We start from the raw sequence: 72089 nt of genomic DNA on the forward strand, positions 1-72089 counted from the left end.
TTTGAAGAAATAATAACAGAAAACTTGCCTGATATTGGGAAGAAGAAAAAAACTCACACAAGTCCAAGAAGCTCACAGAGTCCCAAACAAGATAAACCCAAAAAGACCAACACCAAGGCACATTATAATTAAATTGGCAAACACCAATCACAAAGTAAGAATCTCAAAGGCTGTCAGAGAGAGACAGAAAGTTATGTACAAGGGATCTCCCATCAGTCTATTGACTGATTTCTCAACAGAAACACATAAGGTCAGAAGGGAATGGAATGAAATATACAAGGTCATGCAAAGCAAGGGTCTGCATCCAAGAATACTGTACCCAGCAAGGCTATCAATTAAAGTAGAGGGTGAAATCAGGAGCTTCACAGACAAAAAAGGACTAAGGTAGTTTATTACCACCAAACCAGCAATGTAAGAAAGGCTAAAGGTTCTGCTGTAAAAAGAAAAAATAGGAAGGGGAGAAGGAACACAGGCATAAAGAATAAAAATGGTGACAAACAAGTACCTATCAATAATAACTTCAAGTGTAAATGGATTAAATGCCCCAATCAAAAAACATAGGGTAGCTGAGTGGATAAGAAAACATGACCCATATATCTGTGGTCTACAGGAGACCCACCTCAGAACAAAGGACTCACACCGACTGAGGGTGAAGGGATGGAAAAAGTTTCTTCAGGTGAATGGAAATGAAAAAAAAGCTGGGATAGCAATACTTATATCTGGCAAATTAGACCTCAAAGTGGAGGCCATAACAAGAGATAAGGAAGGCCACTTCATAATACTAAAGGGAGCAATTAAACAAGAAGATATAACTCAGGTAAACATATATGCATCCAATATAGGAGCACCAAAATACATAAAAAAAACTTCTGGAGGATATAAAGGGAGAGATTGATAGCAATACAGTCATAGCAGGGGACTTTAATACACCACTAATACCACTGGATAAATCCTCTAAACAAACAAAAAATCAGCAAAGAAATATCAATCCTAAATGACTCACTAGATCAGATGGAATTAATTGACATCTTCAGAACATTTCACTCCAAAGCTATAGAATATACATTCTTCTCAAGTGTACATGGGCCATTTTCAAAGATAGACCACATATTGGGACACAGGCAAAGTCTCTTCAAATTCAAGAAGATAGAAATCATATCAAGCATCTTCTCAGACCACAATGGCATAAAATTAGAAATCAACTACAATAATAACAATGAAAAAAAGAAAACACCTGGAGGCTAAATAGCATGCTATTAAACAATGATTGGGTTACCAAGGAGATCAAAGAAGAAATAAAAAGCATCATGGCAACAAATGACAATGAAAACACAACAATCCAAAATCTATGGGACACAGTGAAAGCAGTCTTGAGAGGGAAGTTTGTAGTTCTACCTCAAAAAACAAGAAAAAATGGTAATAAATTATCTAACCCTACAACTCAAAGATTTAGAAAGAGAGCAACAAGAAAACCCAGTGTAAGCAGAAGGAATGAAATAATAAAGATCAGAGCAGAAATAAATGACATAGAGACAAAAACAACAACAACAACAAACAAACAAACAAAAAACAAACAAAAAACACAATACAAAAGATCCACAAAACCAAGAGATGATTCTTTGAAAGGATAAACAAGATTGATGCAACTCTAGCCAGGTTCACTAAGAAGCAAAGAGAGAGGACCCAAATAAACAAAACCAGAAATGAAAGAGGTGAAGTAACAACCGATCCCACAGAAATACAAACGATTATGAAAAAATACTATGAACAACTCTATTCCAACAAAATGGACTACTTAGATGAAATGGACATATTCTTAGTAAAATATAAGCTCCCAAATCTCAATCAGGAAGAATAAAAATACCTGAATAGGCTGTTAACTACCAAAGAAATTGAAGCAGTGATAAAAAAATCTAGCAAACAAAAGCCCTGGTCTGGATGGCTTGACAAAGGAGTTCTACCAAGCATTTAAAGGAGAACTAAAACCTATCCTCCTCAGACTATTCCAAAAAATTCAAGAGAAAGGCACACTTCCAAGCTCTTTCTATGAAGCCAGCAATACCCTATTACCAAAACCAGATAAAGACACCACAAAGAAAGAGAACTACAGGCCAATATCCTTGATGAACATAGATGCTAGAATCCTCAACAAAATTCTAGCAAATTGGATGCAGTATTACATTAGAAAGATCATACACTATGACCAAATAGTGGGAATAGAAGGCTCATACCTCAACATAATAAAAGACATATATGACAAACCTACAGCCAACATTATCTTCAACTAGAGGCCCAGTGCATGATTGAATCATGCACGTGTAGGGTCCCCTACACGCTTTCACTTTTCCGCGGTGGAGCTGGGTGCTTGTCCGCTGGTGCCGGAGCAGACAGGCACCCAGCTCCCCCACTTTTGATGGTCCACGGCCACTGAGGGGGGCTACCCTGCTGTTGAGAGGTGCAGGGGGTGGGACTCCCGCCCCCTGCACCTCTCAACGGCCGCTGAGTGGGGGCTGCCGCGGACACCTGGCTACTCTGCCGTTGAGAGGCGCAGCTGGGTGTCCGCGGCAGGCCCCCTCAGCGGCTGCGGATCTGGCCATTGAGAGGCACAGGGGGCTGGAGTCCTGCCCCCTGTGCCTCTCAACAGCAGGGTAGCCCCCCTCAGTGGCAGTGGATCCGTGCCTCTCAATGGCCGGATAGGCCACCCCGAGTCCCACCCCCCAGCCTCCCGCCGCCCAATTGTGGGCGTAGCGGAGTGATGGTAATTTACATGTTACTCTATTATTAGATAGGATGGGTAAAAACTAAATTCATTTCCCCTAGGAACAGGAACAAGACAGGGATGCCCACTTTCACCACTCCTGTTCAATATAGTACTGGAAGTGCTAGCAGTGGTCGGCAAACCGCGGCTCGTGAGCCACATGCGGCTCTTTGGCCCCTTGAGTGTGGCTCTTCCACAAAATACCATGGCCTGGGTGAGTCTATTTTGAAGAAGTGGCGTTAGAAGAAGTTTAAGCTTAAAAAATTTGGCTCTCAAAATCAATTTCAATCGTTGTACTGTTGATATTTGGCTCTGTTGACTAATGAGTTTGCCGACCATTGAGTGCTAGCCAAAGCGATCAGAGGAGAAGAAATAAAAGGCATCCAAATTAGAAAAGAAGAAATAAAACTGTCAATATTCACAGATGATATGACACTGTACATACAAACCCCAAAGACTCCAATAAAAACTACTAGTCTTTTTTATTTTATTTTATTTTATTTTTTTTAATATATTTTATTGATTTTTTACAGAGAGGAAGAGAGAGGGATAGAAAGTTAGAAACATCGATGAGAGAGAAACATCGACCAGCTGCCTCCTGCACACCCCCTACTGGGGATGTGCCCGCAACCAAGGTACATGCCCTTGACCGGAATCGAACCCGGGACCTTTGAGTCCACAGGCCGACGCTCTATCCACTGAGCCAAACCGGTTTTGGCAAAAAACTACTAGTCTTAATAAATGAATTCAGCAATGTAGCAGGATACAAAATTAACATCCAGAAATCTATGGCTTTTTAAAAAACATATTTTTATTGATTTCAGATAGGAAGGGAGAGGGAGAGAGAGATATAGACATATCAATGATGAGAGAGAATCATTGATTGGCTGCCTCCTGCATGCCCCCTACTGGGGATTGAGACTGCAACCAGGCATGTGCTCTTGACCAGAATTGAACCTGGGACCCTCCACTCCACAGGACTGTGCTATATCCACTGAGCCAGACCGTCTAGGGCTCTATGACTTTTTTATACACCAAAAATGAACTCACAGAAAGAGAAACTAAAAAAAAAAAAAAAAAAAAAAAAAATCCCGTTTACCATTGCACCAAAAAAAATTAGGATGCCTAGGAATTAACCTGATTAAGAGGTAAAAGACCTGTACTCAGAAAACTACAGGACATTGAAAAAAGAGTTAGAGGAAGACATAAACAAATGGAAGAACATACCGTGTTCATGGATTGGTAGAATCAACATCATTAAAATGTCCATACTACCCAAAGCAATTTATAGATTCAATGCAATCCTCATTAAAATACCAATGGCATATTTCACAGACCTAGAACAAACTTGCCAAAAATTCATCTGGAATAAAAAGACACTCGGAATAGCCACAGCAATCCTGAGAAAGAAGACCAAAGTTGGAGGGATAACAATATCAGATATCAAGCTATATTACAAAGCCACGGTTCTCAAAACTGCTTGGTACTGGCACCAGAACAGACGTATAGACCAATGGAACAGAACAGAGAACCCAGAAATTGACCTAAGCCATTAGTCTCAATTAATGTTTGACAAAGGAGGCAAGAGCATGCAATGGAGTCAAGACAGTCTGTTCAATAAACGGTGCTGGAAAATTTGGTCAGATACATGGAAAAAAAAAAAAAGAAACTAGATCACCAACTTGCATCATATAAAAAAACAAACTCAAATGGATAAAGGACTGAAATATAAGATGGGAAACCATAAAAATCTTAGAAGACTCCACAGGCAGCAAAATATCAGACATGTCATAGCAATATTTTTACCGATACAGCTCCTAGGGCAATGGAAACTAAGGAGAAAATAAATAAATGGGAATTCATCAAAATAAAAAACTCCTGCACAGCAAAAGAAACCATCAACAAAACAACATGAAAGCCCACTGCATGTGAGAATATATTTGCCAATGCTATTTCAGATTAGGGTTTAATCTCCAAAATTTATAGGGATCTCATAAAACTCAACAAAAGGAAGATAATCCAATAAAAAATGGGCAAAGGATCTAAATAGACACTTTTCGAAAGAAGGAGTACAGAAGGCCAAAAGACATGAAAACATGCTGAAAGTCACTAATCATCTAAGAGATGCAACTCAAAACAACAATGAGGTACCATCTCACACCTGTCAGAATGGCTATCATCAAATAGGTTTTCAATTTCTTGTTCTCCCTCCTCTCCTTCTGGCATCACCATGATGTAAATATTGGTACAGTTGATATTGTCTCAGAGGCTCCTTACACTATCCTCATTTTTCTGGATTCTATTTTCTTTTTGCTGTTCTGTTTGGGTGTTTTTTGCTTCCTTATATTCCAAATTGATGAGTTGAGTCTTGGCTTCACCTGCTTTGCTGTTGATTTCCTGTAAATTATTCTTTATTTCAGTTAGTATATCCTTCATCTCTGACTGGTTCTTTTTTTTTATGCTATGAGGTCCTCACTAAGTTCCTTGAGCATCCTTATAACCAGTGTTTTGAACTCTGCATCTAGTAGATTGCTTGTCTCCATTTTGTTTGGTTCTTTTTCTGGAGTTTTGTTTTGTTCTTTCATTTTGGCCATGTTTCTTTGTCTCCTCAATTGGACTCCTTCCCTGTGTTTGTTGCTATGTATTAGGTAGAGGTGTTATGTCTCCTAGGCTTGGTAGATTGGTAGGTGTCCTGTGGGGCCTACTGGCAGCTTCCCTGATCACCCCAGATGGGCACTTGAGGTGCACCCCCTGTGTGGGTTATACATCTTTCTGTTGTAAATGAGTCTTGATTTCTGAAGGCATGTCAATGGGAGGGATTTACCCAGGCTTATCAGTTACCAGGCCTGGCTGTGACAACTGGCTACCTACCTCCAACCACCTTGGAGGATCAGTTGTGGAGGGGCCCACCACACAGAGCAGAACTTACTTCATCTTCATTGGGGCTTTGGTTCCCTCTAAGTCCACCACTTCTGTGTATCGCTTGTGGAAGTGGTTGAGTGGTGGTGCTTTGTGCTTTGATGTGGTCTGAAACTGTCTACTGGGTGCACAGATGCTGGGACCTCCGGGGAGGTGCAGGCCAAATCATCCACTGTCTGTATTCTGCCCGGGGCCATCAGACATAAGCTGCAAAGTAATCTTTAGGTGGCTGCTTCTTGTCCTGGGCTTGGAGTTGCCCAGGTGAGACCAAGCTGTGAACAAACACCAACTTGTGCTAATGGTGGGCCTGGGGCCACTTAGTAAGAGATATGGGGTTTGCTGAGGCCAGACACTGCTTTTTTTGAGAAATTTTAGAAAAATCTGAAGCATGAGCCAAGACAGGCTGTTCCAGGTAAAGGCTCTGGAAACAGCTCAGGTGGACACTGAAGTTGGGTGGGACAGGGCCTCAGGGAATCACCAGGGTGGAGCAAACAGTTGGAGCCAGGTGATGGAGTCTCAGATTTGGTGCCTGTCTGCTGGCTCTGTGAGGAAGGGCTCATCAAAAGAACAATGGCTTCTGCCAGCACTTCTATCTGGAAGAAAGTTGCCCCTCCAGCTCTCTCCCTGACGCAAAACAATTCAGTTCCTCCTCATATGTCTCCAGTGCCTTTCAAGCTGATGCTCCTGCACTAAAGCTCAGAGGGAGTGAGTCCAGAGTAAGTCCATGTGTAGGCGCTTTAAGAGGAACTGCCTGGGATTCCAGCAGCCTCAGCCTCGCTCAGCCACAGTCCCCACTGGTTTTTACAGCCAGAAGTTATGGGGATTCTCTTCCTGACATTGGAGCTCTTGGATAGGGACCCGGTGTAGATCAAAGAATCCTCACTCTTCTGGGGGACCTCCACAGTTGAGTTATCACTTCTGATTTTTTCTGCCACATGTGGGTCTGTGACCAGCCCTTCCCCATCTATGCCCCTCCTGCCAGTCTAGATATGGCTGCTTCTTTATATTCTTAGTTTTGTTGCAGAAGACCAAGAAGACCAAGGACGCTTCTGAGGAAGTTGGAGGGACACTGTTTAATAACGCCAGCAGACTCAGGGAACAGCCTTCCAAATCTGAGTGAAAGAACATGCATGGGGCCCTCCCTTATATCTCCCTCCCTGTGCTCTTTGTCCCACAAGCATGGGTCATGCTTCCGGTCCTTTTCTCGGGCCTTGCAAGAAGGCCCCCAGGTGTTGGGGGTCTCCAGGCCATATCTGGTGGTCTGGCCTGGCATCAGAGTTAGGAGCCTTCCCTCTGGCCAGTGCACTGTCCACATTCCAATGGCCTTTGTAACCGGTTCTGCAAGACCAGTGTCTGGGAAAGAGGCAGTGACTTAATTATAGGCTATCAGGAATGTACACTGAGCTTACTAGCCTGGATTCAGATCACTAGCCCCAAATATCAGGGCTACATTGGAATTAGCCCTTTTTGCCTCCTCAGTTTTAGGACTTCTGTTCAGCTCAATATCAGATTCTGAATGATGGTTGTTCTCTAGTTTAGTTGTAATTTTGATGTGGTAGTTTTTGAAGGTGAGTACCACATTTACCTACACCGCCATCTTGGCCAGATGTCCAGTTTCCTCATTCTTACAAAGAAAATCCCTGGTTCCTGGTTTGGTCAATGAGCTCCTTTCCTTATCTGCTGTCAGTGGAGCCTCAGCCTCCAAGGTCCTCACTGCTCCTGTAGGACCCTGGCCCTAGAGACATGGACAATTGGGACTTGGGTTTGCTCTCTTGTCCTGGCCCAGTAGGAGCCGGGGCTTCTCTTTCATCTTAGAGCTGTGTGTAGTTCTATAACTGTGGTAGTACCAGGAGCTAATCAATGATACTGACTTCTATGAATCAGGCTCTGTTCAAAAGGCCTCACATTTGTCTATTTTCTCAGTCCTATGACAGCTACTGTTGTCCCATTTTACAGATAAGGAAACTGAAGCACAAAGAGACAAAGTCATTGTCAATGCTGCTTTGCTAAACTTGGACACTTGTTCTTGTTCCAGAGTTCCTGCACCCACCTGGGATGCTGATGGCCCCTCACTTATCACACTCTATTGAACTCATGCCATTGTCAGACTATGGTCCTAGGGTCACTGCAAGAGCCAGGAAAGCAGGTCTGCATGCTTCATTCTCCTCCAGCTCCTTCAGGATAAGGCAAGGTACTTTCCAGCTTTGTTTTGTGCCTGGTACACATCGGGTGTTCCATAAATGTTAGTCAAACAAGTGAGTCAATGAGTCTGAAAGTAGAATTTGTGCCTATCCAAAGAAAATGAAATTAGAATTTTGGAGAGATATCTGCACTCCCATGTTCAATACATCTTATTCACAATAGCCAAGACATGGGAGCAACCATCCTACCTAATAATCCTACCTAATAATAGACAAATATGCAAATTGACCACACCTCTGACACACCCACAAGCCACGCCCACCACCCAATCAGAGCGAGCATGCAAATTAACCCAAACCAAGATGGCTACAGCCACAGAGAGCAAGGTTTCCTAGGTAACAGAGGAAGCCAAGCTTTCCGCCTGCCCTGGCCAGGCCTAAGCCTCCACTCAAGCTACAAAGTTTCAATTATAGAAGGTAAACAAATCCAAACAAATGGCGGCAGAACGGAGCTTGAGAGAGCAGGCCAGGGTTGCCGCCGGCAACAAGGGAAGCAAAGCTTTCCGCACACCCTGGCTGGGCCCACCCGCTTAAGGCAACAAAGTTTCAATTATAGAAGGTGAATTAACTGCCACAGAAATGGCTGCCGGCTGTGGAGGGAGCCCCAGGCTTGGCTCCACTCCAGGCTACAAAGTTTCAATTATAGAAGGAAAATAAATTCCAGATACCAGGGCCTCTGCTTGGGTTGCCAGGGGGTGTGGCCAGCCTGCAAACCACCACAGGCCCCTCACTCAGGCTGCCCCATGCCCCAAGGGAACCCCCACCTGATCCGGGACACCCTTCAGGGCAAACCAGCTGGCCCCCACCCCTGTACCAGACCTCTATCCTATCTAATAAAAGAGTAATATGCAGATTGATCATCACTGCAACACACAATATAGCTGCCCCCATGTGGTCAAAGATCCTGCCCCCATGTGGACACAGGATGGCCACCACAAGATGGCCAGCAGGAGAGGACAGTTGGGAGGCACCCGGCCTGCAAGGGAGGGCAGTGGAGAAGGACCAGGCCTGCAAGGGAGGGCAGTTGGAGGTGATCAACCCTGCAGGAGAGGGCAGTTAGGGGTGACCAGGCCAGCAGAGGAGGGAAGTTGGGGGCAAACAGGCTGGCAGCAGAGTGGTTAGGGGGTGATCAGGCTGGCAGGCAGAAGCGGTTAGGGGCAATCAGGAAGGCAGGCAGGCAAGCAGTTGGGAGCCAGCAGTCCTGGATTGTGAGAAGGATGTCCGACTGCCCGTTTCCGGGATTGGGCCTAAACAGGCAGTCGGACATCCCTTGAGGGGTCCCATATTGGAGAGGGTACAAGCTGGGCTGAGGGACAACCCCCCTCCATGCACGAATTTCGTGCACCAGGCCTCTAGTTAAAAAATAAAATCCTGCCATTTGTGACAACATTTATGGAAAATGAAATAAGTCAGTAAGAGAAATAACATATACCTTCACTTATATGTGGAATCTAAAATAGTTGAACTCATAGGTACAGTTTCTGTTATACAAGATGACTAAGTTGTAGAGGTCTACTGCATAGCACAGTGCCTGAATCTAACAATACTGTATTGAGTACTCACTATTTGTTGAAAGGGTAGACCTTATGTTCAGTGCCCTACACACATAATTTGGGAGGTAATAAATATGTTTTTGGCATTGATGGTGATGGTGTCACGGTGTATATTTACCTTAATAAAGTGCTTAAAAATAACAGGCAATGGAGAAAACCAGCACTGTCTGCTGCGGCTTCCACATGATGTCTTAGAGAGCACTGATTCTGTGGGTCACACTCTCCCTCTCAATCCCCTACTCACCAGCCCGGTGGGATCCCCATCCCACTCCTCTTTGTCCTCACAGCACTCACATCACTGCTTCCCCCTTTACCCCCACACCACCCTGGTGGCTACGTAGAGAGGCCAGAACCTGTGATGTGACTAACCGTTAGTCTCTGCCTTTGCCTGTGATGCAATCTTGTTCACTCCACACTGAGACCACATCCTTCCTCCTCCTGCTGGGCTGGGACAACTATAAATTCATCAGGTTTCTCTGGGGCTGTTCCTGAAGTCGACATCTTTGTGAGTCCAGCTTCTGGGTGAGTCCAGCTTCGTGGAACAGGGTGGCCGAATGGGCCTGGGGAGGAATGGGGAGAGTGTTTTCAGGACCAGAACTTGACTAGGGATTTCTTCTGCCAGCCTCCTGTGTATCTTTCAACAAAGTTTCTGAAATGTTCTTTTATATTTATTATTATGTGGGCTCTATGTGTATGTGTGCATGTGTGCGTGTGCATGTATGTGTGTGTGTGTGTGTGTGTGTGTGTGTGTGTAGGGACAGGAGCAGCATCACAGCTTATCCCAGGAGTCCCATTGATTTGCTAAGGTCAAGACGAGTGCACTAGGGTTAGGATTAGGGGAGCATGGAGGAGAGTTGGAGTCCTGATGTGGATGGAAAGGTTGGTGGTGTCAGTAATTTTCAATCTTTCTCATCTCATGGCACACATACTAGTAAACGAGTGACTAAAAATTCTGCAGCACACCAAAAAATATATTTTTTGCCAACCTGACAAAAAATAGATATAATTTTGATTCATGCACATCAGATGGCTATTGTTGTGTTGGCCGCTGTCATTATTTTTTGTTGTTGTTAATCCTCACCTGAGAATGTTTTCTCCATTGCTCTTCAGAGAAGAGTAGACAATCAAGGTATGTGCCCTTGACCTGGAATCAAACCCATGGCTCTTGGGTGCACAGGCTGACACTCTAACCACTTAGCAGCACAGGCCAGTGCTATTGTCATTTTTTAATTTGACAATCTAAGGCAGGGATGGGGGATGATCAGCCCTCAGGCCATATAAGGCCTGAGAAATCATTTGGTCTGGCCCTATTAGAGGTGAGTTAATTAAATGTTTGACCAAATATAGTAGGCTAATTTTTAAGTTGATGATTTCGTATGGCCCAGGAATGATGTTATAAATATCCAAATGGCCCTTGGCAGGAAAAAGTTTCCCCACCCCTGATCTAAGGGAAAAGAGATCAGGTATTGCATGTTTTAAAAATTCTTGTGGTTCACCTGTTGGAAATCACTGGGTGGGTAGACAGGGAGGTCTGCATAGCTGGTGGATCTGAAGATACCTTCTCCCCCTCCCCGCCCAAATGCATAGGAGATGGACTTGGGTGGATCGTGAGGCCAGAAGTGGAGAGGTAAGAATGGAACTAGAAGAGTGATGAGCATGTTTGAGGTGGAACATTGAACTATAGTCATTATGAATCATGATTTGGCCACTCACTCTGTTAGTATCATTTATGGCTTTGGCTGATTTGCTTTTCCCAACTCAGTTATATGAAGGGGTCAATCCAAAACAAAGCAACATGTCCATCCATTCAAAACATAGGAGAGTGAGAGAACTGAGTCAGGAAAATTGAGGAAAATTGAGAGCACTGATTCTGTGGGTCATGCTTTCCCTGCATCTTATTCACAATAGCCAATACAACTTATTCACAATGGAGCAGCCATTAAAGAATAAAATCCTGCCATTTGTGACAACATTTATGGAAAATGAAATCAGTCAGTAAGAGAAATAACATATCACTTCACTTATATGTGGAATCTAAAATAGTTGACTCATAGGGACATTTTCTGTTATACAAGATGACTAAGTTGTAGAGGTCTATTTCACAGCACAGTGCCTGAATCTAACAATACTGTATTGTGTAATTTCTAGTCAGGAAAATTGAGAGCACTGATTTTGTGAGTCACGAAAATTGAATTGGTGAGCTCAATAATGAAAGTCTGTGTGATAGGAAGTGGGTAAAGGGGAGGAAAGGGGAATATCAGTATGTGTCAACAATAAATTTTTAAAAATGTAAAAAAGAAAAAAAAGTTTATGTGTGGAGAAGTGTCCATGTCTTTTAACCATCTCTTTTACTGTCTTTGATAATTTCTGTTCTTATCTGGCAGAAATAACTAGTTAAGTAATGGAGCCAATGGTCTCACACCTTTTCAGGCTGTAAAAAGTGCAGATTAGAGGCATGAGCTCAAAAATCTATGAGTCCAGTCTCAATTCTGGCTTTGTCCCTACCTGGCTTCATCTTTCTGACTTGGTCTCCACTCCTATCAAATGGGGTGAGGTATACATGCACCTCATAGGGCTTTGTGCAGGTGAGATAGGAGGAAGCATCAGAGCCATGTCTAGCCCATGAGACACTCAATCAGTGTGAGTTACACTAATTATTATGATCACATTTTACAGGAGACATTAAAGAGATGTATGTTCACTGTTCCCCTGTGCACTCAAATTCCGTCTCACTGAAGTTTTTCTCCATCAGTGGGTTGTCAGAAGGACAGTCTCAGACCATGCCTTCCTCCTCCCACTGTGCACTCTCATCTCTCCAGTATTTCCTTAATTACTCATTTTTGGGTCTTTTCTTTTTGCTCCCCATCCATCTTTCTTCAGGTCAACAGAGAAACAAGGAACCAGAGTCCTTCTGTTAGAAGGAACTTAAGAACCATTTTTTTCCCCATTCTGTCATTTTATAGATGAGGAGACTGAAGTTTGCCCAAGATTATAGCCCAGTCTTCAGTGTGACCCACACTCTCCTGGAGACCCACAGAGGTGGCGCCATGATGCAGTCCTGGGCATCCACAACTGTGCTGGTGCAACTGTATTTGTGGGTCTAATTATTGTTTCTCTCTACAGGGATGCCTTTCTTCTATGGCTCAGGACACTCTTGAGTTGAGCCAAGAGCAAATTTGTCTGGTAGGTATTAGGCTTATTTTTCAAAACTTCAGATGGAATTCATTACAGTTCAGTGACATATTTTTCCTTTCTGTCTTCCTACTTTTTGATCATTTAGTTCTTTCTGAGGGTGAACTTTGACAGAGACTTGTCTTACCCATATGCTGTTTTCACCCCTCTTTCCCAGTGTGGACCTATGCCCAAAGGCCCTGACCAGGGCTTCAGACAAGCATGGCCAGCGTCCGCTGCAAGCTGGCCCACTACCTGGAGGACCTGGAGGACATGGACTTGAAGAAGTTCAAGATGCACTTAGAAGACTATCCTCCTCAGAAGGGCTGCATTGCACTCCCTCGGGGTCAGACGGAGAAAGCAGATCCTGTGGATCTAGCCACCCTTATGATTGACTTCAATGGGGAGGAGAAGGCATGGGCCATGGCAGTCTGGATTTTTGCTGCAATCAACAGGAGAGACCTTTATGAGAAAGCCAAGAGGGATGAGCCCGAGTGGGGTGAGTAGAGGAAGACAGTAACTGTTTTAATTGTGATAAGATATACACACAATATAAAATTTACCATCTTAACCTTCTTTAAGTGTATGTTTCTTTAGTATTCAACACATTCATGTTGCTATACAATCAATTGACAGAATTCTTTTTTTATCTTGCAAAATGCTATACCCCTTCCCTCAGATCCTGGCATCCACCACCTACTTTCTGTCTCTATGAATTTGACTCCTCGAGGTACCTTTTATTAGTGGCAGAATTTGTCACCCAGGTTATTACATAAGACAATATTTCATTTCTTTTGAAGGCAGAGTAATAGACCATGGTATGTCTATACCTTGGGATATAGTCCTAGAAGTGGGATTACTTATCAATGGGCATTCAGATTGCTTCTAGCTTTGGATTATTGTGAATAATGCTGCTATGAATGTGGGTGTACAAATTTCAATTCTTTGGGTATATGCCCAGAAGTGGAATTACTCAATTATATGGTAATTCTATGTTTCATTTTGTTGAAGAACTGTCATACTGTTTTCCATAGTGCCTGCACCACTTTATACGTCCACCAGCAGTGCACAAAGGTTAGAATTTCTCCATATCATCACCACACTTATTTTATATTTTATTTAATAGTAGCTAAGTTTGGGTGTGAGATGCTATCTCATTTTGGTTTTGATTTGCGTTTCCCTATTAATTAGTGATATTGAGTGCATTTTCATGTGCTTGTTGGCATTTAATCTTTGAAGGAATGTCTATTCCTTTTGCCATGTTTTAATTGAGTTGCTTGGTTTTTTGTTGTTGACTTGCAGGAGCTTTTTATATATCCTGGATAGTAAGCCCCTATTAGATATATGATTTGCATATATTTTCTCCCATTCCATCCATGGGTTGCCTTTTTACTCTGTTAATGGTATCCTTTGATGCATCAAAGTTGACATGTTTGTTTTTTAAATGATTTCATTTATTTTTATTGGCTTCATCCTCTTTCTTCCTCTTGTGATAATGCTATGAGTAGGTGGCAGAAAGCAGTTTTCTTTTTTCTAACTCCTTCAGAAATCCAAGTCAGGGCTCATGTACCCCTAGGAAATTTCCCTGATTAGTTCCACTTTATCCAAATCTTTTCCGTGTCTGAAACTTCCTCCAGGTCTCCATCAAATTCTTTAAGTGTCTGTTTGCATGGCCAACAAGCTCTGGCTCAGGGGCAACCTCTAACCTTACAGAGCTATGTGTTGTGTGCAGAAAAGCCTCTCTTATAACCATTACTTTGGGCATGTGAAGGGTAAAATATTCTCTTCCTTCTGGTGGACAGGGTAGGGGTGAGGTTCTTCCCTTTGGATTGGTGTGCTGAGCAAGGGAAGAGCACAAGAGTAGGGCTCAGAGGAATCTCGAAAATCATAGGATGATGATTGTGAGCTAGTGAAAAGGAAAGATATAAATGAACCAGCATATCAGAGGAAGCATGGCAAGGCGGGGCAGCAATGTGGGTGTGAGAAGGAAGAGAAAATGACATGGGGGCATGAGGAGGGGTGCATAGCGGTGGGTGTTCACGTAATAACACAATTATAATTGTGTCAGTACTTACCTACTAAGTAACCAAATTAAAGTTAAATCATAGTTGCAGAAGTAGTTCATTAAGTAGTTTTTATAGATTTTGTTCATTTTTCACAAGAACCCCATGAGGCCAGTACTTTCAAATGAACTTTCAATTTCATTATACTAAGGGCAATAAGCCAGTCACTAAAAGAGAAATACTGTAAGAGTAGGCACAGAAAATGGTGGTTGCCAGGGGCTACAGAGATAAGGGAATGGAAAATTATTTAATGGGTATAGATTTTCAGTTTTTGCAAGAATTCTGGAATTGACTGCCCAACAATGTGAAGTGAGCCTGTAAAAAGTTCTGATTGTCCGTGGCTATGTCCTCATCAGGCCCAAGGCCAGGATTCAATGCCAGGTGTGTCTTTGGTTCAAGCCTGGCTCTTAACCTCTATGACATCTTGGCTTCCATATCTGGGTTTTGAGGTAGAAAAATTATTACCGTATTTTCCGGCATATAAGACGACTTTTTAACCCAGGAAAATCTTCTATATGCCCAGTTGTCTTATACGCCGGAAAATACGGTACTAGAGTTAGAACTTCTTTTGGGGGTGGGGGTGGGAGGAGTGGCTAGAGCAAGCATGTCAAACTCTCGGCTGGTGGGGACTGCCGGCTGTGAATTTGACATGCTTGGGCTAGAGTTAGGCTTTAAGTAAGAGTTAAATTGTGGTTTTGGTTTGAGTTAATGTTTGGATTTTGTTTTGTGATCAGGTTACCAATAGCATTTGCATTAGGGGAAGCAGAGGCCTATTAGGTATCCTTCCTGTCCCTCTTGGGTTCCTGCCCACTTAGAGTTATCCACACTGTCTATTTCCCCTGAATTTCTCCTAGGAAATGCCTCTTTGAAATGTGTCATTTAGTGACTGTTTAGATCTGTAGCTCTCAACTGTGGATGCAGGTTGAAGCTTTATAAATGTAATGGTGCCAGACCCCACCTCACACGGGTTGAAAATCAGTATTTTTTAAAACTTTGTAGGTGAATCTAAAGTCAGCCAGGATTCTGCACCACTGAGTTAGACATAAACCAGATCGGGATTCTCCCTCTAGAAGACCCAGAATGGGGATTAAGATGAATTCCAGGCACTTGGGGTCAGGGAGGGATGATCCTGCCGGCCCATGGCCATGTTGGCGATACTGGGGAGCATGGAGATGGCCTCAACACCAGAACATTGTGGTGGTGGCGGGGGAGGGTTTGGCTGCCAAATACATATGAAGAACAGAGAAACCTGCCTGCCCCACATGTTTGCCAGGTGTTTTCTAGGCCGGGGAGAGAGATTCTGAGACTGGATTCTGTGGGTACACAATGCTCAGAGGGTGGATCAATGCCATTACTTTGAAATTAGGATCACAAGAACACCCCTGACTGGACCTTTGGCTGCACACCTGTCATTTGCAACTCTGAGCTGTGTTTTGGGTTGGCAGATGCCTTTGACCTGTGCCTGGTGTTGGGTCTCAATTACATCACCTTAGGCAGGAGTTCTAGTTTTTGACATTTTGTATTTTTTTCTTTTTAATTTCAGATAATGCACATGTTTCTGTGGAATGCCGGGAAGAAAGCCTCGAAGAAGAGTGGATGGGATTATTGGGGTTTCTTTCCAGAATCTCTACTTGTAAAAAAAAGGAAGGTAATCATGGGGATGGTGCTTTCAATTGGGTTTGAAGACGTAGTCTGGGAGGCACTGGAAAGCTGGGAAGCTGGTCATCCTCCTAAGTGCTCCTGCTCCTTGTAGCTGAAGATATGAATACATGTTCTTGCCATCTCCAAACCAAGGAGAGCCATTGAGTGTTTCAGATTTTAAAAGGCATGGCCTGCAGGGAGTAAGACTGAATAAAAAGGATTTTTGGCTGGGGGCAGCACAAAGGCACTTAGCTGTTCTTCTGATCAACTCTGTATAGGAAGATTTATAACCAAGTAGTGGAGAGGAACTGCACCCCATCTCTTAGTTCCAGTTACCACAGGCTTCTGTTGAGAGCTCAACTCAGGTGGATGTGCTCAGGCTTTCTCCCAGAAAGAGTCTAACTTTCTGTCTCTGCCATAGATTACTGTAAGAAATACAGAAATCATGTAAGAAGCAGATTCCAGTGTATCAAAGACAGAAATGCCCGTCTGGGTGAGAGCGTGAACCTCAACAAACGCTACACCAGGCTGCGTCTTGTCAAGGAACACCAGAGCCAGCAGGAGAGGGAGCACGAACTCCTGGCAATTGGTAGGACCTTGGCCAAGATGAAAGATGGCCCTATGAGTTCCATGAACTTGGAATTGCTGTTTGATCCTGAGGACCAACACACTGAGCCTGTGCACACGGTGGTGTTCCAGGGATCGGCAGGCATTGGGAAAACAATACTGGCCAGGAAGATCATGTTGGACTGGGCATCAGAGAAGCTTTACCAGGGCAAGTTTGACTATTTGTTTTACATCCACTGTCGGGAGGTGAGCCTGGGGACACGGAGGAGCCTGGGGGACCTGATGATCAGCTGCTGCCCTGACCCAAACCCACCCATATGCAAGATTGTGAGGAAGCCTTCCAGGATCCTCTTCCTCATGGACGGCTTTGATGAGCTGCAGGGAGCGTTTGATGAGCACACAGAGGCGCTCTGCACAGACTGGCAGAAGGTGGAGCGGGGAGACATTCTCCTGAGCAGCCTCATCAAAAAGAGGCTGCTTCCTGAGGCCTCGCTGATCATCACCACGAGGCCCGTAGCCCTGGAGAAACTACACCACTTGCTGGACCGTCCACGGCATGTGGAGATCCTGGGTTTCTCAGAGGCCAAGAAGAAGGAGTATTTCTTTAAGTATTTCTCAGATGAGCAGCAAGCCCAGGAAGCCTTTAGATTGATTCAGGAGAATGAGGTCCTCTTCACCATGTGCTTTATTCCCCTGGTCTGCTGGATCGTGTGCACTGGGCTGAAACAGCAGATGGACAGGGGCAAGAATCTTGCTCAGACATCCAAGACCACCACTGCCGTGTACATCTTCTTTCTCTCCAGTTTGTTGCAATCACAAGCAGGAAGCCAGAAGCACCACGTTTCTGCCAACCTTCGGGGCCTCTGCTCATTGGCTGCAGATGGAATCTGGAACCAGAAAATCTTGTTTGAGGAGGGTGACCTAAGGAACCATGGCCTGCAGAAGGCAGATGTGTCGGCTTTCCTGAGGGTGAATCTATTCCAAAAGGAAGTGGAATGTGAGAAATTCTACAGCTTCATCCACATGACTTTCCAGGAGTTCTTTGCTGCCATGTACTACTTGCTGGAAGAGGAGGAACAGCAGGATGCAAAGAACATGCCACAGAGTCATTCGGCGCTCCCCAACAGAGACATGACAGTTCTTCTTGAAAACTATGGCAAATTTGAAAAAGGGTATCTGATTTTTGTCGTCCGTTTCCTCTTTGGTCTTATAAACCAGGAGAGAACTTCCTACTTGGAGAGAAAACTGAGTTGTAAGATCTCTCAGCAAATTAGGCTGGAGCTGCTGAAGTGGATTGAAGCAAAAGCCAAGGCCAACACCCTGAAGATGCAGCCCAGCCAGCTGGAGTTGTTCTACTGCTTGTATGAGATGCAGGAGGAGGACTTTGTGCAAAAGGCCATGGGCTACTTCCCCAAAATTGAGATTAATCTCTCCACCAGAATGGACCATGTGGTTTCCTCTTTCTGTATCGAGAACTGTCACAATGTGCAATCCCTTTCCCTGAGGTTGCTCCATAACTCGCCCAAGGAGGAGGAGGAGGATGAGGAGGAAGACGAAGAGGAAGCTCAACACTCTGATGTGGACCGGTGTGATGTCCCAGGTCCTCACATGGCCTCTTCTCATCGGTAAGGAAACCAACTTCAGGCCCTCTGTTTTTTAGCCACCTTTTTCTTTGCTTTGCTCCCTCTCCCGTCTTATCAACTGTCTTTCAAATGCAGTTGCCACAACTATGCAATGCAACCACCATTTCTAGTAGATACCTTCACTGGCAGAGACTGACCTATAGAAGAAGGGTAGCTCGCAAATGGGATGAGAAAAAGCCAATGAAACAATAGAGAACTGAGTAAAAGTGTTTGTAAATTCAAATTGCTCATAATCCATTTGGGGATTCTAGTTCATATTAGCCAGTCAATACCAAAGGGGCAAAATAAGCCCAGTGACTTTGTTCCAGGATCACAGAGGACAGAGGGCCCTTAGCACTGAACACAAAATGAAGTTTTCTCAGAGTGAAGCCTGAGCCTGCCTTGACGGAGTGGTGGAGATGTGGGTGAGAGGAGTAAAAGGTAAAGGGATTTGGGCAGTGGAGTCCATTAAGAACATGATGTGAATGTGGTCTGAGGAAGAGTGTGTGTAGGAGACAATGGGGAGGGACACAGCTTCATTGGAACAAACACGATACGGGGAAATTGAGGAAAATAGGGCTAGAAAAGAGAGAGCGTTCCAAGGCCCCACTGTGCTTGCAATCAGCCTATCACCAACAGCACTGCATCACAGTCTGTCCACCCACGTGCTGGGGGGTTGGAAGCCATGGCTGGTTGGTACAGTGAAGCAGTTGTTACCCAACTTTTGAAATCCTTGCATGGAACTGCCACAACCACAGTAGCCACGCTGTGAGTGCATGGGTGTGGCCTCTGTAGAAGACACTAGACATCGGACAAAATTAAGGAGAAAGTAGGCTGGACTCTTCCATCAGCAACAATGAATTTTCAATTCCTTTTCTCTTTCTCTCCAGCACCTTTATTGTGCAGTCATCAAGGACCATTCTCTGGTCCTAATCCCAGGGACTTAAGGTTCAGTTGTGGGGACAGTTGGGAAATGCAGGAAGCCTGAGGAAGATGGGCGATGGAAAGAACACATGCAGCATGTACCTGAGACACCTGGAAGGGGAACCCCCAAACTGCCAGATGCTAAAGAATTGGGCATGAGAGAGTCAAGTGGGGCAGAGGCAGCCCAGACAGAAGAGCAGAGGCTCAGGGGGTAGAAGGTGGGAAAGTGGGATATGCTTCCACGGTGGCAAATAGTTTCAAATAGCTAGAAAGAAGATGGGGAAGGTGGAGAGAGAAGGAAGAAGACCTGCTCATTAAAGCCCTAAAAGTAAGAACTGACCAAGAACCCACAGCTGTGAGGAAGGCTCGCAGAGACTCTGAAACACCCAATGAAAAGCCTGACGCAGTCTCTCCAGATCCCAGATCCCTTCTTCTGAGGGCAGGTGCTTGCTTCATGTGTTCTAGAACCTTCTTGGGACTAGTGGCAGGGGCATCCACTCAGTGCCAGTTAGAGGTGCAGGCCCATGCCTGGTCGGTGTGGCTCAGTGGTTGAGCATTAACCCATGGACCAGGAGATCACAGTTCGATTCGCAGTCAGGGCACTTGCCCGGGTTGGGGGCTCGATCCCTGGCAAGAGGCAGCTGGTCAATTATTCTCTCTCATCATTGATGTTTCTATCTCTCTCTCCTTCCCCTTCCTCTCTCTGAAATCAATAAAAACATGTAAAATATTTTTTTAAAAGAAGTGCAGACCCAACCCTAGACCTGTGGAGTCAGAATCTACATTTGAACAAGAGTTGCACATTGGAATCACCTGAAAATCTTAGCAATATTGATGTATCTGGTCCTACCACTGAGAGTCTGATGTTATTCCCAGGGTGTGGCTTGGCCTAGGGACTCTTGAGAGCACTGCTGATGCCACTGTGCAGCCAGGGTGAGAGCTGGTCTCTGCATCACTTAGCAGAGTGACAGCTGACCAATGGGGGAGGGAGAGAGGGATAGACACATCAATGATGAAAGAGAATTACCAAGGCTCCCTGCCTTCTTCACTCCTTGGTGGGCAACCTTTGATTTGGTGATTTATTTCTTCATCTCTGGGAAGCCATTGTCTCAATGGGTACCAGGCACTCCTGGACCCTTAGCTTGTTTGCTGTTCTTAGAGACTGATTTTCTTCCGCTTTTTCCTTCCCGTCTAGATGGGTGAACTGCTATCTCACTTCCAGCATTTGTCGGAGCCTCTTCTCTGTCCTGGGTGCTAACCAGAACCTCACTGAATTGAACCTCAGTGGCAATCCTCTGGGGGATGAAGGGATGAAGGTGTTATGTGAAATGCTCCAGAATCCTGGATGTAACATTCAGAGATTGTGGTAAGAATCTCTCTGTGGTGTGTGTGTGTGTGTGTGTGTGTGTGTGTGTGTGTGTGTGTGTGTGAGAGAGAGAGAGAGAGAGAGAGAGAGAGAGAGAGAGAGAGAGAGAGAGAGAGAGAGAGAGCTGGAGGAATATCTCAGGGGCCAGATCAGTGGTTTATTAGTTTCTCAGGGCTGCCATAGCAATGTACCACAGACTGAGAGGCTTAAAAAACAGAAATATATATTTTTCACAGTCCCGGAGGCTAGAAGTTTAACATGAAGGTCTGGGCAGGGCTTGTTTCTATTGTGGATTGTTTCCTTGGGTGTAGATGGCATCTTCTCCCCATGGTCTTTCTCTGCATGTCGGATCTCCGCTTCTTACAAGGATGATTAGGGCCTGCTCTAATGACCTCATTTTAGCTTAATGACCTATTTAAAAAGCCCATCTCCAAATACAGTCATACTCTGAAGTCCTAGTGATTAAACCTTCAATGTATGAATTTTTTTGTGGGGAGCACAATTCAACCCATGACAAGTGAGAAGGCAGAATAGATCAGAGTCCTGCTATTTGGGAAGTATTGGATAGAGAAGGATGAAGGGGAACTGAAAACAAGTCATTTTGCTGGTGGTGGGTCAGAAAAGATGTGACCTTCAAAAGCTTCCATTTCCTCATTGGCCATGCTCATAGATGTGAATCTGAGAGTTTCATCACATACAATGATGGCTACTGGGCTGGAACTCATCAGGACATTTTGCATAGATTGAATTGTCACAGGGAATTTCTGGTAGCTTTATTCTAAGTGCTTGCTTTGAGCCCACACGTGAATCAGACTGGTGTGCCCTGAGTTGAGCACAGGGTGTCTCGGTCATCCCTGCAGCCCTGTTCCATAGCACAGCTGCATTGTGGTTGACAGCCCACCACTCTAAGATGTTTTATCTTTGTCTCTTGCTCATCATACCCACCCCATCCCTGATCTTATCAATTTTGCCTACTTTACTACAAGCCATTGTCCACTTTCCTCAGCTTCACTCCACCAGCCCAGATCCAACAACCACAATCACTTTTTTTTGGGTATTCCAATGGCTTCCAAGATCATCATCTTGGGTTCTCCCCAGGTTCAATTTCTGATCAAGGGCACATACATGGGTTGCAGGTTCCATCCTCTGGCCCTGATTGGGACACATGGGGGAGGAGGGGAGGCAATCAATCCATGTGTCTCTCTCACATCGATGTTTCTCTCTCTCTCTCTTGTCTCTCTCCCCCTCCCTCCCTCCTTTCCACTCTCTGAAAAGCAATGCAAAAATTATCCTCAGGTGAGGATTAACAACCACCACAACAAAATACATACCTGAAGGAATAGCATGGCTGTTTCTTCTCCCTTTATCCACTTTTGCCACACTCCAACCCCTTGTCCATACAGAAGTCAGAGGGTTATTTTAAAAATGCTACCTTAATCATGACATTTCACTTGCTTAAGTGCTATCTCTTCACTTTTTAAAAATGGAATACAGTCTCTTTAAATTGATTTTATTGGGGTAAAGACGGTTAATAAAATTATCTAGGCTTCTGGTGTACAATTCTATAATATATCATCTGTATATTGCATTGTGTGTTCACCATCCCAAGTTAAGTCTCCTTTCATAACCATTTATCCCCCCTACACCCTCTTTTACTTCCTCCAACCCTCTTTCCCTCTGGTAATAACTATAATGTTGTCTGTGTCCATATTTTGTGGGTTTTTTTTGCTTAATCCCTCATCTCTTTCACCTAGGCCTCCAACCCCCCACCTCTCTGATAGCTGCCAATCTGCTCTCTATCTATGAGAGTGTTTCTATTTTGTTTGTTAGTTTATTTTGTTCATTAGATTCCACATATGAATGAAATCACATGGTACTTGTCTTTCTCTGACTGGCTATTTCAATTAGCATAAAAATCTCTAGGTCCATCCATGCTGTTGCAAAAGGTAAGGTTCCCTTCTTTTTTGACAGCCACATAGTATTCCATTGTGCAAATGTACCACAACTTTTTTTTTTAACCATTCCCATCTACTCATGGGCATTTGGGCTGTTTCCAAATCTTGGCTACTGTAAATAATGCTACAGTGAACATACGGGTACATCTCTTTGCTCTATTGATAAATTACAAATCCTTTCTAATTTTTGCCTTGAAGACTCCTTCTTGCCTTGAAGGCTCTGGCAGGGTTTGGCACTTCACCTGCCTCTCTGCCCTCATCCCACACTACTATCCCCATTGCCCCTCTGGGTGCCCCTGTGTGATTCTAGGGAGTGAAACATAAATAGGGAGGTGTGGGTGATTATGAGATGCTTTGCAGATAAATACAGATTTAGTTGTCCATTTGCTTCTAATTGGTGTGAAGATGGAGACAGAAAGGAAGGGTGGTCCAAAAACCTCTAGGATATCTGAACTATTGACCTGGAAAGGAAATAGGTTATTGCTTTTTTTCCTATGACAGAGACAAATCGTTGTTTTTAGTAATGGTGAGTGAGTGTGTATGTGTGTTTGTGTGTGTGTAAAACAAATAAAGAATCAGAGCTGCTTGCTCCTCCAGTATGGATGGGGATCTGGGATTAAATCACTGAGCAGAATAGCAGGAATGGGGCTGGCAAAGTGAAGTAGATGGTACAACCCTAGAGACCCCGGCATCTGTCCGAGGGAGTTTCAACTGTTAGGAGCATGTGGTAAAGCAGTGGAACCCACAGCTTCACTACCCTTTTTATTTACAGAACAGGAACATGCCATTTATATATTGGAGAGTTGACCATTATTTACAAAGGGAGTTCACTGTCTGCTGCTCAGCAGTTGTGGTCTCAGGCTGAGAGAGCTAACTTCCCTATATGTCTTGGGCTGTATTCAGGAGTTCTGATAGCTTTTCAAAAACCTCGTTATGCGGATAAGGGCATGTGCTGGGGGGTAGGGGAGGCCGGGGGAAGGTCTATGGGAAAAAAAGGAGACATATGTACTACTATCTGTAATACTTTAAACAATAAAATAAAAAAAACAAACTTTATTATGATTTTTCCTTTGTAACGTGAGAACACAAGTGTCCCTGTTTAGGCTAAAAACATGTGCAGACCAGAAGGCAAGATGAGAGGCAGCTGTGTTCTGACACTTTCTGCTTCTGTGCTTGGCATCAAGGTTGAGGCAGTGTTGCCTTTCTCATCAGTGCTGTTTCCACATCTCCTCGGTCCTGAGCAGCACCTGTATGCTGGTGGAACTGGATCTGAGCCACAATGCTCTGGAAGACTGTGGAGTCAAACGTGTGTGTGTGGGACTGAGGCATGCATTCTGCAATCTGAAGAAGCTGTGGTGAGTGTAAACTCATTTCCTCTGTGAAGCATGAGCAGTGGCTCAATGAGCTCCCACAGACTGGAGTGTTAGTGTGAGGATGGCCTTGGCTGCTCAGATGTTCCCTGTGTTCCCTCCAGGTGTTGGGCAGTAATTCCATCAGTTAGTGTTTGCTGTGGAAAAAGCCACATGCTAAGCACTGGAGGGGGGACTCAGTCAAAGTATTATGTTGCCTTTAAGGTGTTCACTGCCTACCTGAAGAAATACAACCAGTGCAATGCAGTGCTCTAGAAGAGTCTTGGGACTTCATGACAGGCCCTTGGTCTCAACTCTGAATAGGAAAAACGGTGCTAAAGCATTGCACACACTTAATATTCTGCGCAGCCCTTTACCAAATGCTTCCGAGACACTTGAATTTTGAAGAAGAGAAGAAAGCACTTGAAAATGGTAGAGTTGATGTACATCTATCAGGATGGTTATTATAAAACAACACAAAACAGAAAACATCAATTGTTGGTGAGGATGTGGAGAAAGTGGAAATCTCATACTTTGCTGGTGGGAATGTTAAATGGTGCAGCTGCTGTGGAAAACAGTGTGTCAGTTCCTAAAAACATTAAACAGAATTACCATATGAGTTGAATTACCGAAGAGTTGAAATGAGGCACTCAAACATGTCCACAGCAGTGTCATTCACAATAGCCCCAAGGGGGAAACAACAGAAGTGTCCACCGATGGACAGATTTAAAAAATGTGGCATATTTACAAATACAGCCATAAAAGGAATTCTGACACATGCTGCAACACGGTTAACCTTGGACATTATACTAAGTAAAATAAGCCAGACACAAAGGCCAAATTCTATAGGATCCTCTTATGTAAATGAGGTTCCTAGAATGGTCAAAGTCTTAGAGACAGAAAGTAGGAGGGTGGTTGCCAGGGATTGGGGGAGGAGAATTGGGAATTATTGTTTAATGGAGACAGAGTTTTAGTTTGGGACGATGAGAAAGTTCTGGAGATGGAGGGTGGTGATGTTTGCGCAACAATGTGAATATACTTAATGCCACTGATTTGTACACTTACAAATGGTTACAGCCCTGGCCAGTTTGATTAGAGCATCAGCCTGTGGACCAGCGGGTCTCAGGTTCCATTCCCGGTCAAGGGCACATACCTTGGTTGCAGGCTCAATCCCCAGGCCTGGTCGGGGTGCATGTGGAAGACAACCATTCTGTGTGTCTCTCTCACATCAATGTCTCTCTTTCTCTGACTCTTTCCTCCATCCTCCCCTCCACTCTCTCTAAAAAATGGTTACAATGGTAAGTTGTATATTGTGTATATTCAATACAATAATCAATATAGGGAGCTAGGAAAATGTAATATCGGCATAGATCTAGAAGGTGTTTACTTGCTATTACACAAACAAAAAAGGAAACAAAAAGTTAATATAGAGCTTGGATTCACTCTTCCATGTGTGGACTGGGCTAGAGGCAGTGACAGGACAAGTGCTTCCTTGATTCATAGCAGAGTGGGTGAGAGGTGTGTTGACTTTCTGACATTTCTATGGAAGGTTGGTCAACTGCGGCCTCACACTGGAATGCTGTGTGGATCTTGCATCCGTCCTGAGCACCAACCAGTCCCTGACCAGACTCTACTTGGGAGAAAATGCCCTGGGAGACTTGGGAGTTAGAACTTTATGTGAAAAAGCAAAGCATCCACAATGTAAGCTGCAGAAGCTAGGGTAAGTATTCATGGTGTCTCAGCAGAAAAGCAACTTCTTTTCAAGAATGCATTATTGGAAATATGTGAAGGTTATGCAGATGAAGTGACGGTGAAGAACAAAGGAGACAATTTCTGGAGGGGTTTGAAGATACTACCTATTGCTAGTAAGGTATTTATGACTATAGAGTTGGTGACTCTCAGAGTAAAAACAAACAAACCCAGAGAGATTGTGCCTCTCAATTCATCATTTGCTTCTAAGACATTCAATTTTTTATTGGATGCAGGCACTAGGGTAGCTGGATTCAGGACTGTGCAATTTGCTATTTTCACTTGAGGTTTTCAATCAAGGTGACCTGATATTGTAACATGCAATTGTTAGTAAGCCAATGGGACCCCTTAGTATTTAATAAAGGTCCTATTTGATGAGAGGCATACAGAGTAATTTCTTGTCCTAAGGATAATTTAAAAGCTAACTCTAAGAGCAGGGCAGCTGCTGCGACTACCCTGAGACATTGGCCCAGGCCTGGGCTACTGTACCCAGTTCTTTTGAGAAGTAGCCAATTGGTCTCTTGGTAGGTCCCAAGGCCTGTGTTAAAACCCCTAATGTTACCCCCTGCCATCATTTTAATTAGAAGGGGTTTTCAAAGTCTGGCAAATTCAAAGCAGGAGTTATAGTCAAAACCTTCTTTAGGCCTTTGATGGCCCTTTGTTCATCTTTTCCACATTGTAAACTAGGTGTTTCCTGCTGATTGCTTTTTTTTTTAGGGTCTCATATAGGTGTCAGGCTTTTTCTCCATATGTTGGGATCCAGGATCTACTGTATTCTGTTAGCCCCAGAAAAGCCCGTAGCTGTCTTTGGGTAGTCAGCTCTCAAATACCTAGGATAGCCTGAATTCTTTCTGAAGACAGCATTCCTTTTCCAGGAGTTAGCATAAGGCCTAGATACTCTACTCTTTGTTGAAGGATTTGAACCTTATTTTTAGAGACCTTAAAGCCTCTCTTGGCCAGGAAATTTAGGATTTGTATTATATGTTTGCACCCCAATTTTTCAGTAGGAGAACAGATTAGTAGGTCATCCACATATGAAATCACCTGTCTACACCCCTCAAATGATAGATCTCTTAAATCCTCTGCAAAGGTTTTTCCAAATAATGTGGGCTATTTCTGAACCATTGGAAGAGAACTGTCCATGTAAGCTGTTGTTTATGTCACTGGGCATCTGTCCATTCAAAGGCAAACAAGAATTGGCAATTTGGGTCTAATGGGACACAAAAGAAAGTATATCTCAAGTCTAATGCTAGGAATCATTGAGTTTGAGAGGGAAAATTTTCCCAAAATTGTATATGGATTTGGTATTATGGGGTGTATAGGAATTATAGCCTAAATAGTTCATAAATCTTGGACCAACCTGTATATTCCTTCTTTTTCCCTAATAGGTAGATAGGGGTGTTGCAAGGGGGAATTACAAGGAATCAGCAGTCCGTGACCAAGGAATATTGTAATAACCTTTTGTGGGCCCTTCCCTTCTTCTGGATTTATAGGATATTGCCATTTATTTGGAAATATGCTAGGATCCATCAGCCTGATCATGGCCAGCTTGGCCCTCTGGGCTCAGCCTGGAGTTCTCATGGCCCAGACCTGGAGGTTAAGCTCCTGTTTTATGTCTGTATCTATTTCAGCTCTCCTCTTTTTACAAGTAAGGTCATAAGTGGAATAGGATTTGAAGTATCTGTTGAAAAAAAATCACTAAGGTTTTCACTTTATTTAAAATATCTTTCCCTAATAATGGAGTGGAACATTCTGTCAAAATTAGGAATTGGTGCACAAAAGTAGTTGATCCCTGCCCTGGCTGGTGTGGCTCAGTTGTTTAGGCATTGTCTGGTGCACCAAAATATTGCTGATTCAATTTCTGGTCAGGGCACATGCCCGGGTTGTGAACTCAATCCCTAGTAGGGGGCGTGCTGGAGGCAGCTGATGGATGTTTCTCTCCCTTTCCCTTCCTCTCTCTCTCAAAAAAAAATAAATAAATAAATAAATCAATGCAAATATTTCTTTAAAAGCTAGGGCTTAAAAATAAAAGGTAGGAGAACCAAGATGGCAGCATAGGTAAACACCTGTACTTGCTGCCTCTCACAACCACATCAAAACTACAACTAAAAGACAAAACAAATATCATCCAGAACCATGGGAAAGCTGGCTGAGTGGAAGTTCTACAACTAGAAGGAAAGAAAAAAGCGCATTGAGACTGGTAGGAGGTGTGGAGGTGCGGAGGTGCGGAGGTGCGGAGGTGCGGAGGTATGGAGGCGCATGTGAAACGGGCTGGCAACTGGGTGCACTGTTGTTTTTTTCAATAAGGAGGGAGATACAAGTTCCCGATTGCTCTAAACTCCAGTTCTGAGTGAGACTCTGGGGACCCAGACTCATATGGGGAGAAATTGGACTGTCTGGCATTGGGCCAGAATGCGAGGGTGGCTTTCTCTCAGAGGTGCTTGCAGTGATCATTGTTCCTGTGTGGGGGCGCGGGATGTGGAGAAGCGGAGATGTGGGGACCTCCCCAGTACAGGGCTGACTGACAGTCATTGCTGTTTGCTCTGCCCTGGTGATTCCCTGAGACCCCGCCCCACCCAATTTACAACTCCACCCAAGCTGTGCACAATGGCTTTTGCATATGAATGGCCTGTCCTTTCACAGCCTAACCTAACAAACTGCACCTGGGTCAGAGAGCTCCAAAGCTTCCAAAAGAAGGCCCAAGGCTCAGCAGCAGCAACCTGCCTTGCTTCACAGCTGGGCCTCACCTGGGCATTTCCAAACTCCAAACAAAGAGGAGGAATCTGCAGATCTCACTGTAGCTCCTGTTGAGTGGCCTCAGGCAGTGGCTGACTTTGCACCTCCTTGGAGATCCAAGAGCCAGTGTACCCAGTGGCCAGTGTGAGACCACACCAGATTACAACTCTTCACATCCATAAGCGACACACTCAAGGGGCAGACTCAGTGAGAACCAAAGCCCCACTGAAGCAAGTCCTGCCCCATAAGGGTCTCTCCAGCACAGCAGTTCTTCCATTGTAGACACAGCTGGTCCTCACAGTCAATTGGCCTGGAGGTCAATTCCTCCCAGTGATACCAACAGCAGTCAAGGCTTAACTACAACAAGACTGTACACCCAGCCCACAAAGGGGTGTACCTAGAGTGTCCACCTCAGGTGATTGGGGAGGCTGAGCCACTGGGGCCTATAGGACACCTAGCACACAAGGCCACTCTACCAACACAGAGAAGCAGCCAAAATGTGGAGACAAAGAAACATGCCACGAATGAAAGAAATGGAGGAAAACAAATGACTGGATATAGAGTTCAAAACCACAGTAATAAGGTTACTCAAGAATCTTCTAGAAACCTCTGAGGAACTTAGTGAGACCTTCAAGGATCTTAGTGAGAATGCCAAAAAAAAAAAATAAAAAAAAAATGGAAAAGGACCAGTCAGAAATTAAGCATACACTGACTAAAATAAAGAATAATATACAGAAATTCAACGGTAGACTAGAGGATCCCAAGAATCAAGTCAAAGATTTGAAATACAAAGAAACAAAAAACACCCAACCAGAAAGCAAAAAGCAAAAAGAATCCAAAAATATGCAGATGGGCAGTTTAAGGAGCCTCTGGGACAACTTCAAACGTACCAACATCTGAATTTTTGGGGTGCCAGAAGAAGAGAGAGAGCAAAATATTGAAAACCTATTTGAAGAAATAATGACAGAAAACTTTCCCTACCTGGTGAAAGAAATAGACTTACAAGTTCAGGAAGCACACAGAACCCCAAAAAAGAGGAATCCAAAGAGGACCACACCAAGACACATCATAATTAAAATGCCAAAGGGCAAAAGACAAAGAGAGAATCTTAAAAGCAGCAAGAGAGAAACAGTTAGTTACCTACAAGGGAGTATGCATTCGACTGTCAGCTGATTTCTCAACAGAAACTATGCAGGCCAGAAGGGAGTGGCAAGAAATATTCAAAGTGATGAATAGCAAGAGCCTACAACCAAGATTACTCTACCCAGCAAAGCTATCATTTAGAATTGAAGGTCAGATAAAGAGCTTCACAGACAACAAAAAGCTAAAGGAGTTCATCACCACCAAATCAGTATTATATGAAATGCTGAAGGGTATTCTTTAAGAAGAGGGAGAGAAGAAAAAGGTAAAGATAAAAATTATGAACAACAAAGTGACAACAAATACATATCTATCAACAAGTGAATCTAAAAATCAAGTGAATTAAAAATCTGATGAACAGAATAAACTGGTGAATATAATAGAATCAGGGGCATAGAAGGGAGTGGACTGACAATTCTTGGGGGGAAAGGGGTGTGAGGGGTGCAGGAAGAGATTTGGACAAAAATCGTACACCTGTGGATGAGGACAGTGGCGGGGGGTAAAGGGCATGGGGTGGGGTGGGAACTGGGAGGAGGGGAGCTATGGGGGGAAAAAAAGAGGAACATCTGTAATAATCTGAACAATAAAGATTTATTTAAAAAAATAAAAGGTAGTTGCTCCCCATAGGCAATTTAAAGGTGGTGTAAAGTATTTTGCTTGGGTTTTTCCATCTACCCCTTGTATAATGCTGCTGAAGGAAGAGAGAGAGCCCTACAGGAGGTCAGCACAGAGAAGGTGGCTCCATGTCCAAAAGGAAATTAATGTACCTTCCTGCCACTTTGAGGGTTACCGTTGGCTCTGTCCCTTCAATGATGATGTTCCTAGCAGGAACCAACTGGAGCACAGAGCCCCTTGATTTCAAGGCCATTGAGTGGGTAGGTTCTGGTCTTGGGACCCTCTGGGTCCCGGGATAGTTCCTCTTCCAGTGGCTGAATTTGAGGCAGAGGGGGCACATTTTTTGAGTAGGCAACTTCCTAGGGTACTCCCTTTTCCATCTGGGCTGCCCGAATTTATGGGAATTGCCGGGAGGAGGACTTTTGGGTTTTCCCTTCTGTGGCATCATCAGCCTCTGTTCTTCTAGGGTAGAAAGAAGCTGGGCCTGACTTTTCTCTTTGTGTTTTTCATTTTCTTTTCTTTTCTTTTAAATTTCTTTATTGATTAAGGTATCACATATTTGTCCTCTTCCCCCCATTCCCATCCCACACCCCTTCCCATGCATGCCCCCACCCCCCTGTTGTCCTTAACCACTGGTTAGGCTCATATGCATGCACACAAGTCCTTTGGTTGATCTCTCCCCTATATCCCACCCTCCCCTCCCCTCCCTCTGAGGCCCGACAGTCTGATCCATGCCTCTTTGTTTCTGGGTCTGTTCTTGTTCATCAGTCTATGTTGTTCATCATTTTCCCTAGATGAGTGAGATCATGTGCTACTAGAAATACACTTATAAGAATCGAAAATGAGACAAGCAATAATGGTTATGCTGAAAGGCAAATGAATCAGTCTGTAGTGAGTTTCTTTCTGGGCCAACAGTTCTTTTGAGAACAAATTTCAATGTCAAACAGTTCCTTATGGGCACATGTCAGCAATGATATTTCAGTTCTGGATGGTGGACAAATGGTGGTAATGCAGGTCCGACTCTCTCTGGTTTGGTCCTGGGCAACCTGCAGTGACGCACAGCTGCTGACTGCTAGTATGGCAAGGCGACGTCAGCGTCTTCCATCTCTGGACTGCTTCTTTTCTGTCTTCATAGCTGGAGTAGTCCTGTCGATTCCTCTCTGTTGCTGGAATCCACATGGTCTCGGAGTTGTTTTCTTTTTCAGGGACTTCTGCCCTTCCTGGGTGCAAACTATCTCACCAGCTGCATCTCCTCACCAAATTTGGGCTGAATTCCACTCATTTCAGCTGCTCCCTCCACCCGCTCTGGGACAAGGCTCAGGACACGTCCATCTATTCCACCATCTTTCTGACCTCCCCTCTGATTCATCTCTTCAATCAGGATACTTCTGTTTTTCATTTTCTAAAGCCCTCTCTTCATCCTCTTGATCACTGTTGTAAAATACCGAAGATGCTACTTTTAACATCCCTTCCGTGGGAGTAGCTGGTCCTATTTCTAATATCTGTTTTTCCTCCTAATATCTGGGGCTGATTGGGTCATGAATTTGTCTTTCAGGACAATAGCTCAAGCTGGATCATTGGGATCTTAATTAAAGCGTTCCTTATCCTTTCTATGAAGGTGGTGGAATTTTCTTGGGGACCTTGGTCAATGGCTGCCAGTTCATTATAATTAATAGATTTCTTTTGGGAGGCTTTCATTCCCTGCAGGAGGCAAAAAAGCATGTGATCTGTGGCCCATCTCACATCCTCCGAATCATATTCCCAATTAGGATTAGAAGAGGGGATGGCCTCTGTTCCTGGTGGAGTTATGATTTTCTGTATGGACCTCATTTGCATAAGCAGGGCTTCTTGGAGGATTCGATTAACATCCTCCAAGATAAATCATACATTAAGAGAGCAGAGGGAGGAGCCAAGATGGTGGCGGAGGTGAATGGCTGATCTGTTGCCTCGCATGGCAGTTTCGGAAATACAACTAAAAGATGGACTGGTGAGCGCGGCGACTCCTGCTCGCTTCTCCCCAGGCCGGGCGGCTGCTCCTCTCAGTCAGCACCTCAGCCGGGGCCATGGGCTTGTGGGCGGCCGCGGAAGCTGCTGTGGCGGCGGCCGTGGACTCGGCGCAGTGGCTCTCGGTGAAGGAAGAGACCATCTTTCTGCAGGACGGGCCCATCCGCGTCACCGACCTGGCCGAGCTGCCCAGTGAGATCCTCGGGGCCCCAGAGGCCGCCGACACCAACTTGGAAGATTCTTAGGATTTCCCGTCTTACATTCAAGTCCTTTAGCCATTTTGAGAGAGGAGAACCAAGAAGGCAGCAATGTTAACAACAAATGAAAAGTTCAACAAATGAACTGCGCAGCGCACAGCAATTTCAAAAATACAACTGGAGGACAGAGCGTCTGCCACCCAGAACCACAGGAGAGCTGGCTGAATGGTGGATTTACAGCTAAGAGGAAAGAGGAAAGAGCGAACTCGGAGGGGATAAGGTGTGGAGGCGCGTGGGTCGGGCTGGTGGCGGGGGAAGGGTCATGCAGCTTTTTTTCCAACCCTAGGGGAGATTAGCTCCCCATCACCCTGAAATCCAGCTTCTGGGGACTCGCGGGAGACCCAGACGCCTGCGGGGAGAGGCTGGACTCTTGGCCTTCATGTCGGAGAGTGGGAGTAACTTCCTTGCGGAGGTGTGCCCAGCAATCAGTGTTTGCTGCGCTGGAGTGCGGAACGAGGGGGCTTAGAAACGTGGAAAGCAGAAAAAGCAGACTTGCAGCCATTGCGGTTCGCCACGCCATGGCCTGGTGGTGCCCTGAGACCCCGCCCCGCCCTGAGACCCGCGCCGCCCTGGGACCCGCCCTGAACGTCTTGCAGACCCACCCCGCACGTTTCGCAGGCCCACCTGGGCTCCAAGCAGCGGCTTTTGCATGTGGGTGGCCTGCCCTGTGGCAGCTTGACCAGATAAACTTCGGTTCTAGTCGGACTGCTCCAGGGCTGCTCAGACAGGAGGAGGAAACTGCAGTTTTTGCTGTAATTCCTGCTGAGTGGCCTCAGGCAGTAGCTGACCTACACTCCATTGGAGACCCAGAAACGAGGGCATCTAGTGGTCGGTGTGAGATGACACCAGATTTCAACCACTCGCATAAGGGACACATTCAAGAGGCAGACTCAGTGAGCGCCAAAGCCTTGCTGCACCAAGACCCGGCCCATAAACGTGTCTCCTGCACAGCAACTCTTCCTTTATAGACACAGAGGGTCCTCACGGCCAATTGGCCTGGAGGACAATTCCTCCCAGTGACACCAACAACAATCAAGACTTAACTATACAAAGGAGGACCAAGATGGAGGTATAGGGCGGAAGCCTGATTGTTGCCTCCCACAACAATTTTGAGACTACGATGGGAGAGCAGAGCAGACAACATCCAGAACCACCGGAGGGCTGGCTGAGCAGATGCTCTACAACTAGAATAAAAGAGAGGGGTACGTGGGATGATGCTGATGCCGGTGACCCAAAGACCACACTTTAAGATCTACGGCTCAGGCGACACAATGGCGGCCTGGAACGTGCTCGGCGCAGTTTCCCCGGTGGTCTCCGGCTGAGGGGACGGCTCCACTCGCTGCCAAGCACGGACAGACGAGCCCCCGGGAGACATGGGGTGGGAGACTCCGCGCTTGCTGACCTCCGAGTCCTTCAAGAATCTCAACGCCCCGGAAGCGGCCAGGTGCGCACGCTTGGCAACCGGCCACCGCTGCAGACCCAAGGGCCGACGCAGCGACACCGGACCAGCCCGCCGCCGCGCACTGGGCACACCGGAGCTTCGCCGAGCCCGCTGCCCAATGAGTTCTGCGGCAGCCGCCCTGGAGCTCTGAGAAAATGGCTGAAGGAATTGCTGAGAGGGAATTGACCAACAGGAATTGGGATCAAGAAGACGAAACCCCGCTGGGTCCCGGGTCCGGGTGAGGCCGCACGCCCCTGGGTCCGGGTGAGCCTGGGAACTGGGTCAGGGTGAGGCTGGGTCCCGGGTCCGGGCGAGGCCACATGCCCCTGGATCCGGGTAAGGCCGCACGCTCCTGGGTCCGGGTGAGGCTGGGTCCAGGGTCTGGGTGGGGCTGCCCCCCTGGGTTCAGGTGAGGCTATGCACCCCTAGGTCCGGGTGAGGCTGGATCCTGGGTCCGGGTGGGGCCGTGCTCCCCTGGACCCGGGTGAGGCCACGTGACCCTGGGTTTGGGAGAGGCCACGCGCCCCTGGGTCCGGGTGAGGCCATGCGCCCCTGGGTCCGGGTGAGGCCATACGCCCCTGGGTCCGGGAGAGGCTGGGTCCCGGGTCTGGCGAGGCTGCGCGCCCCTGGGCTTGGGTGTGGTCACACGCTCCTGGGTCTAGGTGAGGCCTCACGCCCCTGGGTCTGGGTGAGGCTGGGTCCCGGGCCTGGGTGAGGCCGTGTGCCCCTGGATCCGGGTGAGGCTGGGTCCTGGGCCGGGTGAGGCCACGTGTCCCTGAGTCTGGGTGAAGCCGTGCCCCTGGGTCCGGCCAAGACCAAACCAGAGGGAGTCGGACTTGCATTACCACCATTTGTCCACCATCCAGAGCTGAGGGGTCAGTGCTGACATGTACACATAAGGAACTGGTGGACATTGATATTGGGTCACAAAAGAACTGTTGGTCCAGAAAGAAACTCACTACAGACTGATTCATTTGCCTGTCAGCATAACTATTATTACTCGTCTCACATTCAGTTCTTATAAATATATCTCTAGTGACACATGATCTCGCTCATCTAGGGGAAATGATGAACAACATAGACTGATGAACAAGAACAGAACCAGAAACAAGGAGGCATCGATCGGACTATCGGGCCTCAGAGGGAGGATAGGGGAGGGTGGGGGGAGGGGGGAGAGATCAACCAAAGGACTTGTGTGCATGCATGCAAGCCTAACCAATGGTTAAGTTCAACAGGGGGTTGGGGCATCCGTGGGGAGGGGTGTGGGATGGGAATGGGGGATGAGGACAAATATGTGACACCTTAATCAATAAAGAAATTAAAAAAAAAAGTTACAAAAAAAAAAAGAAATAATTCTTAGACTCCCAATGTGTGGACAATAAATATTTAGAGTACCACCGCTGGATGCCCCCTCAGGGAACCATTATTCTTGGCTTGCCCGGTGTCACTGACTGGACACGTATTACCCCTGAGAGTTTCCTGTTGGAATATGGCTCTGAATCTTTTCAAGTTCCTTTCTAGAGCAGACTGAAATTTCTAGAACATCCATTTTAGTAAAATATATGTATACACATAGAACATAGTTATTATTATTAATTTTCATTTGAGAAATCTTCCCATGTAATTTTAAGTATATTAAATAGGCCTAATTTAGTTTAAAAACATTTATTTTTTTTTATTTATTTATTTTTTAAATTTTAATTTCTTTATTGATTAAGGTGTTACATATGTGTCCTTATTCCCCCATTACCCTCTTTGTCCCCCCCCCCGCTCATGCCCTCACCCCCTTGTTGTCTGTGTCCATTGGTTAGGCTTATATGCATGCATACAAGTCCTTTGGTTGATCTCTCCCCCTTACTCCCACCCTCCCCTACCTTCCCTCTGAGGTGTTGTTGTTTTTTTAAATAAATCTTTATTGTTCAGATTATTACAATTGTTCCTCTTTTTTCCCCCCCCATAGCTCCCCTCTACCAGGTTCCTACCCCACCCTCTGCCCTTATCCCCTCCCCCCGCAGTGTCCTCCTTCATAGGTGTATGCTTTTTGTTCAGTCTCTTCCCGCACTCCCCACTCCCCTTTTCCCCCGAGAATTGTCAGTCCACACCCTTTCTATGCCCCTGATTCTATTATATTCACCAGTTAGTACTGTTCATCAGATTTTTTATTCCCTTGGTTTTTAGATTCACTTGTTGATAGTTACCTATTTGTTGTTCATAATTTTTATCTTTATCTTCTTCTTCCTCTTCTTAAAGAATACCTTTCAGCATTTCATATAATTCTGGTTTGGCGGTGATGAACTCCTTTAGCTTTTTCTTATTTGTGAAGCTCTTTATCTGGCCTTCAATTCTGAATGATAGCTTTGCTGGGTAGAGTAATCTTGGTTGTAGGTTCTTGCAATTCATCACTTTGAATATTTCTTGCCATTCCTGTCTGGCCTGCATAGTTTCTGTTGAGAAATCAGCTGACAATCGTATGGGTGCTCCCTTATAGGTAATTAACTGTTTTTCTCTTGCTGCTTTTAATATTCTCTCTTTGTCTTTTGCTCTTGGAATTATAATTATGATGTGTTTTGGTGTGGTCCTCTTTGGATTCCTTTTGTTTGGGGTTCTGTGTGCTTCCTGGACTTGAAAGTCTATTTCTTTCATCAGGTGGGGCAAGTTTTCTGTCACTATTTCTTCAAATAGGTTTTCAGTATCTTGCTCTCTCTCTTCTTCTGGGACCCCCATAATTCTTATGTTGGTATGCTTGAAGTTGTCCCAGAGGCTTCTTACACTATCTTCAACTTTTTGTATTCTTTTTGCTTTTTGCTTTTTCAGAGGAGTGTTTTTTGCTTCTTGGTATTCCAAATCTTTGACTTGATTCTTGTGATCCTCTAGTCTGCTTTTAGGTCTCTATATAATATTTTTTATTTCAGTCAGTGTATGCTTTATTTCTATTCCTTTTCATGTCCTCGAGGTTCTCATTTAATTTATTGGCCTTTTCTAGGAAATTCTTGAAAAACCTTATAACCGTGGTTTTGAACTCTATATCCAGTCTTTTGCTTTCCTCCATTTCCTTTAATTGTGGCCTGCCTCTTTGTCTCTGCATTTTAGCTGCTTCCCTGAGTTGATGGAGTTGCTTTGTGTGTTAGGTGTCTTAGCAGAGCCCAGTAGCTCAGCCTCCCCAGTTACCTGTGGTGGATCCTCTTGGTGCACCCCTTTGTGGGCTGTATGTGCAGTCTTGTTGTAGTTAAGCCTTGCTTGTTGTTGGTATCACTGGGGGGAGTTGATCTCCAAGCTAATTGGCTGTGAGTATCAGCAGTGTCTCCGCTGGGAGGGCTTCTGTGCTCAGCTTGGATGGGGCGGAGTCTCAGGGTGGTGCAGACAAGCTTTGGTTTCCCATCAGCCCCGCCCTAATGTCCCGCTGTGATGGCTGCACGCACCTCTGAGAAGGCTGTTCTCGAGTTTCGCCTGTTGCCAGACAGGCCGGCTTCTCCCCGACCAGAGCTGGATATCAGTGCGGTTGGGAGGTTTTGTTTTTCTCCCAAACGAGAAAGCTAGCCACTGGGAGGGCTTCTGTGCTCGGCTTGGATGGGGCGGGGTCTCAGGTTGGTGCAGACAAGCTTTGATTTCCCGTCAGCCCCGCCCTAAGAGGGCCTTGTTTTCTGTATCCCGCTACAATGGCTGTGTCCCTCTGAGAGAAGGCTGCTCTCGAGTTTCGCCTGCTGCCAGACAGGCCGGCCTCTCCCAACTGGCGCTGGATATCAGTGCAATAGGGGGGATTTGTTTTCCTCCTGAACGAGAAAGCCAGCCACGCACTTGGTGCCTGCCCTCTCCGCGCGCTGTGCGCAAGCCAGTAGTGTATTCAGCCGCCCGCCCTCTCCGTGCTCACAGATCTCCGCACCTCCACAGCTCCCGAAGCTCAGCGTCCCTTTCTCTTTTATTCTAGTTGTAGAGCATCCGCTCAGTCAGCTTTCCGGTGGTTCTGGATGATGTCTGCTCTGTTTTCCAGTTGTAGTTTCAAAATTGTTGTGGTAGGCAACGATTAGGTGTTTACCTTATGCCGCCATCTTGGTTTTTCCCCTCTGAGGTTTAATGGTCTGATTGATGTTTCTCTGTCTCTGGATCTATTTTTGTCTAGTTTATGTTTTTCATTATATTCCATAAATGAGTGAAATCATGTGATATTTATCTTTCTCTGACTGGCTTATTTCACTTAGCATAATGCTCTCCAGTTCCATCCATGCTGTTGCAAATGATAAGAACTCCTTTTTTACTGCAGTGTAGTATTCCATTGTGTAGATGTACCACAGAAAAACATTTCTTTTATAAGAAGAGAGAATCAATCCTTGAGACATTTCAAGGCCCATTGGAATGACTCTAAGTCATCTCCCTGTTAAAAAGTTTCTTAAAATTTAATCTTTGGGAAAGTTGTCAAATATACTTAACCAAAAAATTATATTATAAATTCTTTGTAAATCTTGGTAAAAGAAACACATACTTTATGGTATTAATTAAACTTAAAAACAGTTTTGATATTAAATATTTTGTTCAGACTGTAGAGTTTTGCTTAATTTATGTAAGTAATCTTAGGCCAATAAAAGATTATATCCTAGTTATGGCGGCTGAAAATTCACCATACATAATACACAGATGAACACATACCACATAAAGACCATACACATAATTTGAATTACTAATTTTTGCAGAGAAAATGCAAGATATTTTTCATAAACTTAAAACGTTCATAAACTTTTATAATCTTCACATCTTGCAAACTTTTCTACAATGTTCACACGCCCTTTTACCCATTCAGAAATAATTGTCCTTTGAACAATTTCCTTTCTTTTCCCTCAAAAATGAGTCTCCGTACCTCCTGCCTTCTATAATCACAATCATATCATTTCTTCCAACTTAACTTGAACTTTTAACTCATAGAAGCCTCACTTTCTAATGATAACCAAAAAAGTAAACAGCCAGCATTCCTTGGATTCACGTTTATGAACACAATTTAAACACACTCTCACTTTCAAGAAACACACCTTCATCAAAGCACAAGATATTACACCAACAGCTCCAAATCTGCTTTACAGACTTTCCGCAATAAAAAGACAAAAGCAGAGAAACTTAAGACTTGTCTGGCAACCTATGTTTCAGTATTTCATGTTATTTCAAAATATCCAGATAGTCAATAACTTTAATTAAAATTCACTAATTTAGAAAGGAATAGTTAAAATAAATTAAAGTGATTTGCCTAGGTGGCTAAGATTTTTTTTTTCTATTTTGAGAAGATTTACCTTTCAGAGATTTGTATTTTAAAAAATGGCCTGAGACAAGAATTCTTGGTATTTGCATTTCAAAGGTCATGGGACTTCGGTTTCAGAAAGCCAATTATCTGTCAGTCTCAGGAGATGAATAGGGGAGATTTGGGGAAGGTAAAAACATTTGGTGGGCTTTGAGTTGTTTCTGGAGCCACACCTCTGGCCCTGTAAAGACTGCATTGTAAAACAAAGATTGTACCGTTTGTTTGTTTGTACTCAACAATGGACTGACAAGTCCATTCACCCATTTTTTGGGGTGCCATTTGGGTATGTACGTTTTTTCTAGTTTACAAAAATTACTTAGCTTAGGGTCACCTCTGGAAGCCATAAAGGCTTTTAGTTTGGGGATGGTAAAACAGGTCCTAGCTGCAAGATAGTATTAAAATTAATTGTGCCATTAATTGGCCCGATTATATTTTGCCCACTTTATATTTGGACCAGGCCATGTTACAAAAGAAGATTAGCCTTTTTCTTGAGGGACCTGGAGTCAAATTTCTCCCAGTTGGTGAGTATGTACCCCAAAAAGGGGACTTTCAAGGCACTGTGGACGGGTTCACCATCTACAGAGACACATAGAGCAAGCCGAGAGTTAGAGGCATCTCTGCAAGTCTCTGGGCTGTCGGAGCCGTTCTGAGTCGTGCAGGTACCCACCCTGTTAAGCTGTCTCTCAGGCTCTCATGGAAGTGACTAATGAAGAAAAGATGGTCAGCAAATATTCAGTCTGTTTCAAGATTAGTTTCTTCCTGGAAGGTCCCCTTTTCAAAATAATAATTTTCCCATTTTGGTTCAGTATCTGGTTCACTTAGTTCTAAATACATTTTACCCTTTTGAAAAAAGCATACGTGGGCATCACTGATTTCAAAAAACCTCCCACAAAACCTCACTCAATCAGGTGAACTGGTGAAGATTTGACCAGTAAAATATATGTTGCCCCATAACATCCCCTAGTTGGGAAGGAAACAGGTTCTGGTTTTAAAACAATCATTGGTTTGTTAGATACTCCTACCAGAAGCTTTATTCTGAGGGAGAGGGACCCTGAGTTGGGTAGGGTTAAGAATGGGTCAAGTAGCCCCAGTGTCTACAAGAAACTTAGTCAATTCCCCTTTTAGGGTAATTTCAATTTCTCCTAAAGTATTAGTAAGGAGAAGGGGAAATACCCTCCTATAGTCCTCAGAGCAACCCTATGTTTGTGTTGTGGGGTCGAACCCTGGAGTCAAAAATAAGACCACCGGAGGCTGCTGATTGATTAAAAAAGCAGGCAAGGATTTATTGAACTGGCCAGGACGGCCGCGAGAGCACCACACGCAGGTGGAGTCCACACGACCGCGCCGCTCCAGGTGTAGGCAGTCTTATTAAAGGTCCAAACCACAAAAATTTTCCTTTGTTCTAAATTCTAAATTCTAAATGCTGGGAACAGCCCGCAGGGGGCTTCCCAGCCACACATCCTGCTGGACATTGGAATGTGGCCCTATCAAGCAGCGTTAGTAATCTCTAAAGGTTATCTACAGTTTCTACTCCTGGAGCTACTGAGTCAGTGGGAATCAATCTCCTGCAGTCCTGGTCCACAGGCACAGGAAAATTACCTTTGTGAGTTTCCAGGTCTCAGTCTGGAAGCTGAGATAACTACCCTATTGTTTAAGCAAGTAAGTGCGTGCGGAAGCCAGAATAGCAGGGTTAAAATTCAAACAGCAGTTTTTACCTAAGTATGGTTGCTACCATACTTCAGATGCTTTGGTTGTTTTCTCTTTGTAAATCTCATTTCAGTTTTCTACAATTTTTCTTATGGTGACCTGGCCTTTTACAGTAAAAACAGACTCCTTTACAGTTTCACAGCATACCTTACTTAGTAATTCTGTTGCCTTGCTCTCAGAAACCAGTTGGTGTATTAATTGGAATAGGTCAGAATGGCCAGGATTACACGTTCTGACAGTTAAATTTCTTTGTGAACCCATCAGGATCCTGGATAAAATTGGGAGCAATTGCTGATTCCTCTCTAGCTGACAGCAGCTTTTTTCTAAACGGAGCTGTTAGAATTCCTATTCACATTTCCCCCTAAGTCAGTGGTAGTGGAGGAGACAAAAGGGGAAGAAGGAAGGGTGGGGAAAGGGCAAGTCCGGACAAGGAAGCTCAGAGAGCAAAAGATACCGTGGAGGAGCTATAGAAGGGGAGGATAGGGTGTAAGCACTCGTTAGTCTCAGAATAGTTCAGAGACAGTTCCTAAAATTTCTTACTAATTTGTTTTGTAAAATAATTTTTCTGTGATTCTCTTAAGAAGCTTCTAATTTTTAAATCAAGACATGTTTCCCATTCATTCATCCAGTTTAATTTTAGAGCCAGCATTTTTCTAATTTTTGCATGCAAAATATTAATTTAGGTACCCAAAGACAACAACTGCATTTTGGCCATTCTTAGGTTATTATTTTCTAGTTAAATCTTCCCATTTCTGTAAAGCACTTGCAAATAAAGGCTTCTTATCAAGAGTATTAATGAGGGCTGGAGGTCTGGGAGTTTCCAGCTTTGGAGGCACAATTTCCCATGTTAATTTTAGTGTTCTTCTTTTTTATATCTGCAGAGTCTGGAAAAAGGACAATTACTTTGACATTCCAACAATATGTTATTGTAGATGTAAAAAAATAAAAATAAAATAGCAGGTTCAGTTAAGATGAAGATAGACTTTTGTCAGGGAAGATACAAGCCTAGGACATGACTACCTACCATAAACTTCATTTTAGTTAAACAAGTTTTAATTTTATACCATCCTTTGTGGTTACTTTAGGTCTCTGAGTTTGCAAGGGCACCACACAGGCCTTCCCTGAGCTAGTCAGATTAGCTTGTGGCCCCCTTTTCATGCACAGCTTGATAAGAATGTATATTCTTCTGTTGTTGGATGAAATAGTCCATAGATGTCAATTACATCTACTTGGTTGATACTGTTATTGAATTTAAGTAGGCCCTTATTGATTTTCTGCCTGATAGATCTGTCCATTTCTGACAGGGGGTGTTGAAATCTTCAACAATAGTAGATTCATCCATTTTTCCTTCCAGTTATATCAGTTTTTGACTCATATATTTTGACTCTGTTGTTATGCACATACACATTAAAGATTGTACAATATTGCAATTTATAAGATGGCCAAAATGTTAAACGTAAAAAACCATTGAAACCTGTAAAGAATTTTTGGGGTTTTTTTGAGCCAAACCGTTGACATATGCCAGAAGTAGAACCTCAATGAATTGAGATAATGCTCTGGAGAATGGCAGGTTACATCTACATTTATACATTGCAATCAAAGGAAAGGGACGTAGGTGGGTTACATGAAATCCATTGGTGATAGACTAGAGAGGTGGGAGAAAGCAAAGCAGGGAAACCCCTGGGATTGGATAAAAAGTAAAATGATAGACACATACTTAAGTGGGTGCAGGAACAATTAACATGATAACAATGAAGGAATTTGTGGTGTCTGTCCTGTTGCCCAGCACATTAGGTTGTGCCCCAAGAGGTCCAGAAAAAGGGAAGTTACAAGTTACCCAGACATTTCAAAGGGTATCCTATATAATAAAGAGGTAATAAGCAAATTGACCATTACTCCAACACACAAGATGGCTGCCCCTATGTGGTCAAAGATGGCCACCCCCATGTGGGCACAAGATGGCTGCCACAAGATGGACAGCAGGGGAGGGCAGTTAGGAGGGACCAGGCCTATAAGGGAGGGCAGTTGGGGGTGATCAGGCCTGCAGGAGAGGGCAGTTACGGCCGACCAAGCCTGCAGGGGAGGGCAGTTAGGGGTGACTGGGCCAGCAGGGAGGGCAGTTGGGGGCGACCAGGCCTGCAGGGGAGGACAGTTGGGGGTGACCAGGCTGGCAGGGGAGGACAGTTAGGGGTGACCAGACTGGCAAGGGAAGGCAGTTAGGGGTGACTGGGCTAGCAGGGGAGGGCAGTTGGGGGCGACCAGGCCTGCAGAGGAGGACAGTTAGGGGTGACCAGGTTGGCAGGGGAGGGCAGTTAGGGGTGACCAGGCTGGCAGGGGAGAGCAGTTAGGTGTTGATCAGGCTGGCAGGGGAGTGGTTAGGGGGTGATCAGGCTGGCAGGCAGAAGTGGTTAGGGGCAATCAGGCAGGCAGGTGAGCGGTTGGGAGCCAGCGGTCCAAGATTGTGAGAGGGATGTCTGAGGGGTCCTAGATTGGAGAGGGTGCAGGCCGGGCTGAGGGACCCCCTTCCCCATGCACAAATTTCGTGCACTGGCTCCTAATTGCTCACCTGCCTGCCTGCCTGATCACCCCTAACCACTGTGCTTGCCTGCCTGATTGCCCCTAACTGCTCACCTGCAGGCCTGATCACCCCTAACTGCTCACCTGCTGACTTAATCACCCCTAACCTCCTCTGCCTGCTTGCCTGATTGCCCTTAACTGCTCTCTCCTGCAGGCCTGATTGACCCTAACTGTTCCCCTACTGACCTGATTGCCCCTAACCACCTCTGCCCTGGCCCCCATCACCTTGGCTTTGTCCAGAAGGATGATCAGAAGATGTCCGGTCTATCCGGTCTAATTAGCATATTACCCTTTTATTAGTATAGATACCATAGCCCTGCCCAGTGTGGCTCAGTTGGTTGGAGTGTCATTCCATGCACCAAAAGGTCATGGGTTTGATTCCTGGTCCAGCACATACCAAGGTTGCAGGTTCAATTCCAGATTGGGAAGTGTGTGGGAGGCAACTGATCGATATATCTCTCTCTCATCAATGTTTCTCTTTCCCTCTCCCTGTCTCCCTCTCTAAAAAAAAAAAAATACCATAGACTGGGTGACTTTAACAACAAATATTTATTGTTCGCAGTCCCAGAGGCCAGAAGCACAAGATCAAGGCTCCTATAGATATGGTTCCTGGTGAGGACTCTTACTGGCTTTCAGTCACCTTCTCACTGTGTCATCACGTAGCATAGGAGTGAGAGTGCTCTCAGATTTCTATTATAAGGGCACTAATCCCATCATGAGGGCTCCACTCTCAAGACCTAATCAAATCTCTCAAAGACTTCACCTCATAACACGATCACATTGGGAGTTACAAATTTAACATAGGAATTTTGGAGGTTACAAACATTAGGTCTATAACAGGCAGCAAGCCTGCAAATCCCTTCTGCATGTTCACTGAGGACCCTGAGATGAAATTCTTCATAGCTGGAGACAAAATGTACTAGAAGCTACTTGAAACTTGCCTTGTTTCTACTTGTCCCTCTTGGGCTTCATTTCCCTCTTCATCTTGCTTACTCTGTCTTTTTCATTCTGATTCATGGGAAGATAAAGACAGTGGGTAGGTAAGTACTTCTGTTTCCTTTAGGTCATCTGTTCATGCTACACTGTCTGAATGACTTCTTTCTGTGTTTCTATTTTTCCTGATTCTAAGACTTTAGAGCTTAAAAAAATATGTGATGGTTAAGAATTCTAGCAGAAATAAATATGATTGCATGATATGCTCTTTAATCAAGGCCTTGTTGAAGGCCTAGTATCTGTGCCTTTCTATATACTGTATATCAGCCTCTGAAATTCTATGCAGAAGTGACAGAGCTCTCTATTTCAGAGCCCCCATGCTCTTGTTGGTTAAGAAAGTAAGCTCACTTGACACAAAAGTAGTACATAACAAACGTTAATTCCACTGAATGTAATTCATGGCTAGGGCTTTATGTTCCAAGGAGTGCCTTATAGTGCAGAAGGCAGTGTGACATGGACAGATGGGGCAACTGATAGGGGATGACTCCAAAAGGCTTAAGTCTGGGTTTCCTCTCCACCATACACTTGTTCCTTAACCTTAAGAGAAACACATAATTTGCTGAGCCTCAAATTTCTAATCTGTAAAGAAATATGTAATACAGTTGCACTGCGACCTTTCCTGGTTGATGTAAGAATCAAATAAGGCAGGTCTCTGCAATGTTGTGGGGTGGCCTGAGATGTATTTCTGGATGAAGTGGTCATGAGGAGCGTGCATGGCCAGAGGGAATATGTGTAAGAAGGAGAAGGACTGTGAAGTCAATCTGGCTCATTTTGTTTTCACTCCGACTCTTCCACTGATCCCAGCAAGATATCTGCTGAGACCATCATTTGTCTCTTTTATGGGGCCAGAGACAGGGATTTGTGCTTTCCTCAGGTTATATCTGTGATTCTAGCTCCTGGCCTTTATGTTGGAGGATGCAGCTCTTCAGATAAGATGAAGTCCCTGTGGTGAGATAGTTGTGCAATGTCCAAGGAAGGCTGGACATTGAGGAGTTTTCTTCCCATTTCTTCTACAGGTTGGTGAAGTCAGGCCTTACGTCAGTTTGTTGTCCAGCTCTGTCCTCAGTGCTCAGTGGCAACCAGAATCTCACACACCTTTACCTACGGGGGAATGCTCTTGGAGACGAGGGGGTGAAGCTACTGTGTGAGGGACTCTTGCACCCCAACTGCAAGCTTCAGATGTTGGAGTAAGTGCCTTAGCTTATTAAAGTGATGTTGTGGAACAACCTGAGATGTCAGAATATATAGTGGGGAAGAGGAAGGGTGTATAGAGAAGTGATGATGAGTTAATCTGTATCTAAGAAGTGCTGGTGTCCTCTGAGGGCTTGGCTTATTACAGAATCACGGGACTGGGAAGAATTCTACTTCTAGATGATATAAAGGTAATGATGAGTTCCTTTTACCACAAAAGAATGGGGGTGGTATGGCTCTTATATTTTAAGGAAGTTTGGGAGGAGACAGAATTTAGGAAACATCAATTCAGAAAGTGCTATTGCTAATTGGATCTGGATATTCCAGTAGACTGGAAAAATACTCTCATCTGCAAAGAAGAGCAGAATAATCATGACACATATAATTATTCCAAGCTTGTTCATCCTGCACGTTTTCTTTGTTTGAAATATTACAGGCTAAGATCTGGGAGACCTGGAGGAAGGGAAGGGAACATTTTATCTGAATCACTCTCTTTCTTGCAGACTAGACAATTGCAGCCTCTCCTCACACTGCTGCTGGGATCTTTCCACACTTCTGACCTCCAACCAGAGCTTGCGGCAGCTGAACCTGGGCAACAATGACTTGGGTGATCTGGGGGTCATGCTGTTCTGTGAAGTGCTGAAACAACAGGGCTGCCTCCTAAAAAGACTTCAGTAAGTGCTCTCCTCAGAGACATGAGGGGCAGGGCTCCAAGTTCTAAGGAAAAGTTGGCCAGTTACCAAAATCCAAGATGGTTCTTTTGCACTCAGGGTGAAGTTGGGCCTGGCCCAGGTATTGAAAATATATTTGTTGTTGTTGGTTTTTTTGTTTTGTTTTGTTAATCCTTACCCAAGGATATTTTTTTCCAGTGATCTTTTAGAGAGAGTGGAAGAGAGAGGGAAAGACAGAGAGAAATATCAATGTGAAAGAAACAAATCGATTGGTTGCCTCCTGCATGAGCCCCTACCAGGGCCCATGCCGGGGAGGAGCCAGAATCAAGCCCAGGACCCTTTGGTCCACAGGCCAACACTCTGTCCACTAAGCCAAACCGGTTAGGGCAAAGATATTTTGAAAATAGGGTAGATGAGTCATGACCTACACATTCAACTTCATCCAGACATCTAGAATATTCAAGGTTCAGTTGGGTATAAAACGCTTTCCATCCATATTCCTAAAAGAAATGTAAGGTCTAATGAAAGCAGCCAAATGGAATTACTATATTTCTATGCAGGGGCTTGGACTTAATAGAACTATATGGTTCATCCTTATTGCAAAGGTCTTGGCACAGAGGGATGCCGTTGATCTTGTTTTTGAGTATTTATAAATGGGAAGAGCATGATCCAGAAACATGAAGATGAGAAATTCCATAAAATTCAGCCACTGAAGTTTATTGAAACTATTGGCTCCCTTCCATCACCAGGGTACTACTGAGATACTCATTACTTTTGTCGTAAGAGCTTCCTGTTAGTGTCAGGACTTCAGTCATCCCTGAGGATCATACTCCCCAAAGAGGACGTTTCCCTCACTTGGCTTTAGAGGCACCATACTCTCCTCTGGGTTTTCTCCTACTTTATTGGCTATTTCTGCTCAGTCTTCTTTTTTTTTGCTTCTCATTGCCCTGACCTTTACATGCTGAATCCCTGTGACTCACCCATTGCCTAATTTTCCTTCTCTACATTTTCTCCCTTATTTATATCCTTTAGTCTTCTGGCTTTACTCTATATGTGTTATACCCCCAATCTATATCTCCATGAATACCATGTCCAAATGCTTATCTGACATTTACACTTGGGTGTCTAATAAGCCTCCCAAATTTCACATGTTTAAATCCAAATCTGTGCTATTCCACTCTGTCTGAAACTTGCTTCTTCCCTTTCTCAGCCAATGGTAACTGTCATCCAGATGTCACCATTGATGCTTCTTCTTCCTTATGCATATCCACTCCATCGGCATGTCCTGTAAGTTCTGAGCTGTCAGATGGCACCCTTGTGCTGTGTCATCACGTGGCAGAGAGATGGTAGCTCTTCCTATAAGAACACTAATCCTATTGTGAGGACCCATCCGAATGAACTCATCTAACGCTAATTAGATCCTAAAGGCATCATATCCAAATACCATCACACTGAGGGTTAGGGCTTCAACATACAAATTTTGGAGGAACATATACTTTCAATTCACAACATAATCAAATCAAGATTGTTAGAAATGATGCAGGACAAATGGTATGATTTCTCATTTGAGTGGCAAGGAAAAGAGAAGGAGAAAGAATTCACGTCAAAGAAGACATGAGAGGCCTACCAAACAATTGCAACATGTGGACTTTATATGGCTTCTGATTAAATGAGCATAATATAAGAATTATCAGACAGTGGAGGAAATTTAAACATATTAGACATATGTTAATATTAAGGAATTATTGTTAACTTTTTAAACTGTAATAATGGCATTGTATTATGTTTTTAAAAATCTTCTTCATTTAGTGCTATACCATGAAATATTTATAGATGTGTGACATGTGGTGTTTAATTGAAACAAGATTGGCCATGAGCTATTAATTGTCAAACCTGCTGAATGGCCATATGGGGATTTATTACACTATTCTGTTTCTGTTTATATATGTTTAAACATTTTCAAACTTGAAGGTTACAAATATAACATAAATTACGTTAGGTATGAAGTGCAGAACTGGAGAGCTTAGAAGTGTGTGAGAATAAGGGAAGTGAGATGATATATTTTAAGGCCCAAAATTCTGAGTGTTCATTTGAAGAGCATAACTCAAGGCTCTCTGTTTGCTTTTATAGGTTGTGTAAAATGTATTTTAATTATGATACAATCTGCGCGTTAGAAGCACTTCAAGAAGAAAAGCCCGATTTGACCATTGTCTTTGAACCTTCTCGGTCGTGATGGAGGCAGCGCTGCCAGATTCCAGCCATCCAAGTGTGGACAAGTACGAGTAAGCACTCCTCCCGCACGGTTAAGACCACTGCTCCTCGGGTCTTCTGGTTCCGTGTGGGAGAGCAAAGTTTTCCAGTAGTGCCTTTACAGAGAGAACGTGAGCATCTCCTTCACCCCTGGGACAATAAAAGCATTCATATAATATGGTCTCATCATAGCATTTTAGTCAGAGGATGTGTTCCTCTTGGTGACTTCATATAACTAACGCATTACTAAAGCACTTTTTCTGTCTTTTCTTCCTCTTTCTAAATCTCTTTCTTTTTTTTGTTCTGTTCACTTTTGTCATCTTCCTCTCAATTGACCATAACAGAATGAGCTAACTAGATATTATGTTGCAATTTTGTGGCAGCAACTTATTTATTTTTAATTTTTGTAACAGTGATATTTTCTAATAAAAAACTCGTGTTTATTGTACTTGGTTGAAAATTCATAAAATATAGAAACTGTTGTATTTATTGAGTTAAACCGCTTTCTTTCTTTAATTTTAAAAAGGGGTGCCTAGAGATCTTTTTTACTTATTTATCTAAACAACTAAAGATAAATTAAATTGCTTTATGTATTTAAAAAATCTCTTTGCCAAATGATTCAATTGTAATGAATGTAAAAGAAAATCGCTTCACGCAATCTCTGAAGATTGAAATTCCAGCTCTGGTTGGAGAGGAGGTTGAAAATCATGTGAAAGGTTTTAGAGTAGATGAATCCTATACTCATAAATAGAATGTAAAAAATGTGTTTTGCCTTTAATTATAAGAAATCATCTGGGATTTATTTCATGCCAGGAGCACTTAAATCTACCACACTTTACATAGCATTAAATCATTAATAAATATTGATAGTTGCTTCTCTATACAAGGGGCAACTCTGAACCACATAGAATTATTCAGGATGGAAATACTACTTCTTCTGTCAAATGAGCCATCCAGACCTCTGCTCCTCAAAGTGTGGCCTATGGACTGTTGATATAAGGAACTTGTGCAAAATGGTTAATCAATAACATTATCAAGTATGCTTTTTAGATAAGCTGATTTTTTTTTCATGGTAAGACTCTCAATAAAGGAAGCTATATGTGATTTATAATTAGGTGCAAACACTTAATCTTGTCCAGGGCCAGCACTTTAAGTAACTCTGAACAAGATATTGGTTTTTGCATCTCCTTGAAGTGAGCTATTGCAGACTGCCTCCCTGGTACAAACACCTTGACATGGAAGATGAAATGTAGTTAAAAACACATAGATATGGGCGATTCCAAAATGGTGGTGGAGTAAGTGGAAGCTACACTGACACTCTCCCAGGACCAAACTGGAAATACAACTAAAATACAGAAGAACCGCCCAGAAAATTCAACTGAAGACTAGTTGGACTGAACCCTGTTACCCAAGAATGGAAAGTGGAGACCACATAGACACTGGTCTGAGGTGTGAATGTGCTGGCTGGGCTCCCATAGACAGCAGCTGAAGGCCCATAGGAATATCTCAGCTATGGGAGGTTCCCACTGAGAATTCCGAGGTCTAACCCCCAAGCTGGGCTCCCCAGTCCAGAGCACCAGAACTGAAAAAAGTGCCCATATAACATCTGGCTGTGAAAAGCAGCAAGATTGCTATCTTCCAGGGAGAGACTGCTGGAAATGCAGGCACAATCTTAAAGGGCCAAAAGACAAAATTTTGTGTGCAGCCACTCACCTTGGGCTCTGGCAGAGGTAGGGCAGAGTGGACTCTAGCTAAATGAGCAGAAGCCAGGATTGGGGGCTTTGGGGTTTGAGTTTGGAGGGCAGCCACCCAGGTTTACTGTGTTGAGTTATTCCTTCATGCTGCAGATGAACTCTTTCTCTGGTGGTGGAACTTTGCTATTCCGGCAATTATTTTGCTCCAGCAAGGGTGAGGGTGGGGGTGGGGGGGGGGGCGGGCGCGGAAAGAGGGCGGCGGGCGGGAGGGAAGGAGTTGTTCCAGCCTGTTAGAAGACCTCTCACCCCACCCTGCGGTCAATAGCCTGAGGCTAATCAAGGCTAATGACAATTAGACTACAGGCAGAGGAGGAGCTCTGGAGGCTTTGAATCTTTGCCTGAATAATTCTGGGATGAAGGCTAGGTAAACCAGACCCTGGTGCACATCTTGGTCATTTCACCCAGCCCCAGCAGAGGGAGCCACAAGCTGTGAATTGCTGATAACTCCAAACAGGGTACTCAGGGCCAGTCAGAAACAGCATTTGACACTGTTCTGCACTAGAGATTGGGAAGAATAGCAAATCTACCCAATACATAGACACAAATGCAAATAGGCAGCCAAAACAGGAAGACAAAAAACAAAAATACCCCACAAATGAAAGAACAAGAGAATTCTCCGGAGGAAGAGCTAAATGAAATGGATATAAGAAATTTATCAGACATAGAGCTCAGAGTAATGATGGCAAAGATGCTCAACAGCATGAGAAAATATATAGTAACTATGAAGAATGGCATAGCACTAATAAAGAACACAGTGGAAGGAATGCACAGGAGATTAAAGAAAGGCAAAGGTCAGATCAGTGAATTAGAAGACAGGGTAGAAAAAAATCACTCAACCAGAGAACCAAAAAGAAAAAACAATGAAAAAAGAGGAGAGCACCAAGAGACACATGAAAAAAAATGCTCAAAGTCACTAATTATCAGAGAAATGCAAATGAAAAAGCACAATAAGATGTCATCTCACACCTGTCAGAATGGCTATCATCACAAAATCAATAAACAAGTGCTGGCGAGGATGTGGAGAAAAGGGAACCCTAGTTCACTGCTGGTGGGAATGCAGATTGGTGCAGCCACTGTGGAAAACAGTGTGGAGTTTCCTCAAAAACTTAAAAATGGAACTTCTGTTTGACCCAGCAGTTAGTTCCACTTCTGGGAATATATAATCAAAAGCCCCAAAACATCAATAAGAAAGAATATATACACCCTATGTTCATAGTTTACAATAGCTAAGATGTAGAAACAGCCCACGCACTCATTAGGAGATGAATGGATAAAAAATCTGTGGGACAGAGGAGATCCAAGTCAGCAAGACAGTGTGAGTGAGCGAGAGAGCGAAAGGCGAGTGTGTGGACGTGCGGGGAGTGTGTGTATTTGAGAGTGAGGGACAGTTATATTCCACAGGACTGTCGGGGACTGGCAGACCAAGCTCCCCTGGCCGGGCAGCCTCTACTCCCACTGAGATCTCTCCCGGACCGGCCAGCTCTGCCACAGAGACTGCACCATCTTGAGGGGGAGGGCAGAGCGGCTGTGATCAGAAGCCCAGCCTTACCTTCACCCAGGGAGACCTTGGATACCTCCCGGGACCCTACAGCCACAACGCCCAGGGACCAGCTGCCTCAGCTGTGAGCCCACAAACACCGAGACTCCAGCCTACCTGACTGCAGGTGCCTAAAAAGTTTGTCCAGGGGGAGACAAGGTGGCGGCTGACTTCACAAATGGGTCCTGTGCCTTCTCACAGAGCAGATAAAAGAAACAGCTGAATTGACTAACATCCACCCAGAATTGGTGAATTAAACACAGCTGGTGAGGCAATCCATGGATGGAAAGGTCAGAGATCGCCTGGAGAGAGGTGGGGTCTGGGATCTGGGCTGGAGGGAGAATGCGTGCAGCCGGGACTAGAATCTAAGAGGGAGACTGCGCTGCACCAAATCCAAGGCACTTGGGGTCAGTGTAGCCCTCAGATGTGGAAGGGGGTCCACAGGGCTGCGGGCAGCGGGGGACTCTAAGCCCACAGCTGTGGGAGACTGTGCCCAGAAAGGCAGCCTGAAGTTCTATACCAGCCGCGCAGTGCCCGGGGGAGAAAGACATGAGGCGGCATGGTTGCTTTGTCTTGATAACTTCCTTGCTTTTACTTGCTAAACCCAGTGCATAGGATCTTTTCATTAAAAACACTCACCAAGATTATAGGGGAAGGTGGTTTTTGTGGAAACTGGGGAGCAGAATAGGGAGAGAGCTACAAGGTGAATCCGTTAAGTGCTAGCACAGCATGGCGCCGTGGAACTGCAGGGAAGGAAAAGTCCATTTCTGGGCCCTGCTCTAGTGGGGACATGGCAGGGTGGCTTAATTTTCTTTCTAGTGACCTCCTGCTTCCCTTTCCTGTATTCCCTGACCCTCAGTAATATTTTCAAGGATCCTGGTGATCTGCATTTCCATGTGGTTCTAGGTTTCCATGTTTCAGCCTAATAGTGATATTGGTTAGTGCCCTGCATTTCTGACAGGAGCAGCCTCTAATGGCCTGGTCAGGAGCTGTGAGTGGTAATCCTACTTTTGCTTCTAAGAAGGTACTCAGTCACCACCTAGTGGCTTCATGAGCAAGCTATATTTTTTCCATCATCGTGCATTCATTTGAAATATATTTATTCTGTCTGTAGTCTCTAATTTTGTACATTTCTAAACAAAAGGACTACTTTCAGGTCCAAGATTGTATTCTGCTATATACCCTGGTCCTTTCACTCCAAGCTCAGGAACCATCATCTGTTATCTGTGTTGTGGCATCTTTTCTATGATAGCATATCTTCAATTAGACCATGTTAACTCCACTAGTGGTGGACTCCTTAATCTCTTACTATTTCTAACTGTCTGACCTTTCTAAGCCAAGCTTCAGCCACTCACATCAATCCACCCAACTCTGGTTAGCACAAATCCCTGAGAACTCAAAGATTTGTGTAAACGTTGTGGGTGTTTTTACTTTTGTCCCTACCAGCATTTATGTATCCCAGAGCACTCCTGAATAAGCAAATGTGCACACACTCACCACATGGTAGTCCCACAATGTAATGACACAGTTGGTGTTGAAAGGTGCTGTGTGCCAGGACAGAGGTCACAGAGGATGAGGAGGAAGGACAGACCATAGGAAGTGGCAGGAATGTGCTGACTTGATTACATACCTGGGCCTTAGGTGCCAACTCTAGCAATTTGGTGACCTTTTTCTTTCTCTCCATGAACACCCTCCATGAACTCAATCTGGGCCACATGTTCTACATGACCAGTAGAGGTGATTGTTTTGGGAGAACTGTCAGAATACCACACCTTAAAAGCCATATGCCAATCTTAAAACCCATCATTTTGAATGGCATTGGGTTCATTCTGGGTGAATTCACAAAATTTCTACTATTTAGTTTGATAAATAATTTAATGTCATTATTAAATTATTTAAGATTGTGTAGTTGTCATAGTGCTGCAGTAACAAAATAAATGGTCTCTACTATGATGAAATTTTGGTCCTAAGACCAGCTCATTAGTATTATAAATGTCCAAAATGATTACCAAAAAAGTTTTTTGTAGAGATTTTCTTCCTTCTCACTCTCCAAAGCCATTCAAAGATATACAAATCAGTGACTGACTTTTCAAACAAAGACCATTATTCTCATTGGCTTTCTACCACTAACACATCCAGGTTATCTGACTTTTGGAAAAAGAAACCTTGATTCTAACCTTTAACGAAGTGCTCTGCCTTCAAGTTCCTAGGCATCATATTTTTTTAGATAAAGTTACTGCTTCTATCCACCCCCTCCCCTACCAAGCTGTATTGAGATATAATTGATGGATAACGATGTAAGTTTAAGGTGTACACTATTTGAACCACATGTATACTGCAAAGTGGTTACCACCACAACCTTCACTAACTCCTCCATCATGTCACACAATTTCCATTTTTTTTTTGTGGTAAGAACATTTAAAATCTGCTCTCTTAAGAGCAACCTTTAAGTATATATAGTATTGTTAACTATAATCATTATGCTGTGCATATTTTTTAAAAAATAAAATACATTTATTTCTGTAGACTGTCTGAAAGCAGATATTCTTTACAACCCCAAAATAGCACAGATTTCCTCCCCCAAAATGAAGTGAGCAAGGAAAAAGTATAAAAAGAACAATATGAAATATGCTCATGAAGAACCTCTCATCTTTATTTGAAAAAAATAAAAATTCTTTGAATGTGTGGTGCAGACGTAGGGTTAAAGCCACAGGTGTTCTGTTTCCTTAACACCAGGGCTTTGCTGCACCCACGGCCCCGGTGGCAGAGGAGGCCCTCTGCCTGCGCCATCCTTTCTGTCCACAGAGGATCTGCCTGAAAGTAAAACGTCAGTTCCCAGTTTTACCTAAATTCCTGCTCCACACCCCAGGCCTCTCTCCTTAATGTCCTCTTCCCTGGAGCTTCTGAAGTTAACCTGGAAAAACTCTTTCTGTCAGATCTGGACTCAAACATTTTTCCTCACTCCATGCCACAATAAGATTTCAATCAAATGGATGAAAACATGCTGTTTCAGAGGATATGACAAAACTGATGTCTGGCATCTTTTAAGGCAAATTTTATCTCTTCTCTTTTGGTCTGATTCAGGCCTAAACTTCTCACCGCTGAGCACCATCTCGGTTGGACATGTAGATTAGGCAACTCTGAATGGGGTGGGTGAGGGAGTGGGTCAGTACAGGCAGAGGTTCTAGGAGGTCTTGAGCCTGACAAATGGGGATACTGTGTGTGCTTATGAAGGCCACAGTCTATGGCGTGGCTCCTGGCACAGCTGCCTCCTCAGCAGTAAGCAGGTAGGCAAGCCAAGGAAAACCAGAAGCAAGGTAAGGTCTTGGTGGAGGAAGCCAGGCAGGCTAAGAGAAATGCCAGAAAAAAAAAAAAAAAAAGGATCTTCACAGTGTAATCCACCTCACCATTCTTTTGACATCGTTTCTATAAATGCTGACTCTGACTAATATGTAACTTGTAGATAAATAGCATGTTTGTATAAGAATTCTAGGAACTAACTTCAAAAGATATAAATTCTCACCTCAGTCATCTCAGCTCTGGGAGATTTGCTGACCTTCCACTGTAAAACCAGGATGACACAAAACCAGATGACAAAAACCAGGGTGACGCACACCAGACCACTGCTTGACAGGTTTTGAGGTCCTTATCAGAGTGGACAGTGCTGGTCTGCACAGAGAACTCCTCACCCCCCGTCCCTTTGATCTCTTTGTTCTGCGTTCCCTCTCCCTCCTTATAAAAACCTCTGCCTGTACTGACATGTTACAATGGTCTTTGGGAGGAGAGCCCCCCCTCTTTTTAGGCGACTGGCTCTTCAATAATGCAATTTTCCTTATATCACCACCTGTCTCTGGAGTAATGGCTTTCAGACAAAACGTAGGCAGCCGAACCCGGGCAAGAGGTGCCTTAGATCTGATGATATGCATGACCTTGGCATCAAAATGATTTTTCTTCAGAGCAAGAAGAAGGGGGACAAAAGAAAAAGAAGGTAAGAGGAAGATGTTCCATGAGTTTTGCTCTATAAGATATAACAGGACTCATCAGGGAAGCAGAAAAGAGTAGTTGGGTTACAGACAGGATGTCTCATTGTGTCTCCTCTCCCTAGTGGGCTGGTAGCTGAGGCCGCTGTCCCCTCCCCCGGGAGCAGGCAAATGACTTTGGCAAGGAGGAGGGCTGGGGTTACTGGGTCTGGGCCTCATAATTGGTTCCCCCTACCCGCCCACACCCATTTGGAGCTCGCTCTTTTTTTCTTAATTGATTTCAGAGAGGAAGTTAGAAGGAGAGAGAGAGATAGAAGCATCAATGATGAGAGAGAATCATTGATTGGCTGCCTCCTGCAAGCCCCACACTGGGGATTGAGCCTGCAACCCCAGCATGTGCCCTGACAGGGAATCAAACCATGACCTCCTGTTTCATAGGTTGATGCTCAACCACTGAGCCATCCAGGCTGGGCCGGAGCTTGCTCTTGATGAAAACTTTCTCCAACTTCTTTAGCAAAATTCTGCACAACCTCCTTCACTAGGGTCTTGTCCATGTGAGTTTTGGCTCCCTGCAGTCCACTGACATTCTCACTGATCCATGTGAGGATGAGCCTGGACCTCTTGCTCATGGTGTCCCCGGTGGTGAAGTGCATGAAGGCGAACAATCAGACGTCACCTGTGTAAGTCCTGATGTTCCCACCCTGCTCGCCAGGGACGATGGTGGAGCGGTCATATTTAAAAGTCATCTAGATGACCACGGAACTGTCGTTGCACACTAGGTTGTACACCTCCCAGCAAGCCTTTTTGTCTCAATCTTGGTGCGCGGGGCGTAGCGGGAACTCTGTCCAGGGCCACCAAGGTACCATGGCGGCAGCGACTGGAGTGCCGAAGGGACTCTTGGAAGGTGGGCAGGTGACAGCGACAGCAACAGTCACGGTGACGGGGTTGCTAACTCCAAACTCCCAGCATCTCAGCAGTCACCGCCGTGCTGCATATTCCGTCCCCAGATAGTATTCATCTTCCAACTGCAAATGCCTACCCTTTGACCAAAATCTCCCCAATTTCCCCCACACTCCTGCCCATAGCAACCTCTGTTCAGTTACTGATAGTCCAGCTTCTTTAGATTCCACATATAAGTGCTGTCATACATTTCATTTAACACTAGAGGCCCAGTCGAGTCCCTTGGCCTGGCCTGTGGGATTGGGTCAAAACCGGCTCTCTGACGTCCTCCGAGGGGTCCCGGATTGCGAGGGGGCACAGGCCAGGCTGAGGGACCCCACCGGTGTGCAATCGGGGCCAGGGAGGGAAGTGGGAGGTTGGCCAGCTGGGGAGGGACTGCATGAGGGCTCCAGGGCATGTCCAGCCCATCTCACTCAGTCCCACTCGCCGGACCCTAGCAGCAAGCTAATCTATTGGTCGGAGCATCTGCCCCCTGGTGGCCGGTGCATATCATAGTGACTGGTCAACTGTCTGCCCCCTGGTGGTCAGTGCACGTCATAGCGAGTGGTTGAGTGGCCTTAGCATATCATTAGCATATTACACCTTGATTGGTTGAACGGCCGACTGTACACATTGGAGAGAGATGACCACTAGTGTCCTGAAATTTCCTGCCTATTTCAAGAAGACTCACCTGAGACTGATGAGGCCACTGGGACCCCTTCCCAGATGAAAATGAGGCTCACACCTGAAAGTCTTCTGGGGTCAAGTCAGTCACCTCGGGACCTAACTGTGCCTGCTATGAGCTGTTCCACCATGAAAGTCTTCTGTGCTGCCTTTCCGAGGTGCTTAAATTAGACTTTTCAGTTTATAAACCAATTCAGCAATAAATCCTATTTGTCTCCAGGGCCTTCTCCTCATTCTGGCTTCCTTCCATTCTTGTGCTTTCCTTTGGTCAGGTGTTTGGGTTCAGAACGTAGTGATTTCTTTCTCATGAACAAAACTTAAAGCTAGTCAGAGGAGACTGAGATCCAGGGGAAGGATTTCTTATATGTTATTTATTTTAAGTTTTATATGTGCTTATGGAAGAAAATCCATACATACAGAATTGTACATATAGGCAAGTCATTTGATTTCTTTTTAAAAAATTTATCTTTATTGTTGAAAGTATTACAGATGTTCCCTTTTTTTTGCCCCCATTTACGCTCTCCACCCTCCTACCCTTTCCCCAAGCTTTTATGTGGTTTCAATTCCATGTCCCTTCAAGTAGCCTTTGTTATGGTTTTATGTATATGTGTCCATAAAGACACATGCACAGTCAACCACATTCATTTTTCTAAAGGCGAAGAGAAAATGGTAGGCTGGACATAAGGGCAGCAGGTCTATGCTTAGATTTTTTTCTTTCTTCTTCTGCTTACCAGTGCAAAGGCAAGACAAAACAAAACAAAACAAAACACCTTATGATAGAGAGGCAATTTTAATTAATTGGTTATTTTAAAATTAAATATGATTGACAAATAACATTACATTAGTTTCAAGAGTGTAACATACTGATTCAATATTTGGGTGTATTGCAAAATGATCACCACAGTAAGTGCACATCTGACACCACATATAGTTATAATATTTTTGACTATACTCCCTATGCTGTTCTTCACATTCCCCTGACTATTCTGTAACTACCAATTTGTACTTAATAATACCTTTGCCTTTTTCAGCCAGCCCCTCCAACCTCTCTCCCATCTGGCAACCATCAGTCTGTTCTCTGTATGTATGAGTCTCTTTCAATTTTGTTTGTTCATTTATATTGTTTTTTAGATTCTACATATAAGTAAGATTATATGGTATTTGTCTTTTTCTAACTGACTTATTTCACTCAGCATAAGGCCCTCTAGGTCCATCCAGGCTGTCACAAATGTTAAGATTTAATTCTTTTTTGTGGCCTATTAATATTCCATTGTGTGCATGCACCAGGGTTTCTTTCATCCACTTGTCTATTGATGGGCACTTGGGTTGCTTCCATAATGTGGCTATTGTAAATAATGCTGCAATAAACATAGGGTGCATATATTCTTTCAAATTAGTGTCTCAGGTTTCTTTGGATATATACCCAGATGTGGGATGGCTTGGTCACAAGGCAGTTCTATTTAAAATTTTTGAAGACTCTCCATATTGTTTTTATAGTGGCTGCACCCATCTGCATTCCCACCAATAGTGCACAAGGGTTTCCTTTTCTCCACCTCCTTGCCAACACTTGTTGTTTGTTGGTTTATTGATGATAACCATTCTGACTTGTGTGAGGTGGTATCTCATGATGGTTTTAACTTGCATTTCTCGGATGATAAGTGACACTGAGCATCTTTTCATATGTCTAGTGACCATTTGTATCTTTTAAGATTTATTCTTTTATCAATGTTCAAATATATCTTACAGTATTATTTACTATAGTCACCATGCTCTATATTGCAGCCTCAGAATTTATTTATTTTATAACTGGAAGTTGTACTTTTTATCCCTTTCACCCATTTTCCCACCTCCACCCTTGCCTTTGCCTTTGGTAACAACCAACCTATTCTCTGTATCTATGAGTTCTTCTTTTCTTAAAGAGATTCCACATCTCAGCAAGGTTATATGGTATTTGTCTTTTTCTGTCTGACTTATTTCATTTAGCACAATGTTCTAAAATGAAAGATTTCTTTCTTTTTATGGCTGAATAATATTCATATATATATTCCATTTAACATATAGGAGAGTCATATTTATATTAAATAGAATATATGTATATATATATATGGAATATTATTCAGCAATAAATATAAAGAAATATATATTCCCCCAAATGTATACACATACTTTGGATAATTATAAAGGCAGTTTTTATTAAAATACATTTCATTTTCAAAATTGAGTTATCAGCTGTTAAAGTGTATATACATTTTTGGGGACACTATATATATTATAACTAAGATATGGAAACAATTTAAGTGTCCATACATAGATGGATGAGTGGATGAGGATGTGATATATATACACATACACATACTTAGGTTGTTCCCATATCTTAGCTATAGTATGTTATGCTGCAATAAACATGAGGGTGTATCTATACATTTGAATTAGTGTTTTCATTTCCTTTGAATAAATACCCAGAAGTGGAATTGCTGAATCATATTTAATTTCCTGAAGAGTCCTCACAAACTTATCTTCCAGAGATGCCTGAGCGGTCTTGAGTAATTCACTTCACTCTCAGTGAACCTCAGGAGCAACGCAGTGGTCATCCAGCCAGACAGGGAGCCTGTTAACTGAGTAGAGCTCCATGTTCACCCTTGGATGATTCTGCTGCTCTAGCATTAACCCAGAATGCAGAATATTAAAAAAAATAAGTTCCTATTGATTTCAGAGAGAGGAAAGGAGAGAGAGATAAAAACATCAATGATGGAGAGGATCATTGATCGGCTGCCTCCTGCATGCCCCCTACTGGTGATCGAGCCTGCAACCCGGGGCATGTGCCCTGATGGGGAATCGAACTGTGACCTACAGGTTCAGTGGTTAGCAGTTTCCCTCCTCAAAACTCAACCACTGAGCTACACCAGCCAGTCAGAATGCAAAATTTTAAACAAGATTTTTAAGTGATTTTGAGGAGGGAAACTGCTAACCCCTTTTGAGAAACCTGGCTCAGGGGAGCACTGGGCACACCCCAATAAGTCTCCTACTGCTATGTAATATTGATTAACACAAGCTCTCTAATCACACTTCCTTATCCATGTAAAATGGAGATTCAAAAATGCATATTCTGAATCTTTCGAGTTCAAGATGGTGGTATAGAAAGAGCCTGAATTCACCTTCTCCCAAACACATTGAATCTACAGCTACACAAAGGAATGATTCCCTCTGAAGGGGACCTGGAAACTGGATGAACCAAGCCTCCAGAACAGGGGACAGCATGAAGAAGGGTAGAAGAGGCAGAGATACAGTCCTGCTAAGGAAAAACTACTCCGCAGACACCGTGTTTCACTGTTGAGAGGGATCTCAGGTACAGAAAGTTATCCTGAGGAGTGAGGGGTTTGAGCTCCACATCAAGTACCTCAACATTTAGATCCTGCACAGGAGAGATGAACCCCCACAACACCTGGATTTGAAAACCAAAGGGGAACATGTCCAGAAAAAGTATAGAAGGGAAAACCCACTCTTAAAGGGCTCATGCCCAGACTTTCCTAACCTGGAAATCAGTGCAAAGATTCTAGATAGGAAAATGCATAGACCACAGTGAAGAGGGCCCACTCACTGATCTTGAAGTGCCTGCCAGAGAGGCAAGAAAACATAGGAAAGAACAACAACAAAAAAGATCTCACCAGTAAAGACAAACAAAGTTAGTAAATCAACTACTTATAAAGCTAATATGAAGGTGAAAGACAAAAGTGGCAAAATCACCTATATCTAATCTAATAATAGACAAATATGCAAATTGACCATACCTCCGACACACCGGAAAGCCACGCCCACAAGCCACGCCCACCATCCAATCAGAGCCAGCCTGCAAATTAACCCAAACCAAGATGGCTACAGCCACAGAGAGCAAGGTTTCCTAGGTAACAGAGGAAGCCAAGCTTTCTGCCAGCCGTTGCAGGCCTAAGCCTCCACTCAAGCTACAAAGTTTCAATTATAGAAGGTAAACAAATTCAAACAAATGGCGGCAGAATGGAGCTTGAGAGAGCAGGCCAGGGTTGCCGCCGGCAACAGGGGAAGCAAAGCTTTCCACACACCCTGGCCAGGCCCACCCGCTTAAGACAACAAAGTTTCAATTATAACCCCAACACAAATGGCTTCGGGCCTCGGAGGGAGCCCCAGGCTTGGCTCTGCTCCAGGCTACAAAGTTTCAATTGTAGAAGGAAAATAAATTCCAGATACCAGGGCCTCCGCTTGCGTTGCCAGGGGGCGTGGCTGGCCTGCAAACCACCACAGGCCCCTCGCTCAGGCCGCCCCACGCCCCAAGGGTACCCCACCCTGATCAGGGACACCCTTCAGGGCAAACCAGCTGGCCCCCACCCCTGTACCAGGCCTCTATCTTATCTAATAAAAGAGTACTATGCAGATTGATCATCACTGCAACACACAATATAGCTGCCCCCATGTGGTCAAAGATCCTGCCCCCATGTGGACACAGGATCGCCACCACAAGATGGCCAGAAGGAGAGGGCAGTTGGGAGGCACCTGGCCTGCAAGGGAGGGCAGTTGAGAGGGACCAAGCCTGCAAGGGAGGGCAGTTGGAGGTGATCAACCCTGCAGGAGAGGGCAGTTAGGGGTGACCAGGCCGGCAGAGGAGGGAAGTTGGGGGCAAACAGGCTGGCAGCAGAGTGTTTAGGGGGTGATCAGGCTGGCAGGCAGAAGCAGTTAGGGGCAATCAGGAAGGCAGGCAGGCAAGCAGTTGGGAGCCAGCAGTCCTGGATTGTGAGAGGGATGTCCGACTGCCCGTTTAGGCCCGATCCCAGGGATCGGGCCTAAATGGGCAGTCGGACATCCCTTGAGGGGTCCCAGATTGGAGAGGGTACAGGCTGGGCTGAGGGACAACCCCCCTCCGTGCACGAATTTCGTGCACCGGGCCTCTAATCTACAATAATTAGTTAAGGGATACACAAAATAAAAAGATTTAAACTGTGATGTTGAAAACATAAAACATGGGGATGGGGGAGTAAATATATAGTGTTTTTAGAATGCACTCAAACTTGAGTGGCCATTAACTTGAAATGACTACATACGTAGGTTGTTATATATTAACATCATGGTAATCACAAACCAAAAACCTATAAAGGACACACAAAAGATAAAGGCATCTGAACATATTACTAAAATCACAGGAGAAGAACAAAGAAGATCTACAAAAGCAACCAGAAAACAATAACAAAATGGCAATAAGTAAAGGTCTATTTATAATTAGTTTAAATGTAGATGGACTAAATGTTCCAATCAAAAGACACAGGGTGGCTGAGTGGATATTTTTTTAAGAAGACCATCCATATGCTGTCTACAAATAATCCACTTAAGATTTAAAGACACACATGGGCTGAAAATAATGGGATGGGAAAAGATATTTCATATAAATGGAAACAAACAATAAAGGTGGGCTGGCAATATCATATTTACAAAATAGACTTTAAAACAAAGACTGTAACAAGAGACAAGGACACTACAAAATGATAAAGAGACCAATCAAAGAAAATAATTTAACATTCATTCAGATTGATGCAGCCAGCATAACAACATGTAAAAACATAAAGAATATTAACAGACCTAAAGGAGAAATTGACAATATTACAATAGTAGTAGGGGGCTTTAACATTCTATTTACATCAATGGATAGATCATCTAAACAAAAATCAATAAAGAAACTTTGGCCTTAATAGACATATGAAAACATGCTCAACATCACTAATCATGAGAGAAATGCAAATTAAAACTACAAGGAGATATCACCTCACACCTATCATAATGGCTATTATCAATAAATCAACATACTTTCAACAATAAAGATAAATCTATAATAATAAAAGCATAATATGCTAATTAGACTAGACGTCCTTTTGGACGACCTTCTGGATGAAGCCGGGGCTGTGAGGGAAGCCTGGGTCCTGGGTGCCAGAGGGAAGCCAGTGCTGGCAGCCGGGGGAAGGAAGGCCTACTCTTGCATGAATTTCGTGCATCTGGCCTCTAGTTTAAAAATAAAAATAAATTAAAAAAATAAATCAACAAACAAGTGTTGGCGAGGATGTGGAGAAAAGGCCATCTTTGTGCACTGTTGGTTGGAATGTAAATCGGTTCAGCCTCTTATGGAAAATAGTAGGAAGGTTCCTCAAAAAATAAAAATATAGAACAACCTTATGACCCAGAAATTCCACTTCTGTGTATATATCCAAAGAAACCCAAAATTCTAATTCAAAAAATATATATGCATCCCTAATTTATTGTAGCATTATTTACAATAGCCAAGGTATGGAGGCAAGCTAAGTGTCTATCAATAGGTGAGTGTATAAAAAAGAAATGGTACATATGTACAATGGAATATTACTTGGCCATAAAAAGAATGTGATCTTATCATTTGAGACAACATGGATGAAACTAGAGGGTATTATAAGTGAAGAAGTCAGACAAAGAAAGACAAAGAATATATGATTTCACCCTAGCCGGTTTGGCTTGGTGGATAGAGCGTCAGCCTGCGGACTGAAGGGTCCCAGGTTCGATTCCGGTCAAGGGCATGTACCTTGGTTGCAGGCACATCCCCAGTAGGAGGTGTGCAGGAGGCAGCTGATCGATGTTTCTCTTTCATCAATGTTTCTAACTCTATCCCTCTCCCTTCCTCTCTGTAAAAAATCAATAAAATATATTTAAAAAATAAAAAAGAATATATGATTTCCCGTGTCCATGGAATATAATAAAACAAAACAGATAAACAAAGGAGGAGCATGGGAAAAATAAGAGAAGGGGATTGAGAGTTACAAACTTGCAGTTATAAAATAAGTTATGGGACTATAATGTATAGCTAGGGAATATATTCAATAATATTTTGATAACTTTGAATGTTATATATGGTTACTGAACTTATTGTGATGATCATTTCATAAGGCATATAAATGTTGCATCACTATGTTATTTTCAGGTATAGAACATAGCCTTATGAAATGATCACCACAATAAATTTAGTAATATAGTAATCCTATATAATAAAGGATAATATGCAAATTGTCCCCTTAACCAGGAGTTCAACTGGGAGTTTGACCAGGGGGCAGGGCTGGCTGGCCAACTGCTCACAGCCCCTCCCCCTGGCTGGCCTTGCCCTGGATTGGCACCCCCCACCCCGGTCAGGGGTGGGGCCAGCCCACCAACCACCTGCAGCCCCTCCTCCAGCCAGCCCCGCCCCCCACCACCCCCCACCCCAATTGGGGATGGGGCCACCAGCCAACTGCCCAAGGCCTCTCTCCCTGGCCGACCTGGCGGGGTGGGCCAGCCAGACCCCACCCATGCATGAATTTGTGCCCCGGCCCTCTAGTATACCATAATAGCATATTATAATGTACTATAACATAATAAAATTTATTAATTTTTTTTGGTTCTAATACAATGCCCAGTAGGTATTGTGTAAACCTTAGATGATGATTGATAACAATAAAAGAATAGAACCTTTAAAAAACACACCACATAATACATACCCTTTAGTGATTTTTTAAAAATAAAACTTATAAAGTTCTGTCCCTGAGCTCACTACTAGCTTCCTTCCTCTTCTTAGTTTCCATGGGATTCGTGTTTATTTTACTTTCCTACTAGTTTTAGATACTTCATATAAATATGTATTATGTACTTTACAGAAACCATGTGTGGGGACCCTCTTCAGAGTACAACGAATGCTAAAGGCCGATTAGAGTGTGAAGGTACCTGGATGCAGCAACCTAGACTGTGCAAGCGTGCCCTTCTATAACCCCAAAGACTGAGGTCACTATTTGGCAAAAAGCCTCTTTTGTCTAAGTAATATAAAGTATGGGACTGCCAGCAAGTAGCTAGCTCAGATGATGGCTGGTGCAGCCACTTAGAGAGGCTGTAGCTCTAAGGATGGCTCTTGCATAGCTTCTATGTTATAGGCTATTATGTAGGGAAAATATATTGTTACCTAGCCAGTGTGTGACTACCTACTGTATGAGACTTTGCTTAAAGAACTATTTTGTCTAGTGACTCCTTGTTAGCATTGGCTACATGGCAAGTGGCTTCTACAATAAAGACTTTCTTATACACCTACAACTTCTCATGGCTTCTCCATCTACCACTCAGTGTCCAAGAAGGCCCAGCTGCTGGCAGAGGGGCTCACACCCAACAATTGGCACAGTAGAGCAGAGGATAAAGGAGGAACTGAGTTCCCAACAGTAAGTACAGTTAGCAGGGTTCGAGAAGGAACTTGCTCTAACACTTGTCACTGTGAACAGGATCCAGAACAGAACTTCAAACATTTCTTGAATGATAGGCATGTCTTTTGTTATTTGTAAAACCATACCTGAGTTATCCTAAGATAACTCATGGTTGGTCCTTGGATAGGTTCAAGGGAGGTGCTGGCCACACCAGAAAAATCAAACACACGATTAGAGGTTTGACACTTTCACCAACATATCTCTAACTCTGGGCAGGAAAAAAAAGGGCTGGAGACTGGGCCAATTACACAATCCTGTCTGTTTAATGAAATCCTGATAACAACTCTGGACACTGAGGCTTGGCACAGATTCCTGGTTGGTATACACACTGACTCCACACTTGGCGTAGTGGGCGGGATGGAGCAGTGAGCTCCTGACACCATGTCATCCAGAATTAACTTGTGAGATGGCTGTTCTTGCTGAACCACCTCTCAAAATTCAGGCTCATGTGTCTGATGTGCAGTTAAAGGCAACCATTGAAACACTGGTGTTTGGAGATAGAGAAAGCTTTATTTGATTTGGCCAAAGTGAGAGGACAGGAGGGCAAGACCTCTCAAATCCATCTTTCTCAAGAATCATAAGTAGAGAATCTTTATGCAGCTAGAAAAAACGGAATGTGCAGTTTCAGGAAACTGGAGGAAAAGTCTGTGTTTCTTTTTTTATTTTTTGAATTTAATAAGTACTTTAATAAATTTAACAATTTACTTTTCATATTTTCCATGGTTATTACTTTATTCAGAATTTATAATTTTTACTTCTAGAATCAATATTGGTAATTTTAAAGAAAATTTCTAATTTCAATAATATTTTCAAACTTAGTAGATTTATGAAAAGTAGTCTTTCAAAACAAATTAATATTTCAACTGTATCTCCTGTTTTATGCCTAAAACATTTATCTTTATTACATTTTTCAGAAAGTTGAAAATATTATTGTTGAAAATATTATACTAGTATATGTCCCCTTTATACCCTCATTGAATTCTTCTAACCCACCCTGCCCCCTAACGCAGGCTTTCACCACCTTATTGCCTGTGTTCATTGGTTATGCATATATGTATACAAGTTCTTTGGTTGATCTCTTACTGCCCATCTATCCTCCCCCACCTTCCCTCTGAGATTCCACAGTCTGTTCAATGCTTCTATGTCTCTGGATCTATTTTGTTCATTAGTTTATTTTGTTCATTAGATTACACATATGAGTGAGATCATGTGATACTTATCATTCTCTGACTGGCTTATTTTGCTCAGTATAATACTCTCCAGGTCCATCCATGGTGTGTCAAAGGTTAAGAGATTCTTCTTTTTTACTGCTGCATAATATTCCATGGTGTAAATGTACCACAACTTTTTTATCCACTCATCTACTGATGAGCACTTGGGCTGTTTCCAGATCTTAGCTATTGTAAATTGTGCTGCTATGAACATAGGGGAGCATACATTCTTTTTGATTGGCATTTCAGGTTTCCTAGGATATATAGTTGAAGTGAGATCAGTGGATCAAATGGCAGTTTCATATTTAATTTTTTTGAAGAAACTCCACACTGTTTTTCAAATGGCTGCACTAGTCTGCATTCTCACCAGCATTGTACTAGGGTTCCCTTTTCTCCACAGCACTTGTCATTTGTTGATTTGTTGATGGTAGCCATTCTGACAGAGGTGAGGTGATACCTCATTTTGTTTTAATTTGCACCTCTCTGATGGTCAGTCGGACATCCTTAGCACTGTCATGGAGGTGGGAAGGGCTCCCACCACTGCTGCTGTGCTCTCCAGCTGTGAGCCCAGCTTCTGGCTGAGTGACACTCCCCTTGTGGGAGCACACTGACCACCAGGGGGCAGCTCCTGCATTGAGTGTCTGCCCCTGATGGTCGGTGCACATCAGAGTGACCGATTGTTCCGCTGTTTGGTCAATTTGCATATTAGCCATCAGTCAGACATCCTCTGAGGGCTCCCAGACTGTGAGAGGGTGCAGGCCAGGCTGAGGGACCCCCCTGAGTGCACGATTTCATGCACTGGGCCTCTAGTGTGTGTGTGTGTACATGTGTATGTATATATATATAATGAGTGGCCAGATTATTATGATCTCTGAACACATAATAAACGGTCCACTCAGTGTATATCCTATATAATAAAAGGCTAATAGGCAAATTGTCCCCTGGACCAGGAGTTTGACCAGCAGGCAGGCCAGCCAACCACCCATGTCCCCTCCCCCTGGCCAGGCTGGCAGGACCCCACCCATGCACGAATTCATGCACCAGGCCAGATTATTACGCATTCAGAGATGATAATCTGGCCACTCAGCATATATATACAGTGTATATATGTATTATATATATATATATACTGTATATGTATATGTACTAGTATATATATGTATGTATGTATGTATATATATATATATGTATATATATATATAAAAGCCTAAGAGACCAAATGACCAAATGACCGGTCGCTATGATGTGCTCTGACCACCAGGGGGGAGACGCTCAACACAGGAGCTGCCCTATGGTGGTCAGTGCACTCCCACGGCCAACATCCTGTGGCCCCTCACCCCGGCTGGCCAGCCAACTTCCCACAGGGACAGGTCCTGGAAGCTCTGCATCCCTCCAAGCAGACCTTGCCCTGTGCATCTCTGATATTTGGTCGTTTTTTTCTAATGAAATGGTAATCATGAGTATAGTGTTTTTGGTTAGTTATATGACCCCTTCTAGAAAATCACTGAGCCTGAAGCATGAGCTGTAGGAACCACCAAGTTTACATCCAATAAGTCAGAAGTGAGACTTTCAGTTGGCATCTGAAGTGGAAAATAGTCTGGTGGGACTGATCCCCTTGAACCTGTGGGACCTGTGTTAACTTAAGACAGTGCAACCCTGGCTGGTGTGGCTCAGTTGGTTGAGGGTCTCCCATGCACTGAGAGTTCATTCGTTTGATTCCCAGTGAGGGCACCTGCCCGGGTTGCAGGCTCAAACTCCAGTGAGTGGCATGCAGGAGGCACTAATCAATGTTTCTCTCTCTCCCTCTCCCTACCTCTTTCTCTAAAAATAAATTTAAAATATTGAAAGCAATACCTAGTGACAACATTGGATTGGATTTTTGGACACCTGGTTGGAAATGAAGAATTGATGTTTGAATGTAGGATTCCAAATCATCCTCCACTCACCTTACCACCTTGGGAAAGTCACTCCACTGTTCTTTGTATGTAAAAATGCATACAGAGTTGGGCAAAAGTAGGTTTACAGTTGTGAATACATGAAACACAGATTATTCTTGTATTGTTATTTATTAATTATTGTATTATTTTCCTTAAGAACAACTGCAAACCTACTTTTGCCCAACCCTGTATGATTGTATCCACTTTATTTTGTTGCTGTCAGGTTTAGAAGGATTACCAATGCACTCAGAACAGTACCCAGAATACAATATGTCTGTTTACCTCTCTTTCTCCTCTCACCCTCTCTGAGGTTTAAATGTCACAATAGGTCATGGTTTAACAGTTTAATTTCAGTTTCTATTATGATGCACAGCATTCTCAGTGGATTGGAGGACTTAGTTTGGAATGCGGTTTCTCATTTCTGACCCAGGAAAGATAGAGATGTTTATTCTTGTGACCATGAAAAGGTAAAAGGTGTTTGTTTTCAAGCCATGTGATATGATATTTAGCTATATCCAGAATTACCTTAACAGACATATAAGCTAAATTTTAGGAATTATTATTGATACCTCAATTACAAGAATAACCATTATTGTTAACTCCTTTTATTAAGCATCTTCTGTGGATGTCCTAATTAAGGAGTTGTCAGGTAAGAGTCATACTCTTTTACTTATTTATGTATTTATTTTTAAATATTTTTTTTTGAGAGAGAGAGAGAGAGAGAGGAAGGGAGAAGAAGAGAGAGATGGAAACATCAATGAGAAACATCAACATCAATTGGCTGCCTCCTGCACGCCCCCTACTATGTTTTGAGCCTGCAACCTGTGCCCCAACCAGAAATCGAACCAGTGACCTCTTGGTGCATGGTCCAACACTCAACCACTGAGCCACACCAGCTGGGCAAGAGTCCTATTCTTTTATCTCAAAGCAGTGATAATATCTAAATAATATACAGGTGTATCAGTCAGAGTACAGTCACATGCAGAAAGCAGACCAGTTGTTTTAACAGAGGAAATTTAACAAAAAAAAGACTGTTAATAAAAGTAAAGCCTTTGTGTGGACTTTTAAAAGCTATGGGATGCTCTGGAAAAAAAAGATGAACATGCCTCAGCACTTATTATCCTGATGTGTAACCCAGATTGTGGACAGAAAGCCACTGCCAGGACAGAAAATGGAGAGACAGAATGGCTTACTATTGGCAAAGTTATCAGACAAGGGTGGATTTTATCTTCCTATTAGTTTAATTTGTATGCAGAACATATCATATGAAAAACTGGACCAGAGTCAGGGGAAGGTGTGAAAATTGGTGGAAGTGATACCAATAACTTAAGATATGCAGATGGCATTATCTCACTGGGAGAAAGCAGCAATAACTTGAAATGACTTCTGATGAAAGTGGAAGAAGAAAGTGACAAAGCAGAACTGCATCTGAACACCAAGAAGACAAAAATCACGACTAGAGAAGAAATATTCAACTTTAACATAGACAATGAAGACATCTAAATTGTTAAAGATTTTGTTTACCTTGATTTAGCCAATTCAATGGAGACTGCAGCCAAGAAATTGAGAGAAGGCTAAGACTCAGAAAGGCAGAAATTAGGGAGAATTAGGAGAGATCACCAAGAGCAAAGATGTATTATTAGAGACCAAGGCTATGATCATCAACACCTTCATATTTCCAATTACTATGTACAAATGTGAAAGGTGGAAAGCGAAGAAGGCTGATATGAAAAGTTCATTCTTTTGAAATACAATGTTGGAGGAGAGATCTATGGAAACTCTGGACCACCAGAAAGATGAACTTGTGGGTCCTAGAGCAAATTGAGCCTGAAACATTACTAGAGACAAAAATGAACAACTGAAACTGTCCTACTTCAGGCACATCATAAGAAGGAAAAGACAATAATGCTGGGAAAAATAGAAGGCAGTAGGAAAAGAGGAAGACCAAATATGAGTTGGATTGACTCCATAAAAGAAGCCATATGCATGAGTCTCCAGGAGCTGAGCAGGGCTGTTGAGGACACGACACTGTGGACATTACTCTACAGGAGTCAGAGCCAACTCAAGGGCACATAATAACAACAATTTTTAATTAGGGATTGTCTACCTAAAAAGAGGGGAAGACACAGTTTCATGGAGGGAGTGACTTCAGCAAAGCAGATAGGTTGGATTTATTGGAACTTGGACATTTGCAATAGAGTCCCATGGAGTTGATTCCCAGTCTTTGAGAAGGGAGAGCTACTAAGCTGGTGTTGGTATCCCTGAGGGGAATGAAGGGTTAGTTGTGTAGGTGTTGCAAACCAGAGTCAGCTGATGCTTCTGGAATGAGCTGCCACCACCAGGGTGAAGCCACAGTGCTGAGGTGGCATCAAGACAAAGAAAAACAGGATGGAGTAAGTCCTTCTCTCTCCTCAGCCTGGCAGATTGACTGCAGTGCCTCCAACCAGAATAGTTTATAGGAAGCAACCACAAGCAGAAGTCTTTTTCTCAGAGTCCCAGATCTGTGTCAAAAAGAGGAATAGAAGGCTCAACTTGATGTTGAGAGACAGTAGCTTCATAGCTGGCACGGATTATTTAGAATGGAGTATGGATATAAATAAACAAACATGAGAATTGAGTGTATGGGCCAAGGGGTAATTAAGAGAGGTTTCAGGAGTTGGGAGTGAGGAAACAGGAGTAGGAGAATTTTTGACACTTCTCTTTCAGTTCGTCAAGGAAAACATGCAGCAGATGGGATTGGAGGTTGAAAAGAAGAAGATAATAAATCTTAACAAACTTGAGGTTAAGATCATGATTCTGATTTTCTTTCTGTGTGTTTCACATGTTTTGTAGTGAACTTTGGGTAAAGTTAGGGAATGAAAGAAGGAATTCTCATAATGCACTGGCAGGAACTTCTATCCAACATCACTCAATGTCATTGGTTGTTACTATGTTCTCAAGATGGTTACATGTAATGAGCATAAAAATGTTTATCTGAACCATGTTCTAAATTTTATTATAGTACACTAGAAGCCTGGTGCATGAAATTTGTGCACAGGGGGGGGGGGTGTCCCTTCAGCTCAGCCTGTACCCTCTCAAATCCGGG

At 43.7% G+C, this 72089-nt stretch overlaps 1 protein-coding gene across 4 annotated transcripts; it reads left to right on the plus strand.

Moving 5' to 3' along the window:
• Nucleotides 1-12824: 12824 nt before the first annotated feature.
• NLRP3 (NLR family pyrin domain containing 3) lies at nucleotides 12825-49143 on the plus strand. 4 transcript variants are annotated; one of them, XM_054716780.1, is made up of 9 exons: nucleotides 12825-13102; nucleotides 16204-16313; nucleotides 16728-18498; nucleotides 20615-20785; nucleotides 23925-24095; nucleotides 25639-25809; nucleotides 45606-45776; nucleotides 46284-46454; nucleotides 48582-49143. In XM_054716780.1, the coding sequence occupies exons 1-9, from the start codon at nucleotides 12825-12827 to the stop codon at nucleotides 48682-48684; spliced, it is 3117 nt and encodes a 1038-aa protein (XP_054572755.1). In that variant the 3' UTR covers nucleotides 48685-49143. The 4 variants fall into 4 exon arrangements, with proteins under 4 accessions (XP_054572755.1, XP_054572756.1, XP_054572757.1 ...); XM_054716781.1 differs by lacking the exon at nucleotides 25639-25809; XM_054716782.1 differs by lacking the exon at nucleotides 20615-20785.
• Nucleotides 49144-72089: the final 22946 nt, after the last annotated feature.

The sequence above is a fragment of the Eptesicus fuscus genome, chromosome 6 (genome assembly GCF_027574615.1).
Source record: "Eptesicus fuscus isolate TK198812 chromosome 6, DD_ASM_mEF_20220401, whole genome shotgun sequence".
Classification (NCBI taxonomy): Eukaryota; Metazoa; Chordata; class Mammalia; order Chiroptera; family Vespertilionidae; genus Eptesicus; species Eptesicus fuscus.

What these genes read in the sequence shown, in the direction of transcription:
- NLRP3 (XM_054716780.1), top strand. Translation starts at nt 12,825, where the DNA reads ATGGCCAGCGTCCGCTGCAAGCTGGCCCACTACCTGGAGGACCTGGAG. An exon ending in CACATGGCCTCTTCTCATCG is followed by an intron (nt 18,499 to 20,614) that starts GTAAGGAAACCA and finishes CTTCCCGTCTAG; the next exon opens with ATGGGTGAACTGCTATCTCA. An exon ending in TGTAAGCTGCAGAAGCTAGG is followed by an intron (nt 25,810 to 45,605) that starts GTAAGTATTCAT and finishes TTTCTTCTACAG; the next exon opens with GTTGGTGAAGTCAGGCCTTA.